The sequence below is a fragment of the Adiantum capillus-veneris genome, chromosome 4, assembly GCF_014529385.1.
Source record: "Adiantum capillus-veneris isolate H3 chromosome 4, ASM1452938v2, whole genome shotgun sequence".
NCBI classification, from domain to species: domain Eukaryota; kingdom Viridiplantae; phylum Streptophyta; class Polypodiopsida; order Polypodiales; family Pteridaceae; genus Adiantum; species Adiantum capillus-veneris.
The window spans coordinates 66,530,033-66,602,121 of record NC_140934.1 but is presented as its reverse complement, the minus strand read 5'-3'; the positions used below and the strand labels follow the sequence as shown (position 1 = coordinate 66,602,121).

The 72,089-nt window shown below is 39.4% G+C and overlaps 1 pseudogene; it reads left to right on the top strand.

Annotated features, from left to right (window-relative positions):
* The first annotated feature begins 34,046 nt into the window (after nucleotides 1-34,046).
* LOC147459333 (fructose-bisphosphate aldolase, cytoplasmic isozyme pseudogene) lies at nucleotides 34,047-62,968 on the top strand (annotated as a pseudogene).
* The last annotated feature ends 9,121 nt before the right edge of the window (nucleotides 62,969-72,089 follow it).

Below are 72,089 nucleotides of genomic sequence, written 5' to 3'. Positions count from 1 at the left end.
CCTGGTTCAAGTTTCTAACCCATATCCCCCAACATCATGAGAGTATTCGATTGCGAGGCATCATTGGGAAGATCGGGCGAATGGTGCTCAAAATCAAAAGTCATATTGATATCTGAATCCATGGCAGTTATGTAGTGCTAGGAAGAAAAAAGAAGAATACCTAGGAATCAAGAGATTTGATGCAAACATGTTGTATCCGTCGTCATTACCAAAAATCACCGCTAGTTAGCCGTGCTAAGTATGTGATTTTTAGGTAAGTTCATCCCTTCATGTTTGCTACAAAATTTATTTTCTTGACTGTCAAATCTCGAATCGTTGTCAAGAGTTCAAGCTTCAAAAACTTTGCAATTAGTCAAAATGAATCAAGAGCTATGACCTTCTTTAGTTAAAAGTTAAAAAACTTTTGTAACATCAAAAGTTTTTGCAAAAATTTACTGACTTGCAGATGATTTTCCTGGCCCCTTACCAAAAAACTTGGTTGAGATCTGTTACTATATCTAGTGCGAGGAAACAGAGGGACCTTAATCGTGGGTACTTGCCCTAATTTTAAATTAGGTTTTCCCTAAGGCCCAAGAATTTGGGCGCCTGAAATAAAAGGTTTTCAATCCTTGCAACGGCGAGCAACGGCGTTGAGGGATCGAAAGAGAGAGAGAGAGAGAGAGATTGAGTATTTTGTTGCTCCTTGAGTCTCAACCCTGTGACGGAATCTCCTTCTCTTGATCTCTTGTGTAATCCAATCCCGTCGTAGCGGCGTTTGACAGATGATGGATCTCTCTGCCCCCCCCGGTCGCAAGCCCCTCTATGCACGCAGGTCTCTTCCCTCCTTCCTTGGCTTCCTATTCTCTAGAGATTTTTTATGCCCCTCCTTTGCTCATGCACATGCAAAAAGGAAGTGGTTAGCTCCACATCCTTGGCCCAAAAATAGATTCTCTGATACTAGTGTGAGACCACTGGTGGGATTTCCTTGGAATGAACCTCCCAACCTCCCTTTATATAGTCCCCCTAAGCCTCATTCCCTATCCACACTAGCAACCAAACCCTTGGGCCTGGTCCTTCACCACCGGGGTTTATGCCGTTGGCATGACACACATGTACATGCAAGGCAGGTTGCTAGGGTAGCTTCAGCTATCGCGTTACTGTCAGTGTCCGTTAGTGAGGTTTTTGAAGCGAGACTTCTATATGACTAAAACTCATGTAAAAAATTATAAAAGTTCAAGATAATTTGAAAAATTTCTAGGTTTGATATTGTTGTGTCTCCTTAATTTTTTTGGATCCAATTTTTTGCCCTTGCCTTGCCTTCTCTACGTGTAAGTGTACCGAAACAGGTCTCTATTTGTGTCAATTTTCACATAGAGGTGTGTAGAATCAATTTTGATCATCTTCATATTTCTCACCATTCATTTTTCAAGATTTCTTTCAAGCCTTAAAGTGACCCAATTGGAGTTATGCTCTTAAGGTTACAACTAGTTCGCTACAATGTTATATGGCTATGGTAGCATAGTGGCAAATTGCATGCAGATAGATTGAGAGGGCATGCATCTATGAGTTTTGGAGTTGATGTTGAAATTGTCGGTTTGTGATGTTTAATTGTGAAAGGGGGGCCCCTTGCCTTCATATGCATTGGTCGACGTGTGTTGTGAATCTATGCTTTGAGAGGGTTTTTCTCTTATGTGCTATGGTCCTTTGGGTGGGTGTGTCCTTGTGAATTCCCATGGGAGCATATGTCTTCTGGTTGTGGTTTACTATGAGCTGTTTTGGTATAATTTTTGGTTTTGAGGTTGAAGTTTGAACATTTTTTTGGGCTATAAAGCTATAGAGGTTTCCCACTTTTTCCTTTACCCAACACCAATTTCTTTTTTTTTTAAAGGTTATAAATTTCTTTTTTTATTTCTTACTTGGGAAAATATCACTCTTAGTTGCTTGATCAGAGAGATTGTCAAGTATCAAGAGAGGCACATAAAATTTGATACCTGATGATGGTTGTTAGAGAACCATCACATCTCTTGTGAGCAATTCGACTCAGTAGTTGGATCTCAATAGGTGATAAATGTGGACAAATCATATTATATTAATTGTTTTGAGTTATTAATTTGTTTAATTTGGTTTTGGTTAGTGTAGATTTAGGATGATCAATTGTATGTACCTGTGGACAAGGGGGGGGAGGAGGAGGACTTGGATAGATAGATATTTCTGTAGTCCTCTTTAAAAGTGCAGATGTGGCACAAAAAGAAACTCTATGAGAAACTATATATACAACTCAACTAAAAAAACTCTACGAGCACATGTATATACATCTCAAGTAAAATTTTGATCTTATTTATAATTCTCTAGAAGTATTTTTCTTTTGTTCTTTAAACTATCAAGGTAAGGTATTTTCAAAGTCTATTTTACACTTTTCAAAATTCAAATGATGTTTCATATGTTTTATGCACGTAGAAAAAAAGGTGCTCATTTGGGCCACCCAATTTATGAGACCCTTTATTTTTTTAAATCCGTATAGCGGTAATATTCATTATAGTAGGCGTGGCAATAGATGTGGTAATAGTCACGGCGGATATATATTTGTGACTATTATTGCATCTATTGCTGACAAACCATTTCCACGCCTATTGTTGCCTTTATTACCACAAGTGTAATGTTTTCTCTCATTTTCCTTTTCTAAGATGTGGTAATAGCCGCAGTTCTCACTTATAGTGGAATGAAAAGGTGACCAGTTTTTACGATTGCTAGATTATTCAAGAAGTGGGCAATACCTTTTTCACATTTTTGTTAATGTCATTCTATTTTTATATGTAATATTTTCTCTTCTCTCATGATTCGAAGAGCTCTTTTTTCTCTTCTAAAAGGCCCTCCGAATGACCTCCAAAATTTCCTAATGATAGGTTATAGAGTTGTCTCAAGAAGAAGCTCCAATAAGAATCTTGCAAAATAAAAAGTCCTACAAAAGGAAAGTACATCTAATTATTGCAAATATCACTAGATTTAACCTAGATAAGACCTATAAGGAGGCATAGATGTCAAAATTTTAGTGGGCTCATCAAGGGGCTACATGGAGTGGGAATTTTGGACATTGAAGCTTGTGAAAATGGTTTTAACTATTTCACCTTTGTCAGTTCCAAGCTACCTCTACACAACAAAAGACGGCAATCCTAAAGTTTGACTCTGGGTGAACCTAGAGGAAGTTAAAGAACAACTACACAAGATACTTGTGTTTTTTCCTAGTTTTGGTCTATTCGCTCCATGGCAGCGGTGCCAAATGTGCGATGGGTTTCTAACCTCACTTCTATCTTATTGTTGCAGACATAGAAAAAACCACGAACATAATTGTCAATCCATGGGATGAAGCTGACTCGACTAGTGCACAGAGGCTACCAGAGGTTGTCAATCTCTTGGAAACAATAGAAAACTTGCATCTAACTCAAGATACACTCAAATGACCGAAGTCACCAAAAGACAGTCACTAATTGACAAAAAAATCATGATCGTTATAGCATCAAACGACATCCAAATGTTACGAAACTTCTAGGACATGTATATAAGACCTAAGCACACATGCTTATGGTCATAAATCGCACTTTATATGTGCATCTATTACAGTTTATAGGATTAGTCTAAGCAACAAATTCCACCATCAATTGGGGCCAAAAGAATCAGGGTATAAATTGTCCAAAACCTTATTTTGGTGCCGAAGACCATAACTCTGAAAAGTTATAAAATTGATGGTCAAAGATTCAATGCTGAACTAAACTCAACAAAAATTGCAAAAGGGGATATACAAGTTTGTTGGAGAGAGAATGTGCAAATTTCTTCTAGTTTGCCTGTCCAACATGGATCGCGATCCATGTACCTTTCAGGCCAAGTGAGCAAAAATTGTTTCCTTTGCTTAGAACTGACCCTCAAACATCAGAATATTGAGTTTGGCCAAAAATAGGGTGTTAAAAGAACATCCAAATCAAGAAACTCGGTTAACACTAGAATGGTAACCTAATAGGACATAAAAGAGTCCTTTCAGGGTTTTGGGAAAAATTTCCAAAACCATAGTAGATCCACTCATTTTGAAAAATCCTTTCATGAGCTTATAGTTCAATAACTACTACATATGGTTAAAATGAGAAACTTGTAATTTTTCTCATCCCTTGGTCACTACAAGGCTCCAAAATTGATGGGCCAGTGCATTTTGCCCAAAACAACAATTTCTTACAGTTGATTGCATATAAATAAGAGTGGAGATTTTTGTAGGACATGAGATAAAATGCCCCGTTAACTTCAATGGGTTGGTGACCAAAACATATGGTTGCTTTTACCTCACTAGTTTTTTTTTGGGCAAAAAAATTAGGTACAAAAAGGTTGCATTTTTGCCATTCTACGGACTTGTCATCAAAGTTTCTATAGTCACGCTCAATACAGATACTATATACATGTTTTCTTAGTTCTCTTTGGGCATCTGAACTCAAAAGGAGCCATGGAGCATGTCAAAAGGATAATGGATCTCTTACAATTGGAACCTTGGGGGCAATGATAAAGTGCTAAATACAGTAAACATGAAAAAACTGGGTTTAGCATTATGACCTCTAGAAACCCATAGAAACTACTCAATATCTAGCCAAGTTTGTAGTCTATGATTAGATATGGTTACTACCTACAAAATACACACAATTGGCCTAAGAAACTAGCAATATTGAGAAAGTTATACTTGCTACTCTAAAATGTATCGTATTCTTCAGCAATCAAAAAACTCAACCATCATTATATACTATGCTATATAGCATATTAGGTCCCCCAAAACTCAAGGAATATTAGCTTTATGTTATACATTACACTTACACAATCAAAATTGAATTTGGATATCAAGAAAGCCACCAAAAAATTCATAAAAGTGCTAATTTTGGCCAAAAAACAGGATTATGCAATTCTTGTAAATTGGTCATAACTTTCAATTTTAACACTTAGCTCTCCCTACAAGCATCAAAACATGTTGAGAACTATGAAGGCCTAACCTCTAGCCATCTAAACCTCACAAACATGAAGTTTAGAGTGGTATAGTTGCCAAAAATTGAAAAAAAGCCAAAAACAGGACCCGTTTTTTAACACAGTTTAGGTTCAAAAATGTTGTGCAAGAGTAAGGTTAATGGTGAGATCGATACTCCAAAAAAAATGCTAAGTTTTTTTCAGCTCATAAGGCAACTTTGTGGATATATAGCACCTAGAAATTCATTTTCATACTCTTCAAATAATTCGAGCAAAATGGTCACTTAACAGGACACAAAAGTGTCCAAGGACATAAAAGTGTCCTGTTACCATTCTAGTGTTAAGAAGAGCAAAAGCTGTGAAAAGTGAGAAAATTGGGAAACTATACTTTTATTTGTCCAAATTCAAAAAGGGGTGAGAATTGGGTCCAACTAAAAGCAGGGAGCCAGTAGGAGAAAAAATCATGACCAGATGCTGCCAAACATGGATCGCGATCCATGTACTTGGTAGACATTTGTAAAGGAAAATTGATCAATGCACTCTTGAGAACTAAGGGAACAACTTTTCCAAAAGGACCCACAACAAAAAAATATACAAACTTGATCAAAATACCAAAAAAGAAGTTGTTTGCAAAAACCAGAAAGCAGACACAAAAATCTTGCTTTTAGCCTGCAGAAAGTGGGTCAAATCGAAAAGGATTTAGGAAAGACCATCACCACACTCTCTGTCACAAACTCACCAAAGATCATGCCAAATATGGATCTTGGTCCATGTACCTTTTGGGAATTTTGAGCTAATATTTGACAGGGAAGAAAGTGATAAGGTTTGAAGTACTTTCTCCTAAACCACAATTATCAGAAGAGGTCAAAAGGGGGGCCAACAGGGCATAAAGTAGATCTAAAGGAAACCCACTGGAACAGACCCAAGAATTGACTTTTGGTTGACCTAAAAAAGTTCAAATACTATAAAAACACTAAAGCTTACATCAAGGAGCCAAAGGAAAGTTGTGTGTTAAGTTTTAGTTTAATCTGGCACTGAGGTACATGGATCGCGATCCACGTTCCTCTGAGATAAATTGATACAAAACTTGAACCATAGTTAGGAAACATCCCAAGGACTCTAGTGATCATTTCAAAATTGAATTAGGATCTCCAAATTCAAGACAAAAGTCTAAAATTGTCAAGCACTCTGAGCAAGTGGCAGAACTGACCTAATTCTAAAATCCAAAAATCCATTTTTAGTACCAAATGACCTACTAATCATGTTGATTTTGTTGGTACTAAGAAAAGATAGTTTGTCCTTTCAACATGGATCGTGATCCATGTTGCTCTTAGTCAACAAAAGAGCAGAATTTGACCACCACAAAGAGAGGTAGTCCCTAGGAACCTTGTGGTTTTTTTCAAAATTGAAATTGAATGTGAATTGTTGATGTTGTGAGTAAAATTGTGGAGTATTGAAAAACCTAGCTAAATTTTGTCGATTGAAAGCTTGAAATAATAGGAACGGCTGTAAACTCATAGCCATCAAGCATTTTTTGATAGGTTGTAGGTGCTAGAGAATACAACCTAGCAAGTAACACCAAAAAATGAGGTAACCCGGTTTGGATTTTTCAATATCAATTCTTCATGTATTTGCGATCAAGAAGATTGTACCAAAATAGGAATCCCAACGTCATAGACCAAGTGAGCATTTACTCAACTGAAGGTAGCATGAATCAAAGACCACTGTATCCTTTTGAAGACATTGTAGGGGAAGATTTTCTAACACCTCGTCAGGAGGATCATACACTCTAATGACTGAGGAATCCAACAAGTTGAATCCTAAGAACTTCCATGGGGACAGGTCCTTCACAACCTGCATTTGATGTAAAATTGTTGTATTTGAAGTTTCACTCTGAAAATGTGCTTAAGGAAAAAATCTATAAGGATGGAATGGACCGCTACTGTGTTAAGTTGGAAAATAATCCAAGCGAATTCAAGGACCTCGTAGATGTTTATTATGTTGGATACAGATACTTTGAGAGAGAGGGGATAATGTACCTCGTTCACAACCCCTTTATTGTGGATAAATGGGGAATGACTGGCACCAAGGACAAGGTAGATGAAGATCTAGCAAATGAACCACCCAAAATGAAAAAGCAAAACGCGGTGCTTAGACACATTAACAAGACAAAGAGGCTAAATAGAGACAACACTTACATGGGGCTATATAAATTCAATAATGGAGAACAAACACTTTATTATAGATGTGATGAAATCCACACCAAAGAACTGACTAATAGCAAAAAACTATATGTATTTACTTAACATAGAGGGGAGAAATATTTAGGTGGTCATAATGGATAAGTATGGCCAAAAATACTCTCCTGTGGACCGTAAGGAGCTAGAGAGATATGCATATTTGGGGGACCACTCCAACAATACTATGTAGATTCAAAAGAAGTGAAAACCACGACTACTCACATGAGACCGGAAACTGGGAATGTAAGTCCAATAAGAACCAAAGTAGAAGATTCGTTTTGGAAATCAACGATTTCAGAACACAGGGCCTTTGTGATTTATCTGCTCGTGGGATATTTATCATGGGTGGATTTTGATGTTTTATAACCCTGGTAATTATCCTTCTAACTTCTAAATTGATTTATTAATTTTCACTTTTACTTTTAAGTCAAATCAGACAACATTAGCTTAAGTAATTAGTTAAACTAATTATCTATACTTAAGATAATTATCTTGACTTTTTAATACTATTGTTCATCTCTGGTAATTACTATGTAATTATGTAAACTAATTAGCTAGTTTCACTTCTTAATTTATACTCAAAATCAAAAAATATTAGCTAAGGTAATTAGCTAAATTGATTATTTGTAATTAAGATAATTATCTTGACTTACTAATACTTTTTTTTTATCTCTAGTAATTCCTATCATATTATATGAACTAACTAGCTAATTTCCTTTCTCAATTTTTAGTCAAAATCATATAATATTAGCTAAGGTAATTAGCTAAACTAATTATTTGTACTTAAGATAATTATCCCAACTTTCTATTGCTATTTCCCATCTTTGGCAATTAATATGTAGTTATATAAACTAAGTTGCTAATTTCCCCTTTCCATTTATAATCAAAAGCAGACTATTTTAGCTTAATTAATTTGCTAGACTAATTTTTTGTTCATGTCCTAATTATCTTGCCTTCCTAATAGTGATTTTTAACTATCATAATTACTGTATAATTACCTAAGTGATTTAGCTAATTTCCCCCTTCAATTTATGCTTAAAAACAAATGATTTTAGCACAAATGATATTTTTTCTTTATTTTATGGTTAAAAATAGTTAACTTTTACCTAATTATTTAGGTAGTTTACTCCAAAAATTAAGATCTAATTTCCCTGGCTTCTAAACAACATAAGCAAGCTCTAAAAATTATACTATTATTATTTAGACTTAAAAAATATTTTTCTTTATAAAGAAATCTAAAATTAATCATTTTCAGCTTAATATACAATAATCAATTAATTAGATTAAGAAATTAGTGATCAATAGCCTAATGATAATTTAGAGAGTAGTTAATAATATAGAATGCTTAATCTTCTTAATTAATAGTTTAATTAGGAAAATTAGTCAAAACTTAAGCTTTTTTCTTAATTAACTAAAATTAAACCAATTACCTCGATTAATTACAAACTATTTTTTCTCTCTAAGTAGTTTCTGTGAGGTATTCTCTTATTTGCAAGAGAAATCTACCAGGATTTTGAGTCTGAGTTTATTGTGGAGAGGGGGGGGGGCCTATTTATGGAGTTTTAGGGCTCATAGGCTATGTTTGGCAGTTTCTTGCTCTACAAGGCAGCTCCCATCCTCTTACTAGAACCCCCTACTGCTTAATTTGGCCTGGGCAGGCTCATCACTTCTCCATACATCCTCCAGATCCTCCAAATTGATCCTGCTATGTTTTTGACATATTACATGCTTAATTGTAAAAATATCTGTAAATATCTAAAATATCTAGAGGGTTTTATGACAAAAATATTTTACAGCAATGATTACCAAGACCTTACAATTTATTTAGTTAATTTAATCAATAGTTTAAACTTCCCATGGCCATAACTGTGTCAGTTTTTATCGGAATTCAGTTCTAAAAATTTCTAACCATAGTAAAGTCGTGATCACGGTTCCAAAAATACCATAGTATTTGCCAAGGTTGAACAATCCTACATTGGTATTTAAATAATCATATCGGTTTGATTAAGCTTTATACAATCTTTAAGGTTTAAAAAACTGGAAACCTTACAATCATCCCCAACTTAAGGAATGGAGATGTCCTCATCTCAACCAAAATTGGGAAAGTCTTTTGAGAAGTGATACTTCGTCTTCCGACGTGAGGTCTTTAGTGGGATAGTCGTTTTTTTTTACTAGATGCTCTCTGATTACTCTATTTTGCAGGCTTCTTTCCCTAGTTTCAAGAATACAATCTGGTTGGAGTTCAAGAATTCCTTGTTTTTGCACCACAATCTTTTCGATCGTTTAGAGTTTGATTGAGGTTTTGGGTTAGAAGGCTTTAGGAGAATGATATGGAGGAATACAATATGAACCTTGAGGTGTTCAGGTAGCTTTAGTTTATAAGCTTGATCACTGATTACCTTTATCACTTCATAAGGTCCACAATATATGGGGCTAAGTTTTTTGAATTTTCCCAAAGATACATTGCTTCTCTTTGGCCGGACTCGAAGGACTACTTTATCCCCTTGTTTGAAAACCTGGTTAGACTGTTTTTTATCAGCATAATGTTTTTGGCGGTCCTTAGTAGCTTGAATGTCCTGTCGTATGGCCCTAGTTTGGGTGTCCATCTCTTCCAGCATTTGTTTTGAAGCTTCTATTCTTATAGTGGGGTCAGAAAAGTTTAGGGGTGATATACATTCAAGCCCATAAAATGCATTAAAAGGTGACATCCCAATGCTTTTATGGAATGAAGAATTATAGGTGAATTCCACCAAAGGAAGAACTTGTATCCATTTCCGGGAATCTCTACTGCAATAAGCTCTAAGGATATCTTCAATAACCTGATTCATTCTTTATGTCTGACCGTCAGTCTGAGGGTGATAGGATGAATTGAAACATAGCTGGGTATCTAAGGCTTCAAATAAAGCTTTCCAAAACTTTGAAGTAAAGTTTGCATCTCTATCATTGACTATTCTTTTTGGAAGTCGATGTAGTCTAAAGATCTCTCTAACAAAAATATGGCTTATGTATGATGCAATGTAAGTTGTTTTTACAAGCATCACATGAGATACCTTAGTCATCATGTCCACTACTATCATAATATATTTGTAACCTCCTTGAATGGTAGGAACGCCTGTTACAAAGTCCATGCTAATGAGTTCCCACTTCATTTGAGGAATGTCAAGGGGTTGAAGTTTTCACTAGCATCATTACCCGTTCACCCTTAATCCTTTGACAGGAAAGGCATTGTTTGATGTAGTGAAGTATATCTCCTTTCATACCTGGCCAAAAATAGCTTTTCCTCATGGCATTAAGGGTCTTTGCATAGCCAGGATGGCCGTTTGCTGGAGCGTTGTGTCCTTCATAAAGGATTAACTCCTTCAAGGTTGAACTCCTAGGAATGTAAAGACGGTGCTTGTAATGTTACCATATACATGTGGTAGTGATGTGTGTGAACACATTAGGACCGCCGGGGTATTTTTTCGCTCTTAAGAATGTTTTTCCCCCGAGCATTGTATATACGCCCGTCACTCTAGGGCTATCTATCTTTCCATTGCATACTAAGTAACACACTCTCTATTGTGTGCCTTGAGCTTCCCTCGACTTCTCCAAGCTATGTGCATTTCTCTGCAACCCTAATTCCAATAATCGGTATCAGAGCACGTTGCGTCCTCCCGAGCTTAGTGGCCATCTTCTCCAGCACATACCTGCTCACTTTCTCCGATTTCAGTGAGCTTTGGCAAGGGTTCATAGGTCGACAAAAATTTCGGGTGAGCTCGTAGAGCTCACTCTACTCAGATTCATTCGGACTCATTTCAGCTTCCGTTTCCACTATAGGCAATACTGCACAAGCTATTTTGTCATTTTGTGTAGAATTTCTGTCAGTGCCAATTTCTGCATAAGAGGTGCCTACAATCTTTGTTAGCAGCAAGCTAGCGTGGACACCATTTTTCACAGTTCTCCTTGTAAAACAATTATTATGTTGATAAATCGGAAATATTGTAACTCCTATTTTCTTGATAAACCTTGTAATTAATGAGCCGGGGCTACAAGTTTCTAGATTGTATCAGCCATTCAATTCCCAGCTTTGGTAGAACTCCAGATTATTACTTTTGACCACCCAAAAACCTTGGCTAAGGTATAAAAGCCAATTTTTAAAAGTTTTTTAGAAGTTTTTGGATAAGAAATACACAGCGTGAGCTAACGACGCTCACTTCTCATCTTCTTGCGCTTCCTACTCCCTCTCTGGTTGTCACATTGCAAATGCATTTGTTGCATTGTAACCGCAGGTAAGAGCTCTACGCATTGATGTAAGCAGTTCACAGTATTTCGTAGCTTTTGGCATCGCCGACCCGCGGCCTAATTTCATCATAACTAGGAATTTACACTTTCAAATAAAAAACTAAGCATAGGCAGGGTATTGGGGCATCATTGCTAAGAATTTAGATGCATTCTGGGTAAAAAACGACTAGGTCAAAAATCCACAGTTGTTAATAATCGCGATTTTGAAACTTGACCTAAAGTGGGATTTGAGTCCATAGGCATGTGTGCTTGGGTCTTGTAAAATTGTCCTAGAAGTTTCATTACGTTTGGATGTCATTTGATGCTGTAACGGATGTGATTTTCTTGTCGATGAGCGATTGGCTTTTGGTGATTTCAGTCACTTGAGTGTAGCCTGAGTTAGATGCGAGTTGTTAGTTGTTTTTCGAGAGATTGACAACCTCTTGTAGCGTCTATGCACTAGTCGAGTCAGCTTCGTCGCATGGGTTGACAAATTAATCGTGGTTCTTGCTAATACTGCAATAAGATAGGATGGTGAGGTTAGACATGCGTCCCCCATTTGGCACTGCTATCGGGGATCGAAGAAACCTAAACTAGGAAAAAACATGAGCGTCTTGTGTAATTGTCCTTTAACTTCCTCTAGGTTCTCCTAGAGTTCAAAATTCTCTTTTAGAAACCGCATAGCTTAAGATTGTCATCTTTTGCTGTGTAGAGGTAGCTTGGAAGTAATCGTACTTGCTGAGTACCTTTAGGACTGTAGGATTGAAGATTTAAATTAGGATTTGGAGGATGAATGGTAGATGAGACAAGTCTTAAGATCAAGACTTTAAAAAACAAAAAAAAACAGAAGAAAACGAGTGTTTTTCAACACTTTCCACAACCCATTGCATGAGGAACTAGGAGTAGGGTAAGTAGGATCCAAGGTGGATTTTATAGCATCGCTCTCTCAGAAAGAATCGAGTGTGAGTTGTTATGTAAAGTTGCAGAATTTCAGGTCTACGGCTAGAAATAGCACGAAAAGACTCAAATTCACTCAATCCGAGTAAGCCTACGAGTTGTCCGAACCAGTGGGTAAGCTCAAGGACACTTCGAGGTAAAAATTTCAAGAAGTTGACCAAAACTCAGATTATTTACTTTTTCTTGAGTTTTTAGGCCAAACTAAGTTTTGACTTTATTCATAGGCTTAAAACACATCATAAAAGGATTGTCCTTGGAAAATTTCAAAAAAGTGCTCATTTCAAGCCTCAAGTTAATAATCGTGATTATTAACTTTTTGCTCTAAATTAGCCAAGACTCATATCATTGACCTATTGCATGTGTACAAACAACTTTTGTAAAGGCCCAAGAGATTTGGATAATTAAACTGGCAAAAAACTGGGTGAAAACTAAAGTTTGTACTGACTTTTTGAATCTTGAGTGTGAATTGAGGAAATATTTATCCAAACTTGTTGAAAATTTATTTATAGGCCTATATTGATGTGATAAACATGTGTATATGCTCAATTGACCAAAAACTTGCAAAATTTTGGCAAAAGTAAACAATCGCGATTATTTCCTTCTGCCTTGTTTTTGAACTTTTTTGACCAAGTTGGCATACGACTAGCTTTACCATGTTGTAAGAAGACCACAAACCAAATTTGGTAAGATTTGGATCACTGGAGTGAAAACTGTGACAAAAATTGCAAAGTTAGTCTGCGAACAGATAATTGATGACCATTTGACCAAAAATTATCCAAACTTGGTGAAAATTGGCTACTGACCGTAACATAAGGTGCTTAACAGATCTGTGTCAAAGTTCGGACAAAAATTTGAAAAAAAAATTCAGGAATAAATAATCGTGATTATTTACATTTGCTTCAAAACTTGGTGATTTTGCAAATTTGAGTATACCACAAGGCCAAGCACATCAATTAGGCCCCACAAATCAATTTTGGTGAAATTTGGACCACAAAAGTGAGACTTAAGCCATATTCTCGAAATCAGAGTCTGCGGACACGGAACAGTGGGTAAACTTGATCAGATTTTGTCCAAACTATAACAAACTGTATACTCGCCAAACCAATCCAAAAAGTGGAAAAAAGTGACAAAAGCAAATAATCGCGATTATTTACTTTCTATCTAGAGACTTTAAATTTAACTTTTGGACTTATACAGTGTTACACCAGCATAATATAAGGCCACATGGAAATTTTGGGTTCAATCAGATCAAAAATGGTACAGATACACTCAGTTTACAGATTGTAGATTAGACCTTTGATTTTGCTAAGCTGAATCTGAAAGTCAAATTTTGACTTCCATAGCAAGGGATTGCGCATATGTACATATACATGCATGGTGCATCAAATTTTGTCAGGAGTTTTTTGGAGCAATGGATTGCGCATATGTACATATACATGCATGGTGCATCAAATAAAGGATTGCCCATTTTCCTTAGCCAGGTGGTTATGTGGGGCCCACATGTGTACAGGTAGGACAGGGTGTACATAGTGCATCGATTTTCACTATTACCAGTACCACTGTGTTTTTTCTACAATAAGGAGGAGTTGGTAGCGCGTAAAACTTCTCGAGGAAGCTATCCGCGGGCCGACGACGTGAGGTCAACAGGTGCGTCAGATGGCATCTAGTGGCGTCAGGAGGGCGAACGAGGTCAATATTTGCACGCGGATGAGGACGGACACAACGTGGGTGTTTTCTGGTGAGAGTTATGCAGAAAGGTCATCATTAGGACCACTTTTTGGGGCCACTTCACATGGTGGCGAGATGCATTATTGGAAAAAAGCTGAGTGCCAGGTGTGCGAATGATGCAAAAAGGTGACAACTATGCACTGCGAGGTCAGTTTTTGGCCTGTTCGGGGTCCGTTTGAGGTCATCTAAAAGGCCAAGGGTGCCCAACTAATAAAGCTAAGTGTGGGAACTGAAAAAACTGAGAGAAGACCAGAAAAAACGTGGAGAAGAGAGGAGGAACAGCCGCAGGTGTGTTTTTGCTCATTTTGGAGCTTGTTTTGGCCGTAAACTGCTCATCCGAGGTCGGATTTGAGCACTTTGACATTGTAGACTGGGGTTTTGGGCCATTCCGAACGCGATGGCGCTGTCCATTTTTCCAAATTCCTCACTCTTTTCCTGCTGTTTTTCTGTGTAAGTTTCTCCTATGAGCGAAGTTTCTGCTCTAGTTCGTGATTGTATCTGGCTTATTTTACCCATATTGTGTGAGCTATTTGCCCCATTGGTGTTGGCCCAAGCTCAATTGTATCTAAACATCAGAAATTCTCCTCTTTTGAGCTGAGTTTTTTGGGGGTGTGTGTGTGTGTGTGTGTGTGGAGTGGGCAAGTGAATAGTCTCTCTCCTCTCACTCCAGAGGTGTGTTCCCTGTCTCGGCCAGGTGTGTTGTCTAAACCGAGTGGTGCCCCATAGTGTGTGTGTGTGTATCATTCCAAGAGTGTGTGTCGGGTCGTTATAGAGGCGCTGTGTGTGTTTTCATCCCGCTCACATTCTTTTGGCGCCCCCACGGAGGATCTTCTTCGAGTACCTTCTGCTTCGAGCTTCGAGCTTCGAGCTTCGGGATTACAGGTTGCAGGTTGCAGATTACAGGTTACAGGTTACAAGTTACAGGGACAGGTACAGGTACAGGTGATTCACACAGGTACAGGTAGCTGGAGTACAGTGATATACTAGCAGTGATGTCACTTGCAGTTGTTGTGGGAATGCATCACTTGGCGCCTATTTGAGCGCATTGTCTGCTGGATTATACGTTACTTGTGGAAACTGCCACTGTACGCATTTGTGGAGCCATACTTGGTTGTATTTGGCAGTCCCATCCATTTCTGAGACTTGGTCTGGAAGATAGTCATTTCTGAGACTTGACTATATGCGATTTGCATTAGCCTTCGTGTGAGGGTCGATAGCGTGAGGTTTTTATTGAGCTGGGGGATTCTCAAATGTGGAGATCCTTTCGGTGATACAGGTAGCTAGAGCACCCTTTTTGTGACCTCGCCATAGGCTATGTACTAGTGAGTCCTACTTGATGCTCGGGTTCTATTGTTGACAGTTTATGCATACATAGGCAGTCTATATTTTGGGTTCCTACTGCTCTACTTCTGGGGAAACTCTGTCGAAATTTTCCCAAGTTATGATGGCTGGATTTTTGGTATTTTGAGCCATTTATGCTATTATGCTACTGAAATTTGGGCAAAAATCAGAGGATAAGTCAGGTGTGCCTTCTTGGGAGCTTCATGGTTGGCTTTAATGGATGATCAAAATGGCCCTCATTTAACTCAAAGAATTCAAATTAATGTTCATGTGTCCAGGAAGATCTTTTTCCAGCAGCGCATAGTCTTTATGTTTGGGCCAAGAAGATTGAGAGAGATCCTGGAATGTCCTTTGCCTGTTGTAATTCCAATGATCAACTATGAAAACTCATTTGATGTGCATGTGTTTGTCCTTATCTAAAGCTGAGCTCCATTGAAGTTTCTAGGGATTGGGTAGTGAAAAGTTTTGGGTTCTTGCACGTGTGTTCAAAGGGGTTCTCAAAGCATCATAATTTGGGTAGCCATGGCTTTCTCTTATCCCGAGTTTCATGGAAGAAGTGATGAAGATGTGGAAGAATTTTTGGAAAAGATGGAGGTTGCCTGCATTAGCAACCAGATTCATGACCCTACGCAAATGTTACGCCTTCTCCAAATTTGTTTGAAGAGTGATGCACGAGTTTGGTCTAAAGCATTTGAAGAGGAGTTGCGTGTGGCTGATCCACCTGTAAGGTTGAGTTGGGACAATCTACGACATGGGTTGGAAGTGGAGTTTGTGAAGATAGAAGATCCTGACAAGGTGTGGCAAGAAGTACAGGCTTTGGTGCAAAAGGAAGGTGAGCCAGTAGATGCGTACATACGTAAGTTTTCATTGGCATGGGAGCGAATGTGCAAGGCTTTAGCACCACAGGTACCCCCGCCTGACATAATGAAGAAGGATAGGTTCTTGGCTGGTCTTTGGGAGAATATACGTTGGAGAGTGGAGCTAAAGAAGCCTAGGACATATGAGGATGCACTAGAGGTAGCAAGGAACAAAGAGTGGAAGCTGAGGAAAATGAGTCAGCTAGGGGTGGAGTCTTTCCCAATGAGGTCTGAATTTCAGCCTATAGAGTCTTTACAAGGGCGCATGTCAGGGGTTCATCATGAACCAGTAGTTCCTGTTACTACTCAGGTTATGCCAGCAGTGGTCACTACTGCAGTGCAAGATGATGGGCTAAGGCAAGACATGAGGCAAATGGTAGATTGGATGAAGAATCTCAGCCTAAACATGCTAGGTCAAGTGGGAAATAATCGAGGTCGAGGGAGGTTTGCAAATCAGCCAGGAGGTGAAGAAAGGCCTAGGAATGGTGTTGGACAAAGCAATGGTAGGTTTTGAAGGCAGACGCCCACATGTTATAATTGTGGAGAGTTGGGTCACATCAGCCCGCAATGTGATAAGCCACCAAGGATGGGGGGAGACATGTATCCATTGCCAAGACAGGTGCTAACTAGGTCAAATGATTATAGCATCGAAATTAAGGGAGACGAAGGAACCAGTGGACTGACCCAGGAGGAAAAGGGAAAGACAAAAGTGCTAAGTGTAGTCACCTTGGAGAAGGCATCAAAGCTAGAGGATACATTAGTGATGCGTATTAGGAAGAGGACGATAGAGGAAAAGGAAGGAAGAAGTGTCCCAGGTCCTAGCAAGAAGAAGGGAAAGAGCCATGAAGGCGAGGATTTCAAGGCCAAGAGGAAAAGGAGAGCTCGTCGAAAGTTTCATGTTTCAGATTTTCCACTAGGGGATGGGAAATTAAGCTATGACTTGAAGGAGGATCTGACGAGCAGGAAGGCAGATGTTACTTTTGGACAGCTTATAGAGATGGTGCCTAAGCTAAAGCGACAGTGGAAGAGGATGGTTAACCCAATGGAGAAAGAGCCAGAGAGAGGTTCAGTAAAGGTGTTGGCAATGGATGAGCTACCAGACATTTGTCCAATAGTAGATGTGTGGCATAAAAGGAAAAATTTGGGACAAGGTTATGTGGATGGCGGAGCCCAAATATCCGTCATAACACACTCATGCGTTGAGAAGATGGGTCTCACAGTGGCTGGGGTGTCAGGTTTTTGGATCAGATTGGCAAACCATCACAAAGTAAAATGCTTGGGTGTTGTAAAGAGCTTAGAAGTGGAGGCATATGATGCAAAGGCAGTGGTTGATTTTCATGTGATGCCAGCAGGGTTGGGAGCATATCCTATTATACTGGGCAGACCATGGTTACGTGCAGTGGGAGCTGTTCAAGATTGGCGACATGGTACAATTAGCCTCTATGGAAAGACAGGTACCAAGAAGCTTTATAATATGGACACAAGGAAATGATTAGAGGAGCTTTATGAAGATGAGGATGAGTCTAGTGATGAAGACTCTTCCACGGTGACAGATGAGGACAGTGATAGCACTACCAGCAGTGATGAGGATGCTGATGTTGCATTTCTTTTGATGGACAAAGAAATCCATGAGATTGGGTTAGTTGCATTTGCGAATGAGGTTGAAGATGAAAGTGAAGGGCCTTATGAAGTGATTGAATGGCTGATGCAAACCAAGGTTGAGTTGTCAAAGAAGAAGGAATTAATGACGCAAATGATTAGTGGAGACCTCTCAGCTATGGAGAAGGATATATTTTTGAATATGCTGGCTAGTTTTCCTGATTTGTTCATTACTTCATATGAAGAGATCAGAGGGTTCGAGGGTGAAGAGATGCATATAGAGCTGAAAGAAGGTGCTAAGCCAGTGCGGCAAAGGCTAAGAAGGATGGGTCAAGAGCAAATGGAAGCCTTGCGGGTAGAGGTGGACAAGTTACTGAAGGCAGGGTTCATAGTTCCAGTGGAGACCACAGAATGGGTGAGTCCAGTTGTAGTCAGTCCAAAGAAGGATGGGAAGTGGAGAATTTGTGTGGATTTTAAACCCTTAAACGCAGCCACTAAGAAGAACCCATATCCTCTTCCATTCATCGATCAGATCTTGGATTCAGTGGCAGGTTATGAGAGGTACAGTGTGTGTGATGGTTTTTCAGGCTATTTTCAATTGAAGATTGCTCTTAAAGACCGCACAAAGACAAATTCTATTACGCCATGGGGCTGCTATTGCTACACAGTATTGCCATTTGGGTTGTCAAATGGACCATCTTTCTATCAAGAGAGAGAGAATTGGGTGTTGGAACCATTCATTGGTAGTTGTGTTAAAGCTTTTATGGATGACTTCTGTGTCTATAGCAGTAGGGCTGATCACCGTGAAAAGCTGCAGATGGTATTGGCTCGATATGATGAATGTGGAGGACAACTAAATCCAAAGAAATGTCATCTAGCACAGCCAAGGGTGAAGTTATTGGGCCATATGGTGTCAGAAAATGGCATTGAGGCTGATCCAGATAAGGTGAAGTCTATTATTCTTCTTCCATCACCTACGAGTACGAAGCAATTGGCAACCTTTATACACAAAGTGAAGTACATGGCACGGTTTATTCCATTGTCTTCGCAGCTTCTTTATCCATTACAGCAAGTGGCAAAGCATGATCCATTGCAATGGGATGACAAGTGTGAAGAAGTGTTTCAAGAGGTGAAAGAGGTGTTAGGGGGGTTGTCAGCCATGCAGGCTCCTGATTGGGAGAAAGTTTTTTATGTAAATCCATCAGTAGGGGATGATGCCATTGGAGCCATGCTATTGCAAAAGGGGAAGGGCATCCATTAAATGAGGCCAGTGTATTGTGCAAGCCGAGTGAAGTTGGTAGCGGAGAGAAAGTTATCGGAAGTAGAGCTAGTGATGGCCAGTGTAATATTTGCTTGTCGACGATTTCGTCATTACTTGCTACCACGGCCTTTTGTTTTCTTGACGATTTATGCCTTTTTGCCACAGTTAATTAATGGTACTAACATGTCAAATGTGGTGAAGAAATGGGTAATTGAGCTGCAAGAGTTTGAGTTCTCTTTTCTAGTGGAAGATAGTACAAGGGCTACCCTAGCTGATTTGTTGACCTACAAGGAGAATCCCCTTATTGTTAAGGAAGAGGTGGTGAGAAAGGTAGTTGAAGAAGTGCCACAGATCAGCAATGCACATGTGTTGTTCTTTGATGGTTCATACAGAAAGAGCCATGATGCAGCTTCAGGGGGTATAGCACTTTATGATCCAGAGGGGAAGCTAGTATGCAAGAGAGGGTTCAAATTGGATGCTCATAGCAACAATGAGGCTGAATATGCTACTTTGGAAGCTGGATTACACATTTGTTTGAAGCATGGGGTTCGAAGGTTGAGCATAAAAGGTGATGCCTTGTTAGTGGTGAAGCAAGTGCTGGGTGTGTGGAAGAGCAAGAACACTTCATTGAAGGAAATGTGCTTTAGAATTAAAGGCCTGTTAAAAAATTTTGAAGCATGGAGCATCAGACACATTGAACGTGCTCTAAATGGAGAGGCACATGAAGCAGCTCAAGGCATGATTGGGCAGCTATTCGTGTTGAGGACCAATTTACCTCTTTATCATGGCCGGGAAAGTTTGGCTCAAGAAGAGGAGTTTTTGCTAACAGGAATCATTCCAAAGGAGATTCAAAAGTCTAAGAAGTGTGGCTTTGTGCGTAGAGCATACAGGTACAAATTGATTGGTGATGTCTTATACATGAAAGGGGCTAATCTCGTATTGAGACGTGTACCTTGGCAGGAGGAGCTTTACAGAGTGTTGGAAGAGAATCATGAAGGCGCATGTGGTGGCCATTTTTCTCTAAAGATCACCTTGCATAAGATTTTGCAAGAGGGGTATGTATGGCCTAGTTTGCACAAGGATGTTCACCATTGGTGTAGGTCTTGCAATAGGTGTCAAGCATTTGGGAAGAGAGTGTTGAAGCCAGAGCTACGAAAAACCATTATGGTGTTTGATGTGTTTGAAAAGTGGGGGATTGATGCAATAGGCCCGTTACCTATCACAAGCAGGGGCAAAAGCTATATTTTGACGGCAGTGGACTATCTTTCTAGATGGGCAGAGGCTATAGCAGTAAAACAGATCACTGCAAAGGATGTGGCAAAATTTGTGTATGATGAAATATGTTGCAAGTTTGGGGTGCCATTAGAGCTACTTTCAGATAAGGGGCCAGGATTTAGAGCTAAACTGCTAGAATTCTTATGCACAAAGATGAAGATTAAGCACCAGCATACCACTCCTTATTACCCACAGTGTAATGGCTTAAATGAAAGATTCAATGGTGAGTTGGTACAAATTATTTCTAAAGTGACAGAGCACCAAGGAAAGAATTGGGATTTGGAATTGCCTAGTGCATTATGGGCTTACCGTACTTCGGTGAAGACAGGTACAGGGTTTACTCCATTTCATTTGGTGTATGGAAAGGAAGCACTATTGCCTGTGGAGGTAGAGTTGCCTGCGGTCAAGATGTTAGAGAAGTTGCTTGGGCCGCCTAGTGATGCATTCAAAGAGAGGCTCTTGCAGTTACAAGAGGTCCAGTTGGATAGGATGAGCGCATTGGAGCATTATGGGCAGATGCAGGATAACGCTTTGGCAAAGATAAATGAAAAGGTTAAAAGTAAGAGTATCAAGAAACATGACTTGGTTTTGCGCTACAATAGTAAGCTGGACAACACCTTCCAAAAGAAGTTTCAAATTAAGTGGGAAGGCCCTTTCAAGGTAGTGGAGTGTTTTCCAAATGGCACATATCAGCTGGCTAACCTGGATGGTGTTCTACATAAGTCAAGGGTAAATGGGTTGCGTCTTAAATTGTATCATGCTAGATTGATGATGGTGGAGCAAGATGAGTTGTATGTGGATCAAGCAGTGTTGGTGAGGGATGAGGAGACCTGTGATGCGGCGAGTCTCATATCTGTCTTTGCTGCTGCTGATCATGAATGATCTAGCAGGCTAGGGGATGGGCAAATTATGTCATGAGTTTTTTGGAGCAAGGGATTGCGCATATATACTTATACATGCATGGTGCATCAAATAAAGGATTGCCCATTTTCCTTAGCCAGGTGGTTATGTGGGGCCCATATGTGTACAGGTAGGACAGGGTGTACATAGTGCATCGATTTTCACTATTATCAGTACCACTGTGTTTTTTCTACAATAAGGAGGAGTTGGTAGCGCGTAAAACTTCTCGAGGAAGCTATCCGCGGGCCGACGACGTGAGGTCAACAGGTGCGTCAGATGGCATCTAGTGGCGTCAGGAGGGCGAACGAGGTCAATATTTGCACGCGGATGAGGACGGACACAACGTGGGTGTTTTCTGGTGAGAGTTATGCAGAAAGGTCATCATTAGGACCACTTTTTGGGGCCACTTCACATGGTGGCGAGATGCATTATTGGAAAAAAGCTGAGTGCCAGGTGTGCGAATGATGCAAAAAGGTGACAACTATGCACTGCGAGGTCAGTTTTTGGCCTGTTCGGGGTCCGTTTGAGGTCATCTAAAAGGCCAAGGGTGCCCAACTAATAAAGCTAAGTGTGGGAACTGAAAAAACTGAGAGAAGACCAGAAAAAACGTGGAGAAGAGAGGAGGAACAGCCGCAGGTGTGTTTTTGCTCATTTTGGAGCTTGTTTTGACCGTAAACTGCTCATCCGAGGTCGGATTTGAGCACTTTGACATTGTAGACTGGGGTTTTGGGCCATTCCGAGCGCGATGGCGCTGTCCATTTTGCCAAATTCCTCACTCTTTTCCTGCTATTTTTCTGTGTAAGTTTCTCCTATGAGCGAAGTTTCTGCTCTAGTTCGTGATTGTATCTGGCTTATTTTACCCATATTGTGTGAGCTATTTGCCCCATTGGTGTTGGCCCAAGCTCAATTGTATCTAAACATCAGAAATTATCCTCTTTTGAGCTGAGTTTTTTGGGTGTGTGTGTGTGTGTGTGTGTGTGTGTGTGAGTGGGCAAGTGGATAGTCTCTCTCCTCTCACTCCAGAGGTGTGTTCCCTGTCTCGGCCAGGTGTGTTGTCTAAACCGAGTGGTGCCCCATAGTGTGTGTGTGTGTATTATTCCAAGAGTGTGTGTCGGGTCATTATAGAGGCGCTGTGTGTGTTTTCATCCCGCTCACAACGTCTATATGAACCTTAGATCCGGTCGTGTAATAGGAAATCAAGGCCTATTCAGGGAAAACACCAGTAGAGTATCCATTGAAGAGAGCGTGAATCAAGGCAATTCCTTGCACACAATTCTTGAAGATGTCTCGGACACTTTCAGATTCAACATCCGAAATGTCTTCTTACTCGACTCACTCTGAAACCGGAATGACAATGCGCTATAAATATACTCTCTTTCTACAAGACTAATTGTCATGGAGCCCAGGTTCACTTGGATCCTAACAAAGAGTATGCTATCTACATTGATGATCATGGTATTGAGTTTGAAGAGGAGGTTAGGGAAAACAAACAAGGAAAAATGTACATGGATCGAAACGGAACTCAATATGTACAGGTTGAAAATCCTGATGTGATAGACAAATGGGGCTTAGAAGTAAACACTATAATCCCAGATATGTCAGCAAAAGAAGGACCACCAACTTTGGAATTTGAGGGATACAATCAAGTAGACTTGAAGCCTTTGAAACGGCTTAGTACGCATAATCCTAGGATCGGAGTCTATTGCTGGGAAGATAGAAACATAAAAGATCTTTTGTGGACTTCTCATGCTAGACCAGAGCAATTAACGGCCATGAAGATCATCTATATCTTCAAAATCAAAGAGAAGGGATCTGCGGATCTACCAACTTACTTGTTTAGGGATTGTTATAGCAAAAACTTTGTTATGATGACTCCTGAGGAGGTAGAACAAACCAAATACCAGGGGTATTCCATACGAGATTGGATATTGGGTCAAGGACCAGAAACCACTCCAAGAGACGAACATTGTGAGAGATAATCTGAGAGTAATGTGAAGAAACCAGAAACCACCTTATCACGTAGAAAAACGGGTGACACTAAGGCCAACCCAGGGCTACATGAGTCACTATTTTTGACAGACTGGTTTGAAGGACTCGAACCAGGACCAAGTCCCAGAAGACCTGGAGTTGAGCCGTATATTCGATTTCCGTACTCAATTCGAGGGGTTTGGAATGACATTAGAAGGAAAAGCTTTGACATGGTTCCAAAACATTCCACCAAGGTCAATCATGGATTTGAATACATTAGCTCAAGGATTTATAGCTACTTGTTCTAAAATGCGGATTAAACATAATACAGTAGCTCAAATCTATAGCTTCAAACAGAAACATGGTGAGTCTGTTAGGGATTGTGCAACTCGAATGAAACAATACATTGCCAGATGCCCAGAGATGGAGATACCTGCAGAGGAGTGACTTGTCTCATTGTTTCTGGAGGGACTTCTAAACAAAGAACTTCAAGCTATACTCTATAGTAAAAAGCATACAACCCTAGAGGCGTGTGTGTCTGATGTTATCGACCTAGGAGACAATTGTGAGATCTTTAATGAAGAGGATGTCCCTAACGATAACCAAAGTGAGAAGACTTCATCCACAAAACCAGCACAAGTGGGAACGGTTGTTGTGGCACCACTCTCAGCCATAGAAGATATGCTAAAAAGGATGAATGACATGATGAAAAATATGCAAAAAGCACCTATGAGAGGACCAGGACATGGGATATTCCCACAAGGACAACCAATTAGGCCACAAAAATGGTGTGCAATCGAGGGTAAATGGACCAACCACAAGACCCACGAGTGCTACTTCAGACCAAAGTATGATGGGAATGTTCAGTACGTGCCCATAAGGCCATCAGGACAACCCATGTACAGATATTAGCCTAAAAAGGCTCAAGTTCAAAGACCACCAATGGGTATGGAGAGACCTCAACCTGTGTTGGGACAACAACCTCCTTATCCAGGACATAATGCGGTGCCTGTAAAGTACATGCACTCAGAAGGAGTCATAGATGAACAAGCATTAGTGCCTATTACAACCTATGCAAAGTCTAGTCCATCTACAGTAATGGTAGAGGGATATTGGTATAGTCCACAACCACCACCAATGGAGGAAACCATGACTTATGCTCCACCAAAGCTTGCACCAATGTATTATGTAGCTAATCAAGGTGTCAGACCTCCCATGGGAAGACCCATGATGAAGCCCAGAACAGGAAACTGTCATAAATGTGGTGTTGGTGACCATTGGAAGAACGAATGTCCAGAGCCTGACAAAAACCTCAAACCAATCGCAGCCTATTGCATACAATGTTGCAAAAAGGGAGGACACTTTCCGGAAGATTGTCCTAAGAATCCTTTGAACAAGGGAAAAATTGTAGTCAACGTAGTCCAAGTGATGCCTAGTAGCTCATCAGAGAGCAAACCGACTGTTCCAATCACGGTAATCCCTAGAGCCCAGGCAAAGAAAAAGAAACACAATTCCTATGATGATTCGGAGAACACGAAAGTTTTTTCTCAAAGAATCAAAAGGAGCAGAAGCAAAAGATATGAGATGAGAAAACAAAACTTAACGGGTTGAAAACAAGAGAAAGCAAAAATTTTAGCCCAGGACAAGTTGAAAGAAACTGGCAGTAAATTTAAGGAAACAACCGTGAAATCTTGAGGATCCATTCTGGTTGATAAATTTTTTGAGCCTATCAATGCTGCCTTGGAAGCCTACCAAGCCGGACTAAAAGCAGACCAAAACATGGAAAACAAATGGAAAAACTATCCATCTCCAGACATGGAAGCAGCTAAGCTGGAAGCTTATCAAAATTTGGTAAGAATCACGCAGGAAATGCTGGATAAACAGAAACCCAAGCTTGAAAGTATTGCAAAACCGAAAGAGCTTGCGGTAGAAGAAACGAAAGCAAAATCCGAGGTGGTGGCAGAACCCCACCTTGAAACAAATGAACCAGAGCTCATAGTGCCGGACAATGAAGATGCCTTAGACGGAATTCCATTCGTGGAGGAAGACTGGTCAGGACACTTATGGGAAAAGGTAAGGGGGATCAATGATGGGAGCCTAACTTTAAAGTCAGCTCCTATAGAGGAAGTCTGGTTGGATAACCTACCATCTAATATATACATGGATATACAATCCTTGTACGGGGATTGCGGATCAGAGGCTTCAGGAATATCTAAACCTTTGACATTAAAAAAATTACCTTCTTACTTGGGAGATAACGAAGATGAATCTATCATTTGCAAGACAACTCAAGTAAAAAGAGCCAAATAGACCCTAGAAGTGGACAGCATTGAATCAATCATGTCTACACCTATCCAATGCACTCTTACCTTGAGAGAATTGTTGAAACTTAGGCCATACTTATGGAATGATTTACAGAAAAACCTACAGAAGGTGGGTATAACGAGGTTAATCTCTAAGAATCTGGGAAACTCAAAAAATGAAACGGAATACAAAGAGATACGATCAGTTCCTATGAACAAGGTCGGAGAATATTATGAAGGGGAAGAAGGAAACACCACCCTCCTAGTGAAATATAATGACATTGAAACCATGGCAATATTGGATAGTGGAGCGGGCATATCCCTAACAACTAAAGCAGTATGGGAATCCTGGGGACAGCCAGCCATTAGACAAACACGAATGAAGTTGCAGTTGGCTGACGGACAAATTGAAAGACCGCTAGGGCTACTAGAAAAAGTGACAGTCAACTCCTGTGGAATTGAATATCAACACACTTTTGCCATAGTAGACTTTGGGAAAAACCTCAGCTATGAAATCATATTGAGAAGACCTTTCATGCGACAGGTACAGCTTATCCAAGGTTGGGGAAACGACTATTTGTACTTAAAGCAGGTGGGATCTATAACAAGGGTCAATCTAAAGGACCACACCTATAGAGATGTCTTGAAAACACCCATCCAGGAGTTTGATTCAGTCTCTACGGTTGAAACTAAACTTCCATCTTGGCTAAACAAAGACACTCCTATTTGGATGTGCGGAGCTTCAGAAAATGGAAGCCTAAGACGAGAGGAATGTATCCTAGAAAGGGACTGTACAGACGAAGCCTACATACCTGAACCCTTTCGAGAGCATTTATCTGAACCATTCGAGTGGACTCAAATCTTAGCGATAATGGATGTACGTGTGAATACGTCTATGCCTACTCAATTTTGCAATGAGGATGGCTACGACATAATTCCCATCCAAATGATGTCAGTCCTTAACATTGAAAATAAGGATGAGGAAACAAAGGACTTGATGAAAGCTCAACAAGTCTTTTTTGACCTCTATTATGATACAACTGATGAGTTGGAAGAACACTCAGCTACCTCCAAAGATTCGGGATCCGAAAAAGAACATACGAGAGCTCAAGTACTCTTAAGGGGAAGGGAGGAAAAGTTTTTTGACTTTCCAAACCAGAAATCAAGAAGACAAAAATGGTATAGAAGAAAGAGGGACACTGAAATTGTGAAAGCACGACCTATGCCATCAGTCTCTAGTAAAACACAATTCTTGATACAGATAGATGCCAATGATTGTGTCAAGGACAAAATAACGGGTAGATATCCTTCAAACGAAGACTAAAAAATTTCTCAGACATCGAGAAAAACAAGAGTACTCTGCTTGGTCTTACAAGGATGTCAAGGGCGTTGATCCAGAAATCTGCCAACATACTATACCCATGAGAGATGATGCGCAACCAAGTAGACAGAGAGCATACACTTATAGCGAAACCTTTTCTAGAAAGATCAAAGAAGAGATTGAAAAACTAAAGGAAGCTGAATTTATTTACAAAATTGAACACACTGACTAGGTGTCCCCAATTGTGGTAGTACCTAAGAAGAATGGGAAATTACGAGTGTGCGTTAATCTCAAGAAAGTGAATGTAGCTACCATTAGAGATACCTTTCCTCTTCCGATAACGGAGTACGTTTTAGAACGAGTGGCGGGAAAAGAAGTTTACAGCTTCCTAGATGGTTTTTTGGGATACAATCAACTTTTGGTCGACCCAAAAGATCAGCAAAAAACTGCTTTTGCAACAGAATGGGATATATTTGCCTATCGGGTTAACTAATGCTCCAACCACATTTCAGAGATTGATGAGCCATGCTTTCAAAGAATATCTTCGGAAATTCTTGGAAGTATACATGTATGATTTATGCGTACATTTGTCAATCCGAGATGATCATTTTGAACACCTCAAAAAGGTATTCGAGAAATGTAGACTTTACAGGATTTTCTTAATCCCTAAAAAGTGCACATTCATAGGAAGAAAAGGGAAAATTCTTGGACATATATTGTCTAAAATGGCATAGCTATTGATATTGAAAAGATTCATGTCATTGTTGATTTGCCTAGACCAACAACAGTTAAAGGGGTACAAGCCTTCATGGGACATTGTTGATATTACCGACGGTTCATCTACATGTATGCTATAATTGCAAAACCCATGTATAGCTTGATTACACACTTTGAATGGACCGAAGCATGTGAAGAATCGTTCATGAAGCTTAAGCAAGCTCTCACCTCATCTCCAATATTGAAAGCACCCTATTGGGATAAGGTATTCTACGTACACGTAGATGCCTCAAATTTTGCTATTGGTTGTATACTAGCCCAACTGGGAGATGGAAAAATTGACTTTCCTATTTCTTATGCTAGCCAACAATTAAATATGGCAGAAAAGAATTACACCACCACTAAAAGAGAAGGACTAGGAATGATCTATGCCGTTAAAAAGTATAGACATTACCTATTGGACAACAAGTTTGTGTTCTTTGTGGACCACCAAGCCTTGTTATATTTGGTCAAAAAACCATCCAGCACAGGGAGAATATTGAGATGGTTCATCATTCTTCTCGAATTTGATTTCATTGTGGTTGTTAAAAAAGGCACTACACATCAATGAGCAGATCATTTGTACAGGAGTGTTTTGGGGGAATCACCTAAAGGGGTAGATGATGATCTACCAGATGCCTATTTGTTCTCCGTGGAAATGATACCAAGATGGTTGGAAAAAATTGTGTCATTAATGACGATAGCTCAAGTGGATTCACCACTCCCTATCACAGTTGATTTAATCGAGCAATCGGCTACGTATCAATTTCTAGTTGGAAGGCTATATAAAAGAAATCGAGACGGGATATTGCTTTTATGCATTAACCCTGAAGAAAGGGATCGGTACCTAAGTCAAGCACATGTTACCATAGTAGGACTTCACTTTGTGGAAGACCAAACTATGCAACGAATCTTAAGACTTGGAGTATTTTGGCCGACTATGAGGAGAGATGTTTGATCTTTTGTAAGAGATTGCCCTCAATGTCAGAAACAACAACCCATTCCTCATGTAACATTGTTTCAAATGTCACCTGTTCCTAAGTGGAGTAACTATTTGGTTACTTACTTATCAAGTCGAACATTTCCTGAGGATATGAGTAAATGTCGTCAAAGAGCAATTGAAACGGAAGCAAGAGACTATGCTCTCATTGGGAACCAATTATATCGGCGAGGTAAAGATCAACATTTGCGTCTTTGTGGAACTGAAAACAAGTATATTCTGATTATAGAACAAGCACATGCTAGATTAGCTAGAGGTCACTTTTCTAGTGAGACCACCACAAGAGCAATCTTGATGGCAGGCATATGGTGGCCAACACTTTTTGCGGATGCCAAAGAATATGTTCGAAGGTGTGATGCTTGTCAACAAGCAAAGATGCCAACACGTGTAGACAACATGCCCTTAAGACCAATGATGGGGACCAGAGTCTTTGCAAAATGGGGTATAGATTTTGTTGGACTGATATAGCCACCTGCTTATAAAACCCCAGCTCAATATAACATTGTAGCTACAGACTATTTAACCAAATGGGCCGAGGCTAAAGCGACTCAAAAGAATGATGCCAGAACCAATGCTGCATTCTTATATGTGTATGTATTCGTAAGGTATGGACTGTCCATAGAGATTATCAGTGATCGGGGAACTCATTTCCTCAAGGAGATAATAGAGTATTTGCCTAATGAGTTTATGGTTATCCATAACAAATCAGCTCCCTATCACCCACAAGCAAACAAACAAGCTGAGCATACAAATAAAATTCTTAGCTCGGTACTGACCAAAGTGGTTAGTTCAAGAAGGAACGAGTGGGAAAGGAATCTCCATGCTGCTCTATGGGCTTATTGAGTTTCATTCAAAACAGCTTTAAATGCTACACCCTTTAACCTTGTTTATGGTTTCTGATGCCATACTGCCAATAGAATGTCTATTGCGAACCTTAAGGGTAGCACAGACTCTTGAGTGGATTGGACATGAATTGTCAGAAAGATTTGAAGATTTGGAAAAGCTAGACGAGCAAAGGCTAACTGCTGTAGCTCATATCTATGCACAAAAGAGGAAACAAAAACAAATTTTGATTCCCACTTAATCACCAAAATTTTCAAGAAAGGGGACTTAGTTCTAGTCTATTCCCTTAAGCAACACATTCCCAAGTTTAAGAAAAAGGGAAATGGACCATTTATCATTGAAGATGTATCTCCAAGTGGAGCAGTAAAATTGTCAACCTTAGATGGTGAACCAATGGCTAATTGGATTAGTGGATGTTGTTTAAAGAAATACAATTTTCCACTAACCAATGAATTGCTAGAGAGAATGCATGCAACCAAACAAAGGAAGATGAAGCGACAACAGGTTATTGATTAATCCCAAGAGGAAGCTAGACTTCGGGTACTCAAGCGTAAAGTTGCTCTCAAGAATCAATAGATATCTATTCCCATCAACACTTTGGAAATAGATGATTGACAATGGGAATTACCTAAAGATGCAGTTTCAAAAGATGATGACTGGTTAGATGGAATGGATCTCCATATCAAAGTACAACTCAACAATCATACCACCAATGCTTTGGTAGACACAGGAGCTAGAGTGAATGCAGTCAGTTATTCCACATCAAGAACGCAACAAGTCAATCACTGACCGCAGGAATAACGACAATCAAAGGATGCAACAAGAATCTGACTCCAACATTGGGAGTGGTCAACTTAAACGTGGTAGTACATGGATGTTCATGTCCGCATCAGTTTGTATGCTTTCCAGATGAACACATGAATGAGACTATGATTCTTGGTATTCCTTGGATGCGAACATACAAAGCAGTACCAGATTGAGATACAAATCAGCTAAAGCTATCACTTAAAGGAGGGCAACTCATTGTTCCCATTGCACCAAGCAAAGAGGAATGAAAAAGTGCAATCAGAGGACCAATCCACGAAGCAAATCTTCTCCATCCCCTCGAGAAACAAATGCTACAAGTATCATGCAAGGAGTCAGGAAAATTTGGGTACCAAAAGCACACCTTGTGGATAAACCAAATCAGATCTGGGTACCTAAAACTTCACCAAAGAAACAGAAGATGGTTCCAAGGATTCGAGCACAAAATCGAGCATCTATGAATAAGGAACCTAACGTGAAAAACGTTTGGAAGAAAAAGGAGCAATTATCTTCCCCACACAACACAAAACCAATCAAACAGTGGCGAGTTAAGTCTCAACAGACTCTCAAAAACCATGCACCAAGCAGATCGAGCTACCAATGGCGATAAAAAGCTCGACAATCGTCTATAGTTCTCCCAACAGCTCAAGAAATCAGCGTGCTTAAACACCCTGATGGTACTATCAAATAGAGAGCACAAAGGCTACAAGATTTTCTCTTTGGAAGATACCAACAACAAACCTCGACGTCGGAAACCCTTAAGTTATTGACTCAAGACCCAGCTCTTGCACAGTATATTGGTTGAATTGCATTGATCTTCATATCATGGTAGAGCCAATCACGGCTATGCATAGACACAATTGTTCAACCATGCACACAGTTGTCCCGGGAAACGCCATCTAGGAGGGGTGGAAGAGTACTAAGTACTAAGTAATTAAGGACAATGTTTGAAGAGGGAGGAAAAAGTTTCATGTTAACGTGTGATTTTTGCAAAATTACCTAATAATTCCCTTATAATTCATCAACTGGGGCAATTTCACTGATAATATCTTCCCGATGAGTGTAAATAGTGTATATACTATCAGAAAATCATAAAAATTGCCCTTTTTTGGGTATTTTTCATCATTTTTGCTCATAGAAAGGCTTAAAAATGGAGAAATCCCACAAAAAACAATAAAGCTATGTTTTTCCAGGGATTTTCTTAATTATTGGATTTTTACTTTGCTTTTTTAGAGCATTTTTCTATTTTCTTTGATTTTTTCAATAAAAAGGTCAAAAATTGATAATAATTAGCAGGAAATCTCAGATGGAAAAATGGAAGAGACGATGGTGATCTGTAAGACAAGGCGGATAAGCACAAAAAAATTCAACAAAATCAGAAGTTGGAAGCGAGAAGCCTAAATTAGGTGGCCAGGCCTACTTCTGCAAAATTTTTGCAGAATGAGCTACAGAAATCCGATTTGGGAAATTTTTGAGCCTAACATAGATTTCACGGCCTAATAGGACTAACGGGGGAATCTGGGGAAGGAAGTCCGGGTATAGATAGCCAGGGTAGGCTAAAACCACCTCATTTCCACTTGGAGCTTTGTAGAGAGAGCATTTTGGCTTCTTTTGCACGTCATTTCCGGAGCCCACAGTTGACCTTTTTTAGCGTCGTCTCACATGAGACATGAGGGGTAAGTTCCTTACTAATCAATGATCCATTTTGTACGGCCGGTTAGCTAGTCTAAAGCCCTAGAAAAAACCCTAGAAGCCGAGTAGTGCACGAAGACCTACAACCTAAAAGTGACCATAGTGACCTGCTAGCTTGACCAAATCGCATGGGATTTGAACCATACCATGCCCTAACATAATAGAACCATTCTATACCATGAGATGATCATTCAGTTGGGGTCAAGGGCGTCCTCAGTAGAAAATTAGGGTTTTTTGGGAAAGGCTAGAATTTCGACCTGACCCCACAGATGGCTTGCTAATGAGGTTCATATACAATGTATATGATTGGTTTGAATAAATCCATCAAGTAAAGCCCTCGAAAAGCGAAAAACGGCTCGAAGGTTATAAAGCGTCAAATTCGACATACGAGGTCAAACTGACTCCAAATGAGCCAAAATTGGACAGGTACCTTCACGAAAAACGGCTCGAAGGTTACAAAGCGTCAAATTCGACATACGAGGTCAAACTGACTCCAAATGAGCCAGAATTGGACAGGTACCTTCACGATGATGTTACGGACAAGTCCAAAGCCTCAAAGTTGACCGACCAACCCAACAGACAGAGTAGTCACAAAAAACGGTGATTTCAGAGTCAATAGAGCACAGAGTGATGCCGGCATGACCAAACTTGACCAAATTCAATTTAGGACTTGTATTAGGTGTATGTAACATGTTTAGGTCAAAATTTATGTGAAATGCAAAGTTCTTGTCACTGTTGTAAATAATCACGATTATTTACTTTTGCAACATTTTTGCATGGAAATTGTCAATTCACCTCACCTATCATGTGTACACACCTATTACATGCCAAAAATCAAGTATGAGCCAAAATGACCACCCATTACTTGCAAAATTGCCAAAAAACGCAAAGAAGTCTGTGTAAACCAAAATTTGGGTTATAGACAACTTTTCTTGATCCAAATCACCTCATAATTCATACCCAAGGTCTATACCATGCCTAGAACCAGTCTATGCCAAAAATTGTCAATTTTGGAAGAAAAGTAAATAATCGCGATTATTTACTTTTTGGCCAAAATGGGGCAATTTGGAAAATTTGTCATCATATATCCAAAGAGCATGTTGAAATAAGCCCACTAGTCAATTATGAGTCAATTTGGATTTCAAAATCTCAAATTTCCTTCATATCTACCGTTTCAAAGACCTAAAGCCAAAATCTGGTACCATTTTCACCCTGTACATCGAAATGAGCCCATATTTCCCTCAGAGCATGTAACTGGCATATACTTCAAGCCTATAAAGCCAAGTTTGCAAAAAACTGGAATTTTTCCCAGCTGTGAATAATCACGAGTATTTACTTTGGTTGGAAATTTTTGTTTTGACCATAGAGTTTTGTTCCTTGCATGATTTTATGCATCTTTGCTTGTTCAAAAATTGATTTGAAGCAATTTGGACCAAATTATCAATATTTCAGTCTAAAAGGACATTCTGGAGAAAAATCTGACAACTCCGCTAACTTTGCACTCTATTCATTGAATAGGAGCAATGCAAGCCTCAGAGAAAGCCAAGAAAAAGTTAAACCAAAAGGAGAAACTGCAAGAGCTTCCCCCGTATCAACTAGACCCCAAGTCAGTAAATGCAGCAAAGGCATCTTACCTTTCTAAAGAACAGTTAGAAGAACACCACACCACAGTCTTCACTGGCAGGTTTAAGAGTGAAGAAGGGCATCCGGTGGAGTTGCAGCTCTTGCCTGAAGAGGTTTATGATGTCGCAGCAAAGCCAGAAACCAAAGAGGCTAACCGCAGGTTGGGACTCCGACACTTCCATGAACAAGAGCCCTGCGGAGTAGACTTTCAGAAAGCTTACGAGGTTTTGTCCACCATCAAGGAAGACGGAACTGCCCAAATCTCAGACAACCAAGGAAATAAGGTAGAGGTTGTAATTACAAAGGAAATAGTGGCAGAGGCACTCAGATTGCCCACTGAAGGGATGACCATGCGGGCAAGAGATAGGAAAACAGCGGGCATTTTTACAAAGGAAACAACTGCGGCTACATTTGCAGATCTCATCCACAAGCAGGTGGAAGAGCCAGCCGGTCTGTACCACCAACATTTCCAGTTCTTGGCGAAAAGGCCACCAAGGTACACGACACCAAATCACGCTGTGGCTACCACTTTTACACAAGTTCTGAAGTCAACCACCAAACAACCTGTGGACCACGCGCAGTATGTGTTGACAACATTGAAGGCCTCCAAAAAGGAGGAAAAGATAACATACTTGGGCGTGTCGAAAGTATTGACTAGAATAGCCTATCATGCCATCGGCATGGCGACAACCTACTGCCTGCCCCGGATCAGAACACATGGATCTTGGCAGCTCAACCCTCTCCAAGATCTACCAGGTCTGATAAGCGATCATTTAAATCAGGTGACGAATTCGATGAAATTTCATCAGAGCAGCATAGGAGTGAAAGCTTTGACAACGAAGAAAAAAGAGCTAGGAGGGAAGAGATGAACAGGAAAGCAGTGGCTGTCCACCAAGAGGAGCCAACTCAAAAGCAAGCGAGATTTGAAAGAGAAAGACAGGCATATCAACGCACTAGGCAAGCGCAGGGAAAAGACCTAGAAAAGTGGGTACCCACCGGCTTGAAGGTACTTCGAACGAAACATCATTCAAGGAAAGAGGCCGAGGATCCCAAGGATCATTTAGAAAGAATGTACCAAGAGGCATAGGCCTTGAAGCTGAAAGAGGCGAAAGACGCGGCCAAGAAATCTGAGGAAGCACCAATTCAAGAGCAAGGCCAGGCATCTCTCCGACCCACCTCACCGCCGCCGGAACAACAGGATCAGCCCATGCCCACTCCACCATCATCACCGCCAGGCCAAGAGACCACTCAAGAGGTCCAGACTGACAAGTAAAAAGAGTCTGATTTCGCCCACCAAACGGAAGCTACAGAACAAACTGAAAACGTCGAGCAACATGAAGAAAAGGAAGCTGAACCAGCACAAGAGCAGACATCCGAGGATACTCACAAGGAGGCGGATGAAACTGATAAAGAGCAAGATACAAAAATAGAGTAAACCACTACACATGAGGAAGAAACCGGGACTGAGAAGGCAGAAAGGCCTGCAGTCGAAGAAATTGTAAGGATTGAGACCACACAGGTTGTTTCCACTCAACCAGAAACTGTCGAGGTTTCAAAACCTCAGGATGGCAAAGGAGAAGCAACCATCTCTATAGAAACACCAGCAATAACAACACAACAAGACGCGACACAAGAGTCTGTAGGCACATCTCAACTTGCAAGATAGGAGGAGTGGCAGTCCAATGATGAAGTCATTCTACAAGTGAACGAGTATGCAAGGCAGATGCAAATCATGATGGAGAAACTCCGCTCAACAGCCTTTGACCGCAGTACTAAAGCCAAATAATTAGAAATGGTCATCGATGCTCTTCAAGGCGAGCTCGACGACCGAATGGCTACTATCACTGATCTCCAAAGGCAAGTACAAGAGCTAAAGACTGAAGCCAAACAACATCAGATAGCCAGGGACAACCAACAGAAGGAAATGGAAGAGTTGGGAGACCTCCTGACTAAGTTATCTAATGCTTGCAAAGTGAAAGATGAGCAGTTGAGAGGTGACACATGAACTTCTTACCACCTCTCTGTCCGCTCAGAAGATTCAAGTACTTAGATGTAGCAAACTCATCTCTGCAGTATTTGGAAAAAAGAATTAATGATAGGCCACTTTCTTGCGGCAATTAAGATAAAATCTAGATGTGGCCTCGATCAAGGAAACATATGAGGTGTATAAAGCACTTGAAAAGAAAAACAAAGATTTAGAGCTGGAGTTGAAGTTGGAACAGTCACAACGCAAAGACCTGGCGCTCATGCGGGTCCAAAGAGAGGAGGTTCTCCTTAAAGAGATTGTAGAATTGAAAGAGTGAACCAACTCCTCAGAGATGGAAGGCCGGATATACAGGAAGAGGCAGGCACTTCAGAGCCGCCCCAAGTGGAAATCCCCTCGGTCTCATTTACTGACCTTGGGATGCAGTCTACAGCAAAGCCGAGTGAAGGAAAAGATTTTCAAGTCCAAATCACACAGGAAGACACAATGCCGATAGTCCATTTGTCAAAGGCTGAAGAAGATGCAATGAAGGAGAAGATCTCCTTGGAGGTAGATGAGCAGTGGAAAGCAGCTATGGATTGGGAGTTGAGAGTTTTACACTGTGTCAATGTCACATAGCTCACTCCCAATCAAATCAATGCTCAATGGCACCAACAATCCCTGCCGTACCCTCTCATCAAGGTTGAACTCTTACAGGTAAAGGAAAGATTATACAAGGATATGCAAGAAGATAGCGCGGATCAAGACCACCCAAAGTGGAGGCTCAGCTGGCTGAACAAGAATCGAAGATACTTGATTCTGTTCATGAGAGCACCTGCGGCCATACAAAAAGATCCAACATTTTTTCCTGTGCAGCTAGTAAGGACGTGGCAAGCACATGAAGCACTGCAAAAGAAGAGGCCAACATGGCTGAATTTTCCTAGGCTGCCAGCTCCAGAGAGAGGCCAAGCAACAAAAGAAAGGTGAAAACCCTAACGGGCGCCATGACATTCTTCAAAAGTCTTCCAGATCTCTCCTGCGCAATGTTATACAAAATCTGTCGGATGCTACTCACTTGCATACAAGTCTTCAATGATCGTGAGCAGACAGGAGCCCCCTGGCTCTCATTTTTGGAAGGGAACAAAGGTCTTTTCTATGATTTAAGTGGGAAACCCTTAGAGGAAGTTCTTTATGGATTTTATGCCCGATGCATGTTTCTGTCCTCGCACAATATGCTAGCTTTTGAGGAGGCATTTTACACTGGCTTATTCACCTGGCGAACAGAGATATTTGCATCCGTGATAAGCAACCTCATAGCAAGATTTGTAGGCCACTCGGAAGTGGAACTAAAAAACAAAGTCACCATACAATTTTTGTAAGTGCCAGACAAAGAACACAAAATCAGATATGAAGAAGCATTCGAAGCACTGAAGGACCGCCTCTCCCACCGTCAACCCGAAGATTACTTCAGACCATAAAGCTGTGTCAAGGCACGACACAGGCGAGGAGGGGGGGAATGTTAGCAGCAAGCTAGCATGGACACCATTTTTCGGAGTTCTCCTTGTAAAACAATTATTATTTTGATAAATCGAGAATATTGTAACTCCTGTTTTCTTGATAAACCTTGTAATTAATGAGCCGGGGCTACAAGTTTCCAGATTGTATCAACCATTTAATTCCCAGCTTTGCTAGAACTCCAGATTATTACTTTTGACCACCCAAAAACCTTGGCTAAGGTAGAAAAGCCAATGTTTGTAAGTTTTTTACAAGTTTTTGGATAAGAAATACAGTGTGTGAGCTAATGGCACTCACTTCTCTCCTTCTCGCGCTTCCTACTTCCTCTCCAATTGTCACATTGCGAATGCATTTGTTGCATTGCAATTGCAGGTAGGAGCTCTATGCATTGATGTAAGCAGTTCACAGTATTTCGTAGCTTTTGGCGTCGCCGACCCGCGGCCTAATTTCATCATAACTAGGAATTTACACTTTCAAATAAAAAACTAAGCATAGGTGCGGTATTGGGGCATCATTGCTAAGCATTTAGATGCATTCTGGGTCGAAAACGACTAGGTCAAAAATCCATTGTTGTTAATAATTGCGATTTTGGAACTTGACCTAAAGTGGGGTTTGAGGCATAGGCATGTGTGCTTGGGTCTTTTAAACTTGTACTAGAAGTTTTGTTACGTTTGGATGTCATTTGATGCTGTAACAGATGTGATTTGATTGCCAATGATCACTTGGCTTTTGGTGATTTCAGTCACTTGAGTGTAACCTGAGTTAGATGCTATTTGTTAGTTGTTTTCCGAGAGATTGACAACCTCTTGTAGCCTCTATGCACTAGTTGAGTCATCTTCGTCCCATGGTTTGACAAATTAATCATGGTTCTCGCTAATACTGCAATAAGATAGGATGGTGAGGTTAGACATACGTCCCACAGTCTTCTACAGTTTGTGCTATATAGCACGTGTTGTTACCGCTATTTCTCCTATTTTCGGGCAGTTTTCACATCAGGTGCAACATTTACCATGGTTGACAACAACACAGATGTGTTCAAGATGTTTGCTGCTGAGGACAGGTTGGATGGGGACAACTACCCTATGTGGGCTTATATGATGCAACATGTTCTTGTGTTAAAGGGCATCTAGAACATTGTGCAGGGCATTGATGTATGTCCTGGTTCTGAGGATGTAGGCGATGTTGAAGATGTTGCAGGTCTTGCTTCAAGGATTGCTGCTATTAGAGTTGTTTTGCCTATGGCAGAACAAGCTCATTGGGATGTAAAGGATGCGCAGGCTCATGCATTAATTGCGTTGTCTGTGAAGCACACCATTGTTCCTCACATTTGTTCAACAAAATCTGCAAAACAGGCTTGGGATATTCTAGCAGGTCTTTATGCAAGCCGCAATGAGGCTTAAATTGCTTTGCTGCGTAAAGAGCGGGAGTCAAAGATTATGCATTAGGAAGGTGATATGGACACTTTCCTTGCTGGTGTCAAGGATATCAATGAGAAACTTATTTCTACAGGTGGTCATTTCAGATAGCTCCCTTGTGTAGACTGTTCTTGATACCTTACCAGATTCCTACCAGACTTTTGCTAGTACTTGGAGACTGATGACCCAAGGAAATCCTAAAGTTGTCAAGTTTGATGCATTATGCACATTGCTGTTACAAGAGTCACTTTATAGAAAAAACAGAACTAGGTAGCGTGTAGTTGAAGAGGCTTTTATTTCTTCTTAAAGAAAGGGTGGTAACAGCAATGCGGCCAGTTCTTATGGTTTTGCTGCGAGTGGCAAAAATTTTGTTCCTATAACCACAATGAGAAGTACATCACCCTCACACTTTACATACAATATGCTTTCTGTTGGACTATTACGAAAGCCTCGTTTAACAAAATGAGTGTCAACTTTCTCATACCAAGCACGAGGAGATTGCTTCAACCCATACAAAGACTTCTTACATCTACACACTTTGTCCTCTTGTTTTCTAATGACAAAACTACGCGGCTGCGTTACATAAACTTCCTCAAATATGTCACCATTCAAGAAAGTAGTAACAATGTCTGATTGATATACATCCCAACCAAAATGAGCTGCCAATGCACATAGAAAATGCACAGTAGTCATACGACAAGTGGGAGCAAAAGTCTCTTCATAATCTATGCCTTTTTGTTGTGCATAACCCTTTGCAACAAGTCGAGCCTTATGGCGATTGATCTCACCATCCGGCTTGCGTTTCAACTTGTAAACCCACTTTGTACCAATGGCCTTTTTGCCAGGAGGCAAATCACATAAATTCCATGTGTCATTTTCTATAAGTGTTTCATATTCTGATTGCATGGCAGCCATCCAATTTTTTGAATTCTGTGTGTCATCAAAAGACAGAGGCTCCTCATCATCATGTAAGCTAGACACAGCCAAAGCATAACAATCTGATGCATAAGATGCATGGCGAGAGCCTGAACGAGTACGACTAGACAAAGGTGCATCCAAGTTATTGTCACGCTAAGTGTGCACCAGCCATTTTGGCATACATCTAGCCTGCTCATTTTCAGCCCGTTCCTCATCAATTTCATGTACATCTGCATCAGTAATAAGCTGATCTGTAACATTTTCAGAAACCCCCATAGGCTGTAAATTTGCCTCATTGGAAATTACATTCGTATTTCCACCATTGAAAAGAGGCAACAAAGTGTCATAAATGTCCTATGAGCTTACATTACTGTCTCTAGTACATGACAACAAAGGCTGAACAGAATCTTCCACAAACACTACATCCCATGAAACGAGAATACGCTTTGTTTGCGGATGATATAACCTGTAACCTTTGCTTTCAGCACCATAAACAACAAAAATACATTTGACAGCCTTATCGATCATCCAATTTTCTGCGCTATGTTTGTGGCACCAAAGCATATGCCAATTAGCCAAAAACACGCATGTGCTCAATAGAAGGCTTTCTATCATGGCATGCTTCATATGGAGTAATCGATGCAAAGCTTTTGTAGGACACTTGTTAAGTACATAAGTGGCACACATGATGGCCTCAAGCCAAAAAGAATGCGGCAAAGCTGTGCCATTTTCATCATTGACTTGTTTTTCCTCTCAGCAACACCATTTTGTTGAGGTGTATAAGGCAGTGTACATTGGTGTTTTATCCCACGACTAGCCAGACATGCATTAAATTCATGAGACATATACTCCCCCCCTCGATCGGAACGGATGGTGCCCATAGTACATTTCGAGACATTTTCAGCCATAGCCAAAAATTGTTTGAAGCACATAAAAAATTTGGACTTCACTTTAAGCGGAAATACCCATGCATGCCTGGAGTAATCATCAATGAAAGTCACGAAGTAAAGGTAATTTTCCAAGGACGGAGTTTGCATGGGCCCACAAACATCACTATGCACAAGTTGCAGCCTACATGTGGCCCAAACTGAACCATCCTTTGGAAACTTAGAACGTTGCATCTTACCCAAAATACAACCTTCACAAACATGTTTGAGAGGTGCTTCAAGAGGCAACAAAGAAGCAACCATATCATATTTCTGCAAATGCAACAAGCTAGAAAAATTCAGATGACCAAAACGTGCATGCCAAAGTTTTGCATCTGAAATAGCCCTTGAATCTGTAACAGCATTTGAAAATTTTTGTCCACACTTGTCATACAAAGTGACCTTATACAGCCCACGTCACAAAAGGCCAGATGCAACAATTTCATTACCAAGACTGAGATCATGAACTGTACATTTGTCATCCACAAATTTGATTACAAGTCCAAGTCTAGCAAGTGTGGATACAGACAAGAGATTCTTCTTGATCCTTATGTATTTAAATTCTCATTGGACCCCTTTAAAACCTAACCAATAGCATTCAAGCACACCATGAGGGCCACATGTGGAGGATCATTTGAACATGTGTCTTTTATGCTTATTAAGTCATTTGGTTGAATTGAGTACTTCAAGGACTTAGTCAATCAAGCAAGCATGTGTCTTTTATGTTTTTTAAGTTATTCGTTTTGAACTGAATACTTCAAGCCTTAGTCAATCAAAAATGGACGTTCATGTCTCTTCAAAATTTATCTTTGAATTTAACATTTCAAAAATCTTAGTTATTTAAGCTTTGGGCAAGGTTCCCACAACCACTTTAAGCGTCTTAGCACCTCATGCTTGGGTACGATTCCCACCTTGAGGTTAGTCGTAGCTTGCATAAGGACAATGGACTGTTTAACACTAACTTTGGGGAGGTCTTTAATGAAGCTAAACCTAAGGTCTTTTAAGCTCCATTAGATGCACATTACTCTTTGATAGATTAGCTCCATTTGGACCCCTTTTGAGATGTAACCATCTCTCCTCTTGGTCTCTTGGTTGAGGTAAATCTAGAATCACTTATTGCACATTGCTCTTTGGTAGATCGTCTGCTTTTGGACCCCTATTGAGATGCAACCATTTCTCCTTTCCATCCCCTGTTGAGATAGGTCTAGAAGCATATATATATATATATATATATATATATATATATATATATATATATATATATATATATATATATATATATATATATATATATACATACATACTAACTCTTGTTCCCCTTTTATCTTCCCATCTTAAGTGACCAGTTTAATATGAGAAAATCATTTGGTAAAGTTAGATATTATAATTTATGACATTACCTCTCTCTTGAAATCATAGTCGTCCTCAAATTTGAGGTAGAGAAGATAAAGGCTAGTCATTAGTCCATGTTTCTTAGCAGGTAGAGGATCCCCTTTTACCCTACGACATCATTCTAGAATGGATGACTATTCCATTTGGTGCTCGAGAGGCTTAGCTGCCGCAAGCATGTCTGCTCTTTAGTCCATATCATACTTCCAAAGTAGAGTGACAAGTTCTACTTGGTGTTTGGGAGATGTCGTCACCACAAACATGATCCTAAGCATGCATAATTCTTAATTTTGTACACAATAAAAGAAAGAGAATGAGTCTTATACGACAAACACATTGTTCATTTAAAAAGAATTTTCAATTGCTTACTCTAGTTTAGCATTGTAAGCATTGACAAGGTTAATATTATCCTTCAGATAGGTTCCTTGCATCTATCTAGCATCTTTAAAAGGATAATTCTTAAACTTAACAAGATATCATTGGATAATCTTACTGTTTCTTAGTACCTTGTCTTCATGTCAAAGAATCGATTTGGGCTGCAACAACTCTTCTTGATCTTCGATCTCTGGCGAGTCCTCCATTATTGGTTTTTTTGGTGGCTCTCCTTTGTAAGGCTTGAGTAGGATCACATGGTTAGCATTGTGAATGAGCTAATGGTTGGGCAACTTTAACTAATAAGCCATCTCATTGATTGGCTTAATAATTTCAAAAGAAAGGACCATAGTATCTTTTTGCTAGTTTAGCGTAATACTCTTGGTGGCTCATAAGATTCTTTCCCATAGTATACCTTAGATGAGCCTTGAGAAACTTTAGCAAGACCCAATCATTTTTCTTAAAGGCTAAGGCTCTTTTGTGCTTATTAGCAGCAGCCCTTTATGCCTTTGCTTTGAGATGGATATAACCTTTTTAATATTTGGAAAAGATTCTTGTAAGTCTCAGCTATATTCATCAACAGGCAAAGATCTTCCCATGTACTTTAAGTAGTAAGGGACTTTTGGATCTTACCTCTTTAGCCTCAAAAGGTGCTTTTCTCATAGAAGTACGTACAATGTCATTGTACGCATACTCTATAAGAGATAGGTACTTCTCTCATTAAGAACATTGATCTACTTCCATGACATAGGCTTTTCGTAGATTCAAGAATCATTAGATTAGTTATTTCACTTTGGTCATCCGTTTGTGGATGATAGGCCAAAAGAGAAATTTAATCTACTTCCTAGATTTTCAAAGAGACCCTTCTAGAAATTATTACTAGTCATTCTAGGATCTTTGTCTGACACTATGGATGTTGGCAAGCCATGAAACTTGAAAATTTGAGATCTAGAGAGGGTTACCGTTTGATGTGCCTTAATAGTCTTTTTGATAGGCATAGAGTGTGTTTTCTTGCTAACCCCGATCAAATTTCAATTTTTGGTACACCATGCATTTTGAAACATACTCTTGTATGTTTACTTTTCATGGTAGACCATCAGACATGCATTTCTACTCCTTAAAGAATAGATTATGGAATCCTTCTTTGCCCCATATAAGGAGAAGCATGGGATTCATACATGAATTTCTTATTGTATGGGTGAATAACACATAGTCTATTGCCGTTTGGAAGATAACCATCCTTCAAGGTGAATGGTTCTTTTTTTTCCCCTAATGGAAAGGCTGTAATTACATACTTAAAGTCTTGATCAGTAGCCTACTCATCTATCATATAAGATAGATCATTGTGAGTTGCTATAGACACCTATTTACCCTTGGCCCTGTTGTTGCTGGTGCCTTGGGAAGAGTTTTGAGCAGTGCTCTTCCCTTTAGATTCATTTCGATCCTTGTTTTCCATGGGCTTGAAATTTATTCTCACCCCTTGTTGGAAATCGATCCTTGAAGCAACCATAGTGTGGTGGATGGCTTCGGTCATAGTGCTAGGCCGTTGTGAGTTGACATACTTGGCCATTTCTTCAGGTAATCCCGCACAAAGCTGTTTCTTTTGTTTTGCAAAGTATATCCTTTGAAAGACTGTAGCTTTGAGATGTAAATCCCAAAACTTGTCTACATATTTATGGATAGACTTGTTGAAGAGTTGTTTCAAGCTCCACCATTTGGTAAGCACTTTGTCCTTTGCATCACTTGTAAGGAATTGCTTCATGATGGAAACTCATGGAGTTTTCCATGCCTTTAGGGCCTCACCGTTGCCACAAAGACTAGCCCACCATTGACAAGTAAATTTTTGGAAGTGCATACCTACATGGTGTAGCTTGGAGGCTTCTGTGAAGCCCTCATCTTCAAAGGCTACATCAAATTGTTGGATGAAGGCCAATCCTTTGTCTGTGGCACCAAAGGTGCCATCATAGGTGAGAAAAGAGATACTCTTTACTCCCTCTTTGAATTTCTTGACAATGTGATGGGAATGGCCTATGAAGTTTGAGAATAGTGGAATTAAGAGAATTAAGGTCAGTATTTTTGTGAGATCACTTTGAGAACATAGAGGGTGAACTTAATTGATGGTAGCAACATAAACATAGTACTTAATTAACTTGACATGAACAATACTTTTTCAAGAGAGAGAGAGAGAGAGTATTAGAGAACATGCCAATAGTTGAGGACCGGATTTACTTGGAGCCGGTCCCCCCTCCAAAAGGCGTTTGTATTATAGATTCTCCCTTCAAGAGAGAATTTGTTACAATACAATCTTTGTGTTCCTTGTGACCTTGGTGATGCTATAAAGATGGAAAGCTTCATGCATCATGAGCTTAACATAAACTTTGAAAAAATCATTAATTATCCCAAGCCTCAGTCCCAAGGCCTCAAACACCTTCGAAGGTGGAGAGAGCTAGTAGGGAATGAGAGTAGGGAAGAGGAAGAAGAAACATTCCATAGGAGAAAGAAATAGTTCCTCACTTATCATCACTCTTCTTGCTTAGCATAGCATAATAGCATAGTAATGAAGAATACAACAAGCTTAAGCATTGAAGCATGGCTCTTGGTTGGATTTGCATTCCATAGCCAAGATTGTTGGTGTAGGCTCTCCAATTCTCCACCAACTTGGAGAAGGAGATGGAGCTCTTGCATTTTGCACTCCACACAATGAGAGAATGTGTGTGTGTGGGAGAGTATACCCCCCCTCTCATGCTTGGTCCACCTCTCTCTCTCTCTCTCGTATTATTTTATTATTTCATTTGGACATTTGTCCCCTTTTTCCTCTTTGAGAGAAAGAACTTAATTAATTTTTTTTATGTATCTAGATTCTCATAGGATCCCTTTAAAACCTAACCACCAATAGCATTCAAGCACATCATGAGGGCCACATGTGGAGGATCCTTTGAACATGTTTCTTTTCATGCTTATTAAGTCATCTGGTTGAATTAAATACTTCAAGGACTTAGTCAATCAAGCAAGCATGTGTCTTTTATGCTTCTTAAGTCATTTCTTTTGAATTGAATACTTCAAGCCTGAATCAATCAATCATGGACGTTCATGCCTTTTGAGAATTTATCTTTGAGTTTAACATTTCAAAAACCTTAGTCATTTAAGCATAAAAATCACCTTAAGCTTTGGGCAAGGTTCCTACAACCACTTCAAGCGTCTTAGCACCTCATGCTTCGGTACGATTCCCACCTCGAGGTTAGCCCTAAGGTCAAAGAACTTTTTAAGACTAATTTTTGGACGTATTTAATGAAGCTAACCCTAAGTCTTTTAAGCTCCAGTAGATGCATGTTGCTCTTTGATAGACTACCTCCTTTTGGACCCCTTTTTAGATGTAACCATCTCTCCTCTTGGTCCCTTGTTGAGGTAAGTCTAGAAGCACTTATTGCACATTACTCTTTGGTAGACCGTCTCCTTTTGGACCCCTATCGAGATGCAACCATTTTTCCTTTTGATCCCCTATCGAGATAGGTCTAGAAGAACATATATATATATACATTAACTCTTGCTCCCCTTTTATCTTCCCATATTAAGTGATCAGTTTAATATGAGAAAATCATTTGGTAAAGTTAGACATTATAATTTATGACAGAAGCCCATCTTCAAGTGAATAGTCCTTGATTATGTGCTTATCTTTCTCCTTTAGGTCCTTTTGATTGATAACCTTTAGGAATTATAAATAAACCTCATCTTCCAGGGAGGATTCCTTAACCTTGTCTAAAATTGCGTTATTGACTGTAGAAATGGCCCCAAGGAAAACCTTGTGGCTAAGGGCATGAACAACCACATTCTCCTTACTTGGTTTATACTTTATCTCAAAATCATACTCTTGAACAAGTTCTATACATCTTCATTGCTTCATGTTGAGTGTTCCTTTTTGAGAGAAAATCCACTTCAAACTTTTATGATCTATGATTAACTCAAACTTACCCCCTAGAAGATAATGCCTTTGGAGCTTGAGAGCATGGATAATGGCTAGGAGTTCCAGATCATGAGTTGGATAATTTAGTTCATGGATTTTGAATTTTCAAGAGGTGAAGTCGACTAGTCGGCCTTCTTGGTTTAAGACTCCTCCTATGGCAAGGCTGCTTGCATTAAATACTACTTCAAACTCTTGAGTGAAATTAGGGAGTTTGAGTACAAGGTCTCGGATGTGAGATATTGTCTTCTGCTCTTTTTTCCATGTAAGTTTGGTTGTCTTCTTAAGTAGCTGAGTCAAAGGTGTAGGGACGACTGCGTAATCTTTGACAAAGATTCTATACCATCCCTGTAATGCCCAGGAATCCTCAAATCTCACTGACAGACTTGGGTTGTGGCTAATCTATTATGTCCTTCATCTTTGTGGGGTCTACAAAGATTCCTTCTGGGTTTATGATAAGTTCGAGGTACCTAACTTCACGAGTAAAGAACACACATTTGCTCATCTTAGCATACAATTGATGCTGGCGTAGAAGATGAATTACTTTACATACATGGCCTTCATGCTCTTTTTAATCTCTGGAGTATACCAATATATAATCATCCTGATATTCTCGGAATATATCTTGCATGAGTTGATTAAAAGTAGCCGGAGCATTTGTAAGACCAAAAGGCATCACTATGAACTCATAATGCCCATATTGGGTGTTGAATGGAGTCTTATGAATATTTGGTTCTTTAATCGGATTTGATGGTGGTAGCCTCTGACCAGAGATCAATTTTTGTGATTAACTTGGCCCCATGTAGTCTATCAAGTAATTATTCCATGCAAGAAATAGGGTAATTATTCTTTAGAGATAGCTGGTTAAGTCTCCTATAATCGATGCAAAGACGTAGAGATCCATCCTTCTTCTTTTGGAATAAAATGACCCTCTCTAGGGTGAAATGCTTGGTCATATGAATCCTTGTTCAATAAGTTGACGAAGCTGTCCTTATAATTCAATAGCTTCAGGGACTGACATTTTGTAGGGTCTCTTTGAAACTACTTCACTACCTGGGAAGATTTCTATTTCATGATCTATGTCCCTTGGGGGAGGTAAATTTGTGAGATCTTTCGGAAATATATCCGAAAATTCCCTAAGCCATTCTAGAGTTGGGTTTTCCTTTGAATCATCCGCCTTGTTGAGTTTTACTACAAAGATCTGTTGCCCGTTTCGTAACCCTTTTAGAAGTCGACTAACCTTAACTAAACGAGCCTTAGGCTTCCCATTGGATCCTTGTACAATGTTTCTTCACCTAGGTGATTTTTGAAGGATAGGTTCCCTTGAGCACAATGAATGTGGGCTTGATTTCTGATTAACCAATCCATTCCTAGAATACCGTCGTAGATTCCTACTAGAAGGGTCCGAAAGTAAGATGAAGTAAGGGTTCCTCCTAGTTCAAATTCTACTTCCGCACGAGGTTCCTTAAGCATTCAGGGGAGAGAAAAGAGTGTGTACTACCACAATCTATAAGTAGTTCAAATTGTTGACCTTGTTTATTTGTAGTAGTCTGGATGATCGCATACTGTTACCGAGCTCCAAGGTTACCAATGGCGGCAAAAAGAGTAGCTCTTTCATCTTCTTTATTCATCAAGGTTGGTTCTCCCATTACAACATAGGCTCTAGCTCCTCTACCTCTTCCTCTGCCTTGTCCTCTATTTCTTCCTCCTCTTTGATTATTTCCTTGGTTTTTCTGAGACTGAGGAATGGTCCTAGCAACCACTCTGGGGTTTTGTTCATCAAGATATCTACTCCTGTAGTGCCCCATTCAATTGCATCCGTAACATCTAACATCTGGAAAAGTCTGCTCTATATTTGTTGCAGTTCTAACTACCCTCCGTTGATTTCCTTGGTTGACATTCCCCCTTGCCCTTCCTCTGAAGTTGTTGTAGTTATGATAGTTCCTTGCAGGGGGGTTTCCTTCAGCCTCAAGAGGTTTAGCTCTGAGAAGGGAATCTTTAATTGATGTGGGCCTCATAACTTCTAAGCATGTACTTAAAGGTTTGTTAAGGCCCTCACAAAAGCGAGCAATATATTGTTTTGTTGTCATCTGTGGTGCATAGCACCATAAGGACACATACTTGGTGTAGTATTCCTCTAAAGTAACCCCTAACTGTCAAAGGACAAAAAAATCATTCATTTTTATAGCTTGATGTGCAGGAGGAAGATATCTCTCTTTCACTGCCTGTTTCATTTTCTCCCAGGATGGACTAATGGAAGGATTATCCCTACAATGTTGTTTCCACCAAAGTTCAACATCTCCAATGAATCAAAACATTCCCAACATTACTTGATTTTTTGAAGCAGTTCCTACCGTGGAGAAATAGTCATCCATGGCGTCCATCCAAGCTTCGGAATCATGTTCTAATTTAGGTCCCTCTCCCTTGAAGGTTGGGAGTTGGACCTGTTTTAATAATAGTTTCTTCTCTTGGGTGGGAGTGTAAAGGATTTTTGCATTTCCCTGAAATTCTAATAAATGAAATTCTTTTAGTGCTAAGGAATATTTTGTTTTGTCATGAAATTTTTTTAATCTATATCTATACTTTCAAGTTTAAATGAAAACCAAAAACCAACAATCACCATAATCATTCCATTGAATTACACAAAATATGAAATTTTCATAAAACCCATGGTATATACAAGAGTTAATAGAATCACTGATTCATACTATGTACAGGATGGTAGAACTCCTATACAAAAATCTTCTGGCATTTCTATGTAACATTTTTCCCAGCACCAATGCAACGAACTACTGGTGGGTCAGACAAGGGAAATAAAAAATATAACATCTTTTGGCCCACTAAAATTAGGGCCTACCCTCATGGGTCTGGTTCTACCTGGGTATATAACTCTAGCTATCTGATCAAATACCCACTGGTTCTGAGACACCTCTATCCCATCTATAGTAATGGTTTGATCCTGATCTTCATTCTCGCTGAAAGAGTATTCTTCAATGGTTTGAAGTGTATTGACCCATTTGAGTCTCTTCACGTTTAGTGACAGGCCCTCTATCTGTCCCGCATCAATAAGGAAAATCCCACCAGACCTTGACCAGGATATTCCCCACATAGGAGGAGGAGAAAAAAACTTGTCTAGCAAATGCATGATGCTCTTGAAAAATGGAAATTTTTTGGATTTTCAAGTAGCTTTAAACATGAAATTGAAGATCATAAACTTCTGGTAATCCTGGTGGACATCTTCGTGTATTGATAGGGAAATTCTCATTTCCTCACTTTCTAAATATACTACAATTATAATTGCAAAATTACTTATTAAACCCTCATATTGTTAACCTTTCCCCCTAGGTTCAAGACCTTACTAACTCATGCTCTGATACCAAGTGAGAGGTCCCCAACCCACAAACTCTACAAGTTGTGATGGGGTCCTTGACAAGTCTCTAGGCCCGCTGAAAAACAAGTCTCTAAATAAGAAAAGTCCGAGGAACGGACCCTTACCACTAACACTGGTTTGATACCATGACCCTAGAAAAAGACCTCGTCCTATATTGTAAGAGCGAAACCTTGACAATAATCCTAAAAGATTAAAAACTTTTTCGACCCTATAAATTCCGCATAGGGCTAAGGAATCTTTTTCCAATGCTTTTTTCCCTCTACAAGTGTGAGAGCACAGCCGTTGGTAGATTCCCCTTCCAATGGAGAAGTTTTTCTAAACGCTAGTGCGGTGGGAATGGATAGTCCATGATTGACAACCCGTCCATGATTGAAAACCCGAGTCGATCATCCACCCGTCCATGATAATCCACCCATCCATGATTGACAACCCGAGTCGATCCCCATTTACCACCCCCGCCCTCACACATGATACTTTGTTATTTGATTACTACCACGTTCTTATCACAATTGAAATAATGATTCCTTTTATCTCTCGTAATAGTAATTCATTAAAACAACCCTTGAAAGCAGTATTGAAAACATTCGTTTACAAACAAACATCTTCATACTTAAGACAAGATATCCTCAATCTAAAGTATCTGTGACCACTATTGGCTTGTCTCAAGAACACCTATACAAGGGTGAAAAAAAACGGCACCCATTTTTGATTCATATAAACCGGAGTCGAAAAAGAAATCACCCAAAGTCGGGACGCCCATATACCAAACCAGTTGCCCATACAACCGGGTGGCTCTCCTAGGATAAAAACGATGTCTTAAGTAGTATCTAGAAACATACACATGTATGGGGTAAAGATTCCACGTACACGGAGGTAACCGACTCATCCATGGATGACTCACCATCATTACTCATCACATGGAATAAAAATATTCCAAAGAATCAGAGGTATCTTGAGACAAGCTGTCTTAAGGATGATCAATCATTCTTTCCTAGGTCAACCAATCTTGGCCCACAGTTCTTTCCTGATTACAAACAATGCACGCTAGTTTCTTGGAAGTTGCCTTCCATTTTCGGCCAATTATTCCTTTTTTTATTCTTACTCACTCCTTATGTATGCAATGTTAACTTTTAAAAGAACTTAAACTATTTAAATACTTAATTGAATAATGAGAAAACCACCTGAGACTGATCCACCATCTGTTGTTGCACTAGTGCCTAAAGACACTCCTCCGTAGGCCTACTACTAGGCCCAGCCTCATGGTCATGGGACACCCTAGCCCTCTTGTGAGTTGCATCGTCCTCATCAGACTGAGGATTTCCTCGAGTCCTCTTTGGAGCCATAATGATAGCCTTATAAAAGGATACTTACTCAATTAGAAAATTAATTGATAATCTCTCTTATTTTGTATCCAAAAATAGGGTTTTTTGGACTTAGTATATATCTTTGATAAATATTTGGATGAGATATTTTTATCTTTACTTCTTGGGAGTATTATTGTGCTTCCATAATAATCCCATACCTATCAAAGCTATTTTACTAATTTCCTTATCTAATTTCTCTTTGAAAATATCCTACTTTAGCTTTAATAATTTATGAATTACTTATCTGCTCATGGGATATTTATCTTGGGTAGATTTTGATGTAGTATAACCTTGGTAATTATCTTGCTAACTTCTAGATTGATTTATTAAATTTTCCAATTAGCTTTTCGTCAGAATTAGAGAATATTAGCTTAAGTAATTAGGTTATCTAATTATTTGTACTTAAGATAAATGTTTTTACTTACTAATGTTGTTTCCATCTCTGGTAACCACTATGTAATTATCTAAACTAATAAGCAAATTTTCCTTCTTAATTAATAGTCAAAATCATACAATATTAGCTAAGGTAATTAGCTAAACTAATTATCTATATGTAAGATAATTATATTGACTTTCTAGTGCTATTTTCTATCTCTCCTTATTACTATGTAATTATATAAATTAACTAGCTAAATTTCCTTCTCAATTTATAATCAAAATCAGATAATATTAGCTAAACTAATTATTTGTACTTAAGATAATTTTCACAACTTCCTAATGCTGTTTTTCATCTTTGGTGATTACTATGTAGTTATATAAACTAATTTCTTAATTTTCTCTATCAGCTTAACTAATTTTCTTAAAACAGACTATTTTAGCTTAACTAATTTACTAAACTAGTTTTTTGTTCATGGCTTGATTATCTTGGCTTCCTAATAGTAATTTATAGCTATGATAAGTAATGTACAATTATCTAAGTGATCTAGATAATTTCCTCCTTTAATTTATGCTTAAAAATAGACAATTTTAGCCTAATTAATTAGCTAAACTAATTTTTTGTTCATGAAATAAGTATCTCGGCTTTTTAACAATGATTTCTAGCTATGATATTTAGTATATAATATCTAAATGATTTAGCTAATTTCCTTCTTCAATTCATGCTTAAAAAAAGATAATTTTAGCTAAATTAATTTTCTATTCATGGACTAATTATGTCGGCTTTCTAACAATGACTTTTAGCTATGATAATTACTATATAATTATCTAAGTGATTTGACTAATTTTCCTCTTCAATTTATGTCTAAAAATGGATATTTGTTTAGTTAGCTATATATGTTTTTTATTCACGACCTAATTATCTTGTTTTCCTAATAGTGATTTCTATCTATGATAATTATTGTATAGATTTTTAAGTGATTTAGCTGATTTTCCCCTTCAATTTATGCTTAAAAACATACAATTTTAGCCTAACTAATTAGCTAAACTAATTTTATGTTCATGACCTAATTATCACGGTTTCTTAACAATGATATCTAGCTATGAAAATTAATGTATAATTATCTAAGTGATTTAGCTAATTTTCCCTTTTAATTTATGCTTAAGAACAGATAATTGTAGCCTAACTAATTTTCTATTTATGAACTAATTACCTTGGATTTCTAACAAGGTTTCCTAGCTCTCATAATTATTGTGTAATTATCTAAGTGTCTTTGCTAATTTTTCCTTTATTTTATGTTTAAAAACAATTATTTTCTACCTAATTAGTTAGGTAGATTACTAAAAAAATTAAGATCTAATTTGCCTGGCTTCTCAATAGCATAACCAAGCTCAAAAAACTATACTATAATTAGTTAGGCTTAGAAACTATTTTTCTTCATAAATCAACCTAAAAATAATCATTTTCAGCTTAATATGCAGTAATTAATTAATTTGATTACTAATCAAGCGCAAGAAATTAGTGATCAATAGCCTAATGATAATTTAGAGAGTAGTTAATAATAGGCAATGCTTAATCTCTTAATTAATAGTTTAATTAGGAAAATTAGTCAAAACTTAAGCTTTTTTCTTTAATTAACTAAAATTAAACTAATTACCTCGATTAATTACAAAGAGTTTTTGCTCTTGAAGTAATTTTTGTGAGGTATTCTCTTATTCGCAAGAGAAATTTGCTAGGACTCCAAGTCTGAGTTCTATGGTGGAGAGGGGGGGGGGGGGGTATTTATAGAGTTTTAAGGGTCATAGGCTATGTTGGCAGTTTCCTGCACTACAAGGCAACCCCCAACCTCTTCCTAGCGCCCCTTACTACTTAACTTGGCCTGGGCAGGCCCATCACTACTCCACACATCCTCTAGATGCTCCAAATCAATACTGCTATTTTTCTGACCTGTTACATGTTTAATTCTTAAAATATTTATAAATATCTAAAATATCTAGAGGGTTTTATGATAAAAGTATTCTACAACAATGATTATCAAGACCTTACAATTTATTTAGTTAATTTAATCAATAATTGAAACTTTCACTGGCCATAAATGTGTTATTTTTTGTCGGAATTCAATTCTAAAATTTTCTAACCATAGTAAAGTCATGATTACAATTTAAAAAATACCAATATTTGCTAAGATTGGACAATTATACATTGATTTTTCAATAATCATATCACTTTGATTAAGCTTTATACAATCTTTAAGGTTTTAAAAATTGGAAACCTTACAAAACTCCAGGAAAGAAAAACGCCAAACGATACAAACTCAAGAGACAAAAACTATGAAAGGAGATAGAAGGGAAGATACAAAAGAAGATAGAGAAAAAAATGCAGACTCTTTCAACGGATTTTAAGGAACATGAACCAAAATCAGCTGGATTGGTATTGGTCGATAAAATTTACGAACCAATCAATACGGCCTTGGAAGCTTTCCAAGTTGGATTGAAAGCCGGTCAAACATTGGAAAACAAATGGAAAAACTATCCAACACCTGATATGGAAGCAACAAAATTAGAATCTTATAAAAACCTGGCACAAATTACGCAAACCATGCTGAAAAATAGAACCTTCAGTTATAAATCATAGGAAAAGCAACAGAACCTAAGACCAAAACCATCAGATAAAAAGCTCAAAAAAGGGTGAGTTGGAAACCTTGGAGAATGATGACACACAATCATAGTTCTTGATACTAAAGAAGGATGGGATGGAGTGCCTATAATCAAAGAAGATTGGCTAAACTACCTGTTGGAACAAGTTAGAGAAGAAAAAGATGGGAGTTTGATATTAAAATCATCTCCCATTGAAGAATTCCGGTTAGATGGACCACCCATGGAACTAGATGAATGATCCCTGTATAGAGATTGGGGATCAGAGCAGTCGAGCTCTACAAAAGTTGGAATGATGCAGACACTGCCTTATTCCCTAGGTGAGAATGAGGAGAAATCGATGGTGTGCAAAAGAACGAAGCTGAGTAGGCCAAAACAAACCTTGGATGTAGCTAGTTTGAAATCCATTATGCCAACATCAATTCAATGCACAATCACGTTGGGTGAGCTATTGAAGTTACGACCACATTTATGGGGAGATTTCCAAACCACCATGGAAAACATGGCATTAAAGGGAGCATCTCATATGAACCTGAAAAATTTGCAAAAGAAAGAGACACAGACTAAACTTGTCAATTTGGTAACCATGAACAAGGTAGGGGACGACTGTGAAGGGAACAAGGAAAACACTACCCTTCTGGTACAATTCTATTTTAAACAGTGGAGCATGCATTACTATAGCAACCAAAGCTGTCTGGGAAGCCTGGGGAAAGCCAACAATTCAGGCAAACAAGAATGAAACTGCAGTTGGCAAATTGACACATAGAGAAACAAATGGAATTATTAGAGAGTGTTATAGTCAACTCCTATGGGATTGACTACCAACAAACTTTTTCCATTGTAGACTTTGGAAGGAAACTCAACTATGAAATCATCTTGGGAAGACCATTCATGAGATAGATACAATTAATCCAAGATGGGGGCAATGATTATATCTACCTGAAACAAGTAGGGGTGATTACTCAAGTGAACTTGAAAGGCTATTCTTACAAGGATGTCTTGAGGACACCTCTACAAGAATTGGACTCAAAAACCTCAGCAGAGACTAAGCTGCCATCATGGATGCACCAAGACACTCCAATTTGGAGTAATTTTAAAAGAGAGGACTACGTTTTAGAAAGAGAAGTGAATGATGCAGATTACATACCTAAACCATTCTTTGAACATTTTCTCAAACCTTTTTAGTGGACCCAGATTGTGTCCACAATGGATGTGTACATTAATGAATCTACACCATTGCATTTTTGTGATGAAGAGATCTATGATATAGTCCTACTCCATATGATATTTATCAAAATGATTGAGGAGCAACAGGTCTTCTATGATCACTAATATGATGCCACAAATGAGTTGGAAGAAGAAACGATTATAACGGAGGAATCAAACTTGTAAAAAGAGCACGTAAGAGCCAAAATTCTACTCAAGGGAGGAGAAGAAAAAAATTTGAGAAAAACTTAAGAAAGAAAACCTCAAAGCCTGCACTAGATAGCAAAACTCAATTCTTGATGAAGGTAGATGCAGCGGACTGAACTAGAAGATATTAGGACGTGAAGCATTCAAAGCAACAAAACAAAATGAAACCAAAGTCATGCAAGCCTGATAAGACCAAAGGAAAAGAACCTCTGATGACAAAACGGAACATAAAGCAAAATATAAAGAGTTGAAATGGACTTTGAAAGAAGTGTGGACCATGGACATGAAATTGGATTGTGACAAACCGGGAGAAATTAATGCTACGTTCCATATAAAAAATAAACTTTGCAAGATTGCAGGGTCATTGTAGAGCATCCCATGTGACAATAAAAAGAACTGAGGATATCCTATGAGGATCTTGAGAACGCCAAGAGAATTGACCCTGCAGAGTTGGGAGAAGAGTCAAACCCGCATACATAGCCACATATTTTTTGCAAGAGGAAGAAGATATTCTCATTATAACATTAAAGGAATATAGGGATGTCTTTGTATGGTCTTACAAAGATCTCAAGGTTGTGGATCTTGCCATTTGCTAACACACTATCCCTATGAGAGATGATGCTAAGCCAAGAAAACAAAGACCATACACCTGTAATGATACATTAACCAAAAAGATCAAGGAAGAGAATCAGAAACTCAAAGAGGCCAAGTTCATCAATGCCACAGTAGAGCCTCGTGCGTCATCAGTGGTAGGGCAATCATCTCATGCTCGAGGTTCTTCACCACTTCATTAGGAGTGATCATGAGAAGGGCAACTGACTCTAACACTTTGAGCTCATATTGCAGATACTCCTTGTGTGAAGGGTCTTTGACTTCTGAGATCCACCACTAAATTTCTTCTTTTTCCGTATCCGAGATGGATGTCATGGCTAGATCTTTATATTCCCGTGTCTCTTTTCTTGTGCTTGTACCTAGCATATCCATTTGGTGAGCTTCAAAGGTGAAATGCTCTAGTCCTCCTGTTTGCTCAAATTCCATGGGGACTTTTTGTTTTGGGTTTGCTTGTGTTGCCCTTAGAGCATCCAAATCCGCCTTTGCGTCTGCCAGTTGCTTCCTCAGATTTTCTTTGTCTTTAGCTTTCTGCAATGCTCTATGCCCTACTGTCATATTTTGTCTGTCATATTTCTCTTGAGCAAGGGCCTCCTTTAGATCCTGGACCTCTTTGTTCAGTGAGGTAGATCTAGCTGTCATGCCTGAGGATCTGGGCATCTCCTGCAATGCTAGAAGTTGTGGCAGAGTCTTACTAACCACAACAAAAGACTCTTGCAGCTTCTCACTATGTTCTCTTTCCCTAATTAACTCCTCCTCTAGTCGTTTTTGCTCAATGTGCAGAGTAGTGTTGGCGTCATTAAACAGTTGGACTTACTTGTAGTAACAAGCAGCATTTTCTTGTTCTTTTTGTAATTCAGATTGGCATTATAGCTGGACGGTTTGCAACTCCTCAATTGTTTTTTGCAACTGTTTTGTGATTTTGGCTACTTTTGTTGCCTCTTTCTTTGTGTCCTCCAGCTCTAGTTTGTGCAAGTTGTAGAGAGCTCTTTGGCAGTGGATTGAAGCTTGATCTGGTCTAAATGTGCATCAATGTCAAACGACCTAATCATTTTTGCTCCCTCCTCTACCACAATTGTGAACGAGGTGACTTGGTTTTTTCTGACTTATTTGTCCCTGATTCGAGGTGCCAGTATCATTTATTGTTCTTTCTTTTGTTTTCAGTACTTCAAGAGCAGCCGAAGCTGTAGTGGTTTCTGGTGATGTGGTCTCTTTTTCTTGATCTACCTTCTTTTGTGACAACACTTTATCTGCCATTTGTTCTGGAAGATCTACGGCTTCTTGTCTTCTTTCTGTTGCAGTCTCTCAAGGTAGTCCTTTTGTTGATTCAAAATTATATTCTTGCTGGTCAAGGATGTCCGGATCACCTTTCTCTTCTTCGTTATTAGCTTTTTCCCTTGCCTTGGTAGATTCATCGGATGATTCGAGATCATAGACGCATGGCTATTTTGCATCCTCTCTTTCTCTTTGTTCCATTTTTTGCTTGAGCTTATTCTAAATCCATTGCCACATTTCACTAGCAATGTTCAAATTATCCTTCGCTTCCTTTCTTTTGTGTTGTTTGATTTGTTGTAGAGCTATGGATTTTCAGTGCTATAGAGGCACACCTTCTTCTTCTTCTTCTTCTTCTTCTTCTTCTTCTTCTTCTTTGTCATCATCAACTTCCATTCCCTTACTTCTTTTTTCCTCGTGTTTCTGCTGGCATATTCTTTCTCGTTGCACCTGCGCTTCTTACATTGTTCTTTGGGCTTGGGTGATTGGAATGGCCTCTGTCACTCGAGTTGTTCTCTTCTTCAGTCTTCTGTGTCTAAATGAAAACTCACTTCCATGTTCCTCATCTGAAGATTGATATTCAAAAGGAGTATATCAATCATTCATAATGCTTGATAGGCGATTCGAGTCAGCCATGGTCCAACATTCATGTAAGTCTTGCATCTTTGGCTACCCTTGATATTGGCTTCCACTATGTTTTGAAGTAGGTAATTGCCACAATCACAGCTTACTGTTCTTCTTTTTGCTAACCCAACTGTCATCACCACTGCCACATGCAAAAGTGGTTTAGTGTATGTCGATGGCTTTTGTACCTTGAAATGTTGCAATATGAGGCACAACAGAAATTTTTTCTTTGAGTAGATCAAATCTTGATAGGTCAGTTTGTGTCCTCTTTGCTTCAAAAACGCTTTGTCATTATCTATTGCTTTGGTGTTTTGGAATAGATTATGTGCTCCCTGCTACAGATGGAGAGCTTCATTGATTATCTCTGCAGTGATTTTAACTTTGATAGTAGTTCCATCTTTGTCCGTAAAGGTGGGTTCTCCATTGTACTCAATAGAGCTCATGAGTTCATGTGCTCTTCTAAAATTTGTTCCCCATGGTGGTAGTCGTAGAAAACTAGCTAATTGTAGACACCTTGCCCCTGCTTGGACTTCAGAGTTCTGATGTAATGCCCACAATTCTCTTGGAAAAATGGTGGTCTTCATTATCTCCCCGTTTGCTGCTTGAAACTTTCCGATGAATATATTGGCTAGTATTGTTTCTAGCACTTGTTTTATGATATGAGCTTTCTCATTTGAAGATATATTTGTGATCTTGTATGGAGCTGCTTCCCACTCCCTTTGTTATTTCATTCGAGGCATCCTGAGGCAGTTTAGATTAAGAATAAGGTTTAGAAAATGATCAAAAACTATCGAAAAGTTGAAGAAAACGCAAACTTTGACCATAAAATAAAAAATGAGCATAGCTTTGTCAAAACTACCCAAAATTTGACCAAATTTCACAAGTGCATCTAGGATTACTATAGTAGCAAGTTCATGAGGTCATAGATGAAATCTGGCTCTGTGGTACATGGATTGCGATCCATGTTGGAACACCTTTTGAAGATTTGGGGATACGGTAGGGCACATTAAGGTGGTGCCTTGGTCCAGAATTTTTGGGATTTGGATCATTGGTTTGGTACTTAGGTCAATCCTTGGTAATTATCCTCAAACTTGGAGAAATTGGCATCCAAGGGTTCAAATACCTTGCCCACCAAGATAGATCCTCTTGACGGTATTCTTGATGGGTTTTTTACATCGCCCTTTTTCTTAAGGTCTCTTTCCGCAATGGCAACTATTTCTCTGTTTGTAGTAATTTGGTATCCAGAGCCATTTTCTCGTTCTCTTGTTTGGCTTTTATCTTGTCTTGTTTTTCCTTCCAAGATTTCCTAGGGGTTCTAACAAAAAAAAAATATATCTTGGTTTGGTTGATTGGGGCGTTCCTTGCAGCCTCATGTGCTTGGGCTCTCGTTATCGCGTTTATCAAAATGGTTGGTTCTCTTTCTAATCCACTGGAGCTTGTTTATCAGGGTTTTTTGGACAATGTTGAATGAGATGGTCATTTGTATACCCCATACAGAACCAAAGAGGTGGATACGCTCTCCTTTGTGTGGAAAACATCTTACCCAATGATCACCACCGCTTTCATAGCATGGTCCTACTGGTGGTGGAGAAGCTTGTGGAACCCCCACCACCTGTTCTGTTCTAGGAGGATATCCCCTAGATTTAGAGTTCAGTTGTTTAATTAACATTGCACACGTTTAGCTAGGAAAGAACATATCCCCAAACATGTTGGAGAAATCCGACGAAAATCTCGGCATTTGAATTCATTGTACATTTAAGTCTAAAGTAGGAAAGAAATGATTGATGGATATACTATTTACAATAGAAAAGAATGTCTACTGGGAAAATTTAGCTCGACATGTTCATTCTATTTCCAATGTTGAATTAGTCCTCATCCCCCTAATGATCACAAGGGGCAGAGTTCCTAGTTAAGAGCTCTTGAATCCACAACTTGCTTTCAATGTGGTGGATACCCACGAATTTCTTTCTATGCGGTGGGAATGTCCATGTCGTGCTTTCTATGTGGTGGGAATGTCCATGTCGTGCTTTCTATGCAGTGGACATACCTAGTTGTATGGGCAGCTAGGCGACAATGGGAGGAGTAAATTCTCGCTCGAGGGGGGATGTTGTACCTCAAGAACATTGGAATTTTAATGAATAAGTTTGAGTAGAATTTTTACTAGAATACTGTCTTGGTGCCGCTTTGCAATAGTGATTGAAGGGCTGTCTAAATGAACATTGTGATTTGGAATTTAATCAAGGAATGTTTATGTTGAACAATCATTGTGGTAGTAATTAGGACACACAAGGAAGTGTGAGTGTGGAGATGGAAAGTGGGGGCTTGGCTCAGGTTGCCAAAGCCTATGAGAAGGGTGGTCCCGATTGGTCGGGAACTCTCTGTCCCCATAGTGTTTAAATCGATACTAGTAATACTCATTGCCCCTAGAGCGGTGAAGTCTCAAGTGTACGTGCCTCTGAAACATGGGGAAAAAGGCACTCGAGGTTTCTCTCCTCTTGGAAGGCGGGTCTTAGGATCTCTAGATAGGTTAAGTACGCTTCCCCTTTGAGGTGGAGCTAGATCTCATTGCTAGTAGGACTCACTTTGTGATGAGAGATCGTCCGCTAGTTGAACCCTAAACCACTTTGTTTGCTTCCGCTATAGATCTAGTGGCCACCAGGTTCACCACCATCAGATCCTCCGTTTGATACGGTGGGGGCGGACCTCACAGCAAGGTATAAGTCGAGCATGGTTCACCTCCCATGGGTATCAAAGGGGTGGAGTGATCCCTTCGAGCTCTCTTGTGGTGAGCATGGTGATGGCGGCCCTTGATGGTGCTATTCCGGTGGCCTGTTAAGCGGCACGCAGCACCTGTGGGTGGAGCCCATGGTGTTTTTGGATGACGGTCCGGAGAAAAGAAGGCGATGACTTGGCATGTCCCGAAGGCACGTTCACATGGGGGTAGAAGACCCTCCTCCTCAAAACTCTATTGAAGGAAAAGTTCTCAAAGGGAGCAACAACGGTGATGTTGTTGCCCCCCCTTGAGTAAAGTGAACTTAATGTGTATTAGAGAGAGAGGGAGACAATGTTTTCAAAAAAATCCAAATATGGGTGCCCATTAAAGAGGACCAATCAAGTGAAAACTTTCAAGATGTGAAGGGGACACTCTATAAGAGTCGTAAAAAAAACGTTTTTGGGGCTTTTTTGGAGAAATCTTTTGGAGTTCTATGTAGGAGGACAAGCAAATCCAAGGGTTTGTTCTTTGGAAATTGAAAGCTCAATGGAGCAATGGGAGGAGAGAAATAGCCACTAGCTCGACTTTATGCGCCTTTGTTAGCAGGAAGCATTTGTTGGGTATGAGCACAAAAAATAATTATGTGAAACAAGGCTTCAATTTTAGTCATCTTGTGTTGAGGCTTCAAAGAAGGGAGACTTTGCAACGGGCCTGAGTGAGACTGTCAATACGACATAAGCCGAGATGGCATACATGATACATACGGTAGCTCTCACTTTATCCGCATACATGGCTGTGACATTAGGAAGAGAATGGGGTCTAGGAGGGCCTCTTTATTTGGCAGTTTAAGAAAGTCAAACCTGTAGTATTAAGAAAGTAATCAAAGGATAGCTCTTGAATTCAAACAATCAAAACGGCTAGTTTATTTGAATTCAAAGTTTCCCCCCAAAATGGAATATAAAATCTGGCTTGTAAAGCCATATCATGTAGCATATCTATGTAAAGAGCTCAACATGTAGATTGCAGATCTATGATCTCTGCTCAAATTGGAGATCATATTTAAAAGTTATGGAAGGCCAAAAATTATAAAATTATCCACCTCCTTTTTGAAGGGGAAACTACATCCTTACACATCTCTTACACACCCACCATTCTTGCACACATGGCGTACACCTATTCGTCAAAATGTTAATCACCTCATAAGCTCATGGAAAATAAAGAGGCCCTCCTACACCCCATCCTCTTTCCTTCTGAAGCAAGGTTCAAGCGAGCTTTTTACTTTTAATTACTAGACAATTGACCACAACTGGGAGACAAGGTTACAACTTTCAAGCGAACTTTTTACTTTTGAATTACTAGACAATTGGCCACAAGTGGCAGACAAGGTTACAACTTTCTTGTTCTTTTTTTTTGTTGTATTTTAACCTTTATTTTGCAAAATACTTCTTATTGTGCAAAGAAAAGTTCTTTGATAGAGTTCACAAGAAGCAAGGCTTCTAGCCCATGCCCATGTATTGTCCATTGATTTGAGATCAAGGGAATTGGCACACAGGTCTAGTATTTTGGCAATGTAGGGATATAAGCTCACATTTTACATATACCAACGTTGAATTGTGATGTATCTAGGCCAGTATATATTGTGAAAGACACTTTGACTATTAGATTGAACTTTTGAGACTGTCATTGTAGCCAAGGGCTTGCACCTTTGCATGCATGGCATGCCAGCCAAGTAGACGATACTTCACCTCAATCATTGTTTACGCTTCTGCTATAGCACCAGCTACTCTATCAACCATGTGGAGGTACTTAAAGAGGGTGGAGTAGTCCCCGACATCAAGGTAGATAAGGTAGATAAGGGCACTTTCAACCTTGCAAGCACTGACGGTGAGACAACCACTCACGGATTGGACGCCCTTGCCCAACTCTGCTGACAGTATTATAATGATGGAGCTGGATTTGCCAAGTGGAGAGCTGTGCTCAAGATTGGTCCAACTGAGCTGTCTCCTCTTGCAATACTTGAGAATGCAAATGGGTTGGCTTTCTATTCCATCAATATATGTCAAGAGAATGGTCTAGTCCCCATTGTTGAGCCTGAGATTCTTGTGGATGGGCCCCATGATATTAAGAAATGTGATGCTATGATGGAGAATGGCTTGCTTCTGTCTACAAGGCTTTGATGATCATCATGTACTCTTGGAGGGCACATTGTTGAAGCCAAACATGGTTACTCCTAGATCTAAAGCGCCAAAGCAGACCCCTCAGGAGATAGCCAAATACACAATACAAGCACTTCAAAGGAGGGTTCCTCCTGCTATTCCTAGTATCATGTTCTTGTCGGGTAGTCAAAGTGAGGAAGAAGCAACTTTGAATTTGAGTACCATGAATTATCTCTCTTCCTAATCTCAAAGAGGGCGAGCTCTAACAGTCAGATTCCTGCCCAGTTAATGCATAATTAATACCACAATGATGAAGCCCACTGATAAAAACAACAGAGATGCCATCATTTGCATTTATGACATTGTTATACAGTAGAAGCTCCTCATGATTGCTGTCTACTCGCATAATTGCATTGTCCAAATTCCTCCTATTAATATGACCATGCAAGCCACTGGAGCACTCGATTGCCTTTTTCTTCTCCATGCTACTGTGCCCCATGAGCTCTTAGTTTGTTTTCAACCTGCAGATTCCTCTTCCTTCTCCTTATACATTTAAGAACATCAAGCACAATGGCAACATTTATCTCGATTATGTGATCAAGATTGGCCATGTTATGCGTCCCCGTTTTGATGGCAAAGGAGCTTGCTTGCACAGTAAAGGAAATTCTTGGTACTGCATTTCTGTGGGTTTCTCTCTTGATGGCAAGGATCCCAAGGATTTGGAAATAGAGATTGATGATGGGGATGTTGAGATTCCAGAAAATTGGCTTAATTAATCGTACGTAGTGCCTCTCTGGAATGTAGTGTTGCTAAAGTAAGTTTTACTTTGTGGTACAGCTGCTGCTGCTGGGTTTTTTCCACAAATCATTTTTGGACAAATGTCAGCTTGTTATACTTCTAATGAGTGTATGCTCAGCATGTGAGAGAGAGAGAGGAAATTTCTCAAAATAACGGCATTTTTTACAATTAAACTCTATTTTCTTGAATTTTCGAATCGGATTTTATCCTTCTTTCCCTTCCTTCAATTGGTTGTTTTGAGTTTTCAATCGGCTCTTTGCACTATATTTTAGCGGACTTGAAATCTAAAAGTTCAAAGAGACACATAATTTTTCAAAGAGTTTTGTGTGTGTGTGTGTGTGTGTGTGTGTGTGTGTGTGAGAGAGAGAGAGAGAGAGAGAGAGAGAGAGAGAGAGAGAGAGAGAAGATCCGAGAAGGTAGTTTGGTTGTGCTCACATGTTGGCTTGGTTTTCATGAGGACTAAAACTTAAGTGGGAGAATGCGAAAGGTGAAGTGAAAGAGAAGAAAGATAAGTCAAAGATCGAAGTATATCTAGTCATCTTTGGCCCCTGAAAGTGAAAAGACTTTTTCTTGAAGATTCTCCAACCTCAACATTTTGTTGTAAAGATGTTTTGTATATGATGAAAATATTCGTTGATAGTGATATTGTTTCTTTTTTTTTTTTTACAGTGAGTGAGTGAGACAGAGAGAGAGATCTAAGCACATATTTTATCACTTATTAGCGCTCTTCCTAGTGGACATACATGGTAGCTCTTGGTTTGGCAAAACTCTATCATCTGCAAAAAATGTGATGTCAATACGATGCAACCCTTTCCCTCATCCAACTAGCAAGATTTCCTTACCACCTTGTCTTGAGCAGACACAAGCTCAACAGAGATTGAAATTTGCCGCAAACAAATTATGGCCTTCTAGACATCTGCTAGATTTTGCCAAAAAATAATCTAAAATGAAAAGGATCGCATCTTCCATCTTTTTGAACTAAGCTGTTCAATTGATCTATATTTAAGTTTCCAAAAAAACACATTTTTGCTAGCAATGGTGAGTGATGTATAAGAATGACTAAATTTGTATAATCATAATTGGGGAGCAATGGTGCTGACATTTATTGTTTGGGTTTAGAGAAAGCTCTCTCTCTCTCTCTCTCTCTCTCTATCTATCTATCTATCTATCTCTCTCATATCTCTTTTTAGAAAAGAAGTATATATATACGTGAGAAACTCACTTGATAGCTTTTCTCGGATTTGAGCTTGCTCGGATAAGTTCGTTTGATATTTGGTAGAACTCTGCCAATCCCAAGTTTCCTGCAATTAATGCGAGAAAAGGAGCATTGTGAAATGACATTCTCATTCTTTCATGTTGGCCCATTTTCCCTATTGACTACCATAGTAAATGCAGCATGCATGTACAACAATGGTTGGCATTCCCCACATCCCACAACCACAAAGACCACTCTAGCTAGACCGCATGGGCCTCTTTTATGGTTGAGGTCGAAGCCTTGGATAGCCCTAGGTATTTCACCTTTCCTTGCTCCACAAGCTTTTTCATTTTCTATACGCGTAGAGCAGAGCACATAAAAGCTCAATACGAGGAGACTCTGTATAAACTCATGCAAAAAAACTTGTGATTGAATGCATTTTGCATATGCTGGCATGATCTAAATGTTTTGATTATTTTGAAGTTATATGCTCAATGCTTGCATCTCATTTAAACCTTGGTAGTTTATCAAATAACATCTAGGTACTGATTTGAGGAAAGCTACACTGAAGCTCCATGAAAGCCTTCAGGTAATGTGAAAAGTGTAGTAACAGAGACCTGTTTTGGGCTTGCTGGACCTTTAAATAATAGCTTTCCTCTATCCACTTCACCAATTTCCTCTTAGGACTGATACTTTTCATGTCCTTAGGAGTAGCAATATATCCATGGACCGTCGAGTTGTGATCTCTTTGCTTGTTGAGCTCAAAAAACAATTTTTACACTCCCTTAGCCTCTAGGTAGCCCATTGTCTCACCTCTGAATATCAACAGGCCTTTAGATCTCCAACCGTGCATGAGCTGTGTCATAGAGATGTAAGCACATCAAAAATTGTTCATGCAAGTCCATTATCCTATCCACGGCCTCAACAAGGATGATTAGAGGCCACACAATAGCCCCAAGGATAAAAGATGAAGTGTGTGTATGTACAGGAGCAATGTTGTTGGGAGAGGTCGATGTGCCATGAACTCGTAGGACTTCTTTGATAGCCTCAAAAAGACCCTATTTATATCATCTTCAGCTTCTTCAAGCTCTTTTCATAGCCAAGAAATGCTTTCTATCCTTTGAGACACTATAGTGCTGGGCAGAAAACACAACACTTCTCTCAGTCCTCTCTGTGACCAAGTTGGGCTTTGCCTCTCCAAAGGTTTCCATTAGGAAGAGGATGGGGTATAGGAGGGCCTCTTTATTTTCCACAATCTTATGGAGGTGAACAATTTGGCGAATAGGTGTATGCCATGTGTGCAAGAATGGTGGGTGTGCAAGAGTGGTCAACTTAGGATGCACTTTCCCCCCAAAAAAGACGGTGGAAAAATTATGATTTTTGGCCTTCCATAACTCCCACATATGATATTTGATTGGAGTGGAGATCATAGATCTACAATCTGTTCACCAAGCTCTTTCCGTAGATATGCTACATGATATGGTTCTGCCCACTAGATTTTAAATTCTATTTTGGGGGGAAATTTTGAATTCAAATAAACTACTCGTTTTGCATGTTTCAATTCAAAAGCTATCCTTTGATTAATTTCTTAATACTAAAGGTTTGGCTTCCTTTAATTGCCAAATAAAGAGTCCCTCCTAGACCCCTTTCTCTTCCTAATGCCTTCAAAGGTTTCCTTCAGTAGAGTCTTCAATTTAGGAAAATGTTTTTTGTAGGATGTTAGTAGCAAGCCAACCCATGTAACATTTTTCAAGAGCTTTTATTGTAAAAAAACTTATTCTTTTGAGAAATCGAGAATATTATAACTCCTATTTTCCAAGTGCATATTGTAATCGATGAGTTGGAGCTATAAGCTTTCAGATTATATTAATTTATCCTTAATTAGAGCTCCCAGATGATTAGGTTTTTCAGATTATATTAATTTATCCTTAGTTAGAGCTCCCAGATGATTAGGTTTTGACCAAAGAAACCTTGGATAAGATATAAAAGCCAAATTTTGTAAGCTATTGTTAAGTTTTGGATAAGTAATACACAGCGTGAGCTAACGACACTCACTTCTCTCCTTCTCATGCTTCCTACTCCCTTGTCGGTTGTCACATTGTAGTGACGTGTGTTGCATTGCAACCGCAGGTAAGACCCCTTTAGCTCTTTGCAAGGGTAGAATCTGAAAGTTTCATTTGCTAAATCACTTAGCTCAGATTGAAGTGACATACACAAACCAATCACAATAGTTATCAAAAAAATGTACAGTCTTTGTGAGAAAATAGCTAACTTGGTTAAAACTTACACAAGGACCAGGTTGTAGGCAAAGATTTGAGAGTTTGATAGGAGTTGAATTCAAGTCAAGTGGAAAAATGGATAATAATTCAATCCGACGGTAAGCACTCTAACCAGGGCTTAACAAGTCTATATGAACCTTACATCTGGTCGTATACTAGAAAATCAAGGCATATTTGGAGAGACCGCTAGTAGAGTATCCACCAAGAGAGTGTGAATCAAGGTGATTACTTGGGAGCTACATTAGAAGAAGTCTCAGACACTTATTCAGACTCAACATCTAAAATGTCTTCCTATTCAACTCAGTCAAGAACCGGAACGACAATGCGATATAAGCACATACTCACCCTTTATAAGACTAATTTCCATGGAGCTCAGACCTACCTGGATCTTAATGAAGAGTATGCCATTCGCATTGATAACCATGACATAGAGTTTGCAGAGGAAATAAGGGCAAACAAACAAGGAAAAATGCATATGGATAAAAACAAGAATGTAAAGGTTGAAAATCTTGATGTGATAGACAGATGGGGATTAGAAGTGAATACAATGATTATGGATGTGTCAGCAAAACAAGGTCCACCAACTTTAGAATTTGAGGGATACGATCAAGTTGATATGATACCCTTGAAATGGCATAGGACTAATAGTCCTAGGATTGGAGTATATTGTGGGAGGATAGGAACGTTAAGAATCTTCTATGGACCTCTCATGCCAAACTAGGTCAATTAACACCCATGAAGATCATCTATATCTTTAAGATCAAAGACAAGGGTTCAACAGATCTATCAGCTTACCTATTTAGGGATTGTCATAAAAATAACTCTGTCATGATGAGTCCTGAGGAGGTAGAACAGACCAGATAGAAAGGGTACTCCATAAGAGATTGGATATTGGGCCAAGGACCAGAAACTACTCCAAGAGAGAAACTCCGCAAGAGATCTTTTGGGAGCAATGATAAAAACCCCAAATCTATCTCATTACAAAGAAAATCAAGTGACATTAAAGCTAGTCTAGGGCTACGTGAGTCACTATTTCCAACAGATTGGTTTGAAGGACTCGAGACAAGACCAACTGCCAAAAGAGTTGGAGCTAAGCCAAACAAACGTGTCAGAACAGCTAATTTTCAAGAATGGGTCAGGAAATACAGTGATTTTGGGGATCGATATGACCACTTAGCTAGCTTCAAGCAAGTGCTAAGAGCATAATGCATATTTGATTTCCACACTCAATTTGAGGGATTTGGAATGACATTGGAAGGAAAAGATTTGACATGGTTCCAAAACATTCCACCAAGGTCAATCATGGATTTTAATACATCAGGTCAGGGATTTGTAGCTGCATGTTCCAAAACTGGGATCAAACATAATATGGTAGCTCAAATCTATAGCTTGAAACAGAAACAAGGTGAGTCTGTTAGGGATTGTGCAACTAGGATGAAGCAATACATTGCAAGATGCTAAGAATTAAAAATACCAACAGAAGAAAAATTAGTGTCACTGTTTCTAGAAGGATTTCTCAACAAAGAACTTCATGCTTACTGTATAGCAAGAAGTATATGACCCTAGACGAGTGTGTATCAGATGCTATTGACTTGGGAGACAATTGTGAGATTTTCAATGAAGAAGATGTCCCTAAGGATACTCACAGTGAGAAAAGAGCATCAACAAAACCAACACAAGTGGGAACGACTGCTCCAACACCACTTACAACCATAGAAGACATGCTCAAAAGGATGAAAAAAATGAGGAATAACATGCAAAAAGCACCTACGAGAAGACCATGGCAAGGGATACCTCAATAGGGGCAATCAATTAGGCCGCAAAAATGGTGTGCTATCGAGGGTAAGTGGACAACACCAATGAGTGCTATTACCGACCAAAGTACAATGGAAATGTTCAATATGTGCCCATGAGGCCACAAGGACAACCCATGTATAGATATCATCCTAATATGGCCCTAGCACAAAGAGTACCAATGGGTATGGAATGACCACAGCCAGTGTTGGATCAACAACCTCCATATCCTAGATATAATGCAATGCTTATAAAGTACATGCATTCAGAAGGAGTCATAGCTGAACAAGCACTAGTGCCTGTTACACCTTATGTTGAGCCTAGCCCATCTATAGTAGTGGTAGAAGGCGAGTGGTATAATCCACATCCACATTCAATGGAAGAACCTGTGACTTATGCTACACCACCAAAGCTTACACCGATGTACTATGTAGCTAATCAACGTGTTAGACCTCCTATGGTAAGACCCATGATCAATCCAAGGGTTACAAACTTCCATAATTGTGGTGCATATGATCATTGGAAAAATGAATGCTTAGAGCCTAACAATAACATTAATCCAATTGATGCTTTTTGTACACAATGTTGTAAAAAAGGAGGACACTACCCTGAAAATTGTCCAAAAAATCCGTTAAACAAAGAAAAAGTAGTGGTCAATGTAGTCCAAGAGATACCTCATAGCTCTTCGAAAATGTGAGGGCCATACCCAGACTCGACCCTACTCACCTCCCTCAGCCCTCCAGACCGTTCCAGGGAATGACGTAGATCTATCTGCAGGTATCCCTCTCACTTGAGACCGACACTCAGACACAACTTTGGTCTATCTCGAATGCCAACCCAAGGGGGTACATCCCTTCATTCAACGATTCTATCCACTTCTCATAATCAATCTGTCCTTGACAGCTTTCCGCACCCAAAATCGTGGTCTGTTAGCAGATGGACACATGCACCCAACGGAGGATGATTGCCCGACAGGATATTATTTTTTGTAATTATTCCTTAATTGAGAAAAACCTTCATTTCACCTTTGTAAATAGTGGGGCTTGCAAAAGCTTCCAGATTGTATCCCATTTTTGACATTTAGACTGAGTGAATGATTACATTGGAACATTAGGGTTTGAGATTGTAAGGTATTTATACCACTTTTGACCTTAATGCAAAAAACCCTTTTTTCATTTCATAAGTTTTGTCTGTGTGAGTTGAGCGTACTCTGTGTACGAGAGAGAGTGAGAGTTTTATCTTGACGCTACGCACGCACCGGTGGTCGAAATAGAGTGCAAAGAAGTGCAGCGTGTTGCCCCCGAAGAGAGCTACGCGCCAACACCTACATTGCGTGTGTATGATCCGACTTTGCGAGCTCGACGCACGAGCTATATCTGGTGATTTGGTGAGCATACATTGTCTGTTTTCGCATTTCAGCATATCCACGTGTTCGCATTGAGTAGATCTACACATTAGGCACTTTAGTTCGAAAATGAAGACTTGCAAATTTTGACCAGACATCGTACGTGATTTTGCACTGGGTGTTTAGGGTTGGGGTTTTGGTTCATGGACCCTAGGGAAAGCGACCTATTGGTGTTAATAGGGTTTCCTTCAAGTTCTGTAGCGTTTCGATAACGTTTGATGGGTATTTGGCTCTTGAAAGCGTTGTAGTAAATCTTCTCTTATGTACTCCTGTAGGCCGTAGCTTAGACATTGGGTAGAGACCTCTGTAGGAAGTAGTCGAGAGTTGGTTGAGTGTAGGTTGACACCCTATGCTTGCTTCCATGCACCTGCGGGTCGAGCTTCGTCCTTAGTTGACAAATCTTGCTAGGTGAGTTCTCGCTGTGCTGACGTCCATCGCGGCGTATCCGCCAACATTGGTACCGATGTCGGGGATGAGAACCCTAGGTAGGTGACCGAGACTAGTCCTTGAGGATAGGGATTCTCTGGATTTCCAGAGTCTTGTTTTACATTTAGATAGGATCAGAGGGTGGAGGACTCTCTAGGTCTTAGGAGGAGTCTAGGGAGCGAGTGTCTGGCTGAGATCCTTTGACTTAGGTAGACTCAAGTAGACTTAGGAAGTTTTAGGTATTAGTTAAGTTGTGGTGTAGAGAGTAGGAGTTGGAGTGGTAGAGGCGGTGAAAGGATAGCTTGAGAGTCTGGAGAGGCCAAGAAGCAACCGAGACACCAATATCACCATCTCACATGATGAGTAGGAGTAGGGTAAGTAGGAATCATGATTTATGATCTGGAGCACTTCATGCATGTTATATTTTCTGTTAGGCTCATCAAAGAGTTGTAAAAGACGGAAAAGAGTGTTTAGAAGTTGAAGTGAAGTTCAAAAGTTTCTGTGAGTATTTCTGAGAGAGCTGCAGAGCATAGGGAGTACTTCTATCAGAAAAAAATTAAATTTTAAGCCAGTAGACATCCTACGCGTAGGATATCTACAGAGTGTTCTGGTGAGAATTTTGAAAATCTGAGCTGACCACTGTGTTTAGAAGATAGGTTTCACCCTATTTTCACTTGGAAAGTGGAAGTTTGACCATATCTTGACAGGATAAGGCCAAAAGAAAGGAAATTGCCAGACATCCCACCCAAATTGTGCGAAGGCATTATTTGAAGACCAAAACCATAGGATGGCTGCATGAGCATGATCTACATGATTTATTGAGTGCATGAGAAAGGTTTCATCTCAATTGGGTGAGAAAATTGGGTTTTAAGCAGACTTTAGCATTTTTGACTGAAAAGTCTAGGATAGGTAAAATTGGGGTCTTTTGAAATTCAAACTAAAATATAAGCATAGCATTGGGTTGCTGACATCAAGGGAAAGCTGTGGCTCAAGTTTGGGGTCAAACAAATCACTTAGACATCCTACACGTAGGATGTGTTCTGTGTGAGTTAGCACTCCAAATCCAACTTTGAGCATACCAAAATGATCAGCACCTTAAGAGAAGTCTGGGGTTTGGATTTGAAGCAATTTTGAGTAGTTAGACATATCTAAGCATGATACTGAAGTCAAAAACTAACTATAGGCATAGAAGGGTGTTGTATAGCCTGAGGCAAGCCTCCTAGTCAATTTTGGTCCAAATTGGAGTTGATTTGACTGGTCAGACCAACATCAAGTTGCTGGAACATATTTCTGATCAATTGACTAGCTTATAGGTGTCCAAATAAAAAAGTAAAAACAGCTATGGACTCAGCACATCAAGGGAAATCTATAGTGCAAAATTCAGCCAAAATAAACCAGGTAGATATCTACAGGGTCTTATTGAAGTGAAAATATGTGGATATAGAGTGATGTTCCAATTGACTTAAGA